This window comes from Equus caballus, chromosome 4, assembly GCF_041296265.1.
Source record: "Equus caballus isolate H_3958 breed thoroughbred chromosome 4, TB-T2T, whole genome shotgun sequence".
Lineage (NCBI taxonomy): Eukaryota > Metazoa > Chordata > Mammalia > Perissodactyla > Equidae > Equus > Equus caballus.
This window is the reverse complement of record NC_091687.1, coordinates 42,228,318-42,289,265: the sequence shown is the minus strand read 5'-3', so window position 1 is coordinate 42,289,265 and position 60,948 is coordinate 42,228,318. Positions and strand designations below refer to the sequence as shown.

The 60,948-nt window shown below is 35.4% G+C and overlaps 1 protein-coding gene across 4 annotated transcripts; it reads right to left on the bottom strand.

Moving 5' to 3' along the window:
- Positions 1–2,496: 2,496 nt before the first annotated feature.
- On the bottom strand, positions 2,497–48,251 carry CASD1 (CAS1 domain containing 1). Of its 4 annotated transcripts, none has more exons than XR_002807414.2 (18): positions 47,573–48,251; positions 39,428–39,524; positions 38,794–38,914; positions 30,412–30,456; positions 29,333–29,395; positions 24,424–24,468; positions 23,860–23,983; positions 22,401–22,615; positions 20,372–20,794; positions 19,279–19,368; positions 17,327–17,446; positions 16,182–16,338; positions 14,472–14,551; positions 12,044–12,145; positions 10,311–10,447; positions 9,711–9,788; positions 5,732–5,824; positions 2,497–4,017 (listed from the first exon to the last, which is right to left on the bottom strand). XR_002807414.2 is itself a non-coding variant. In XM_023639206.2 (18 exons), the coding sequence occupies exons 1-18, from the start codon at positions 48,147–48,149 to the stop codon at positions 3,751–3,753; spliced, it is 2,838 nt and encodes a 945-aa protein (XP_023494974.1). In that variant the 5' UTR covers positions 48,150–48,248; the 3' UTR covers positions 2,497–3,750. The 4 variants fall into 4 exon arrangements, 3 of the variants coding, with proteins under 3 accessions (XP_023494974.1, XP_070120598.1, XP_070120599.1); XM_023639206.2 differs by having other exon boundaries at positions 10,311–10,451; positions 47,573–48,248; XM_070264497.1 differs by lacking the exon at positions 47,573–48,251 and adding an exon at positions 46,857–47,403 and having other exon boundaries at positions 10,311–10,451.
- Positions 48,252–60,948: the final 12,697 nt, after the last annotated feature.

Sequence of the window (60,948 nt, the reverse complement as noted above, 5' to 3'; positions counted from 1 at the left end):
AGGAATAGTATGCTATTTGGGGAACAGTAAGAATCGCCTGGCTGGAATTCATATCAAGAAGAGACGGGTGATAACCGTGGAGAGGTTTTACCATTAGCTGAGTTCTGGCTTTATTATTTTGGCAATGGAGATTAAAAGAGTTAAATAATCCATCTGTGCTAACTCTAGAATTAAAAAATAAAATCTTAATAGTTTTGTAGTTCTTTTTAGCGATTTTCATTATTAGAAAATTCTCTCAAATGTCTTCGAAATAAGGACCACTAGATATTGGTGAAGTAAAAGCTAACACAACGAATGTAGCTGAACTTTAAAATACTATAATAATTACTTTTTAAGTATGAAGATTTTTCCCTACACATGATAGAAACACTTCCAGGTAACCACAAGTTTCCCTTTAAAATGTTGATCTATCCCATTTTTACGCTCAGGAGTGGTACTTTAAAAAGTATTTTACTAATAAGAAATAAGATCTAAGTTCTTTATTTCTAACTAATCTATTAGGAATTTCATAGCTCACACTATCCTCCACTCTACTTTTGGAAAATAGCCTCTAGTTTATACTACTTTATGGATCTAACTTTTAAGGAAGTTTTATAATATTCCTAATTCATATCATACAACACACTAGAAGAGATTTCATTAAAAGAAAGACAAATATGACTCTTAGGTGCTTTTCAAATATGAGTATCTTACGAAGTTTTCACCAATCCTCAAAATCACCCTAAATATAACCAGACTTAATATTTAGAATTTTTAAAATAGTTGTGATCAAAACACAGGGAACTGCCCAAGTTACTTTTTTTTTTCAATAAGGAAAGCTGTTAGGTTAAGTCCTATGAAATTGTCATTTTTGTAGGTCAAAAATGATAGCATATTAGCAATCTAATACTGTTCAACATAAAAATTCCACCTTGGCTCTCCTGAGGTCTGCTAGACTGGTCAAAGTCCAAATCTAAAGGGAGAGGGATCTTCTAAGGGGAGAGAGGCATTCTTCTAGAAACTGCACATTCTTTGACAAACTGGCTTTTATTGAACGTCTATTATGTGAAGGTTCTGCCCTAGGTCCTACGGTTTATTTATTTATTTAGCCTTAATGATTTACTATCTAGTTAAAAAATTAAATATAAACAAACACAGATATGATTATCATTAAAGTTAATTTTACCAAGCTTAAAAGCTTCCTATGCTGAGAATTGAAATAATAAAGCATTTGTGGAGGAAAAAAATTCACCCATCTTTAAATTTTAACTGGTCAACTTATCTTACAATGGAATGGTAGAGTGTAAATGTTATTTTATACCAGCACCTAAAGCAAATAATAGGATCTAGCTCATAGGCACAGTGAATGGTTTTAGGTGAAGGCTCTACCTTTTTAACGCTATGTTGGCTATCCATAAAAATGGAAAGGTTTGGCAAAGGAAACAGGAAAAGATTGGGGTCGATTTGAGTGAAGCAAGTACCTTTCGGGGCCAGATTGTAGATTTCTTAATGTGATTTATAATACAGAAAGCCTGAGTTTAGAGAACCTCTGTGATTTTATCTCAATTTTAACATATCTAAATATTCTATTAAACATCTTTTGCTGAAGAATGGTATAATCGAGTAATGCAACTAGTCAGTATCTGAGTCAATGCAGAAAAAAATATTAAAACATATACTATACACAGATGCTATCATTGTGGCAACTTCTACCACAATAACCTCTTATCCACAAAGATTCATTAAGAAAATCAAATATAAATAGAATGTATTTAATTATAAATGTATATTTTAATTATTACATATTACTATATAGAAAATAAAACAGGGGGGCATATTAAGTAAGAGCAAGTTTTAGGCTTGAGTTCACAGAACAGAAAACTCATACTCACTTGGGTATTACTATTGGAACACATAAGTATTTCCAAAAAAACAGAGAAATATTGGTTATCTTTCTTTTTCAACTGTTTCATTGGGAAGAATCTTTTTCAGGTGATAAAACTTACAAGCTAAATTAAAATGCACTCTACTCTTCATTGGCAACCCACACCAGCAAGAATAATGTGACCAGAGAACTTGGAAGTTTTTGATTTATAACTATACCATTCTCTACTTATAAGGCTGCAGTCTAGGAGGCAGAGCAATGAGTCATTACAATTGTCTCTCTGGGAAATGTCAAAAGATTAAGTAAGCGCAGAAGAAGAGAGAAAAAGAAAGAACACACATTTCTGTCCGAAAAATGCTCCTCAATTAATGGGAAGATATCACTAAAACGTAAATGTAGTGCTAAAGAAATAATAATTAAATTTTTTAAATCTTCAAGTAAGACAAGTACTAAACCATAATGCTTAAACTTCCTAGGTGCCAAAGGCAGATCACCCTCCAGAGCTCTGACAACTAAGTTATTCCTTATTCAAGTATCGCAGTGACCTAGCCCTAAATACTAAGAGTTTGAAAAAGGAAATTTAAGCTGAGGAAATGAATTAGAAATTTGAACCAATCATGAATGGATCCAGCTTTTTTAAAAAAGAACACATATAATTTAATTGATACTTTGCCAATACAAAAATAAGCATCCACAGAACGTTTATTTACTGTTTAAATTACTCCATATTTTCATATACCATGAACAGAAAATATATTTTACCCCACACATAATAAGAGCAAACAAGTGCAATCTTTCAAACATTAAAATTCATAATCAAATATGTACAACACATAAATAAACTTATACCTCTAACAGTTAGCTTGTAACAAAACAAAACAAAACCAAAAACATATATTGCCCAAAGTCACTGATTTACTTAAAATTCTACGTATGGTTATACAGCTCAATCATAACAACTTGAATCTTTACTATACTGCACAAATTTAGATTGGTAAATATTTTTTTAAAAATAGAAGGGAACAATAAGAAATACCAAAATGGTTATAAAGAGTTTTCCAAACATTGGAAATAATATACAAAAATTAATTAGTTGGGAGAAAACATATTAAATGGATCCACAGGGTAACTGGTATTACACTGGTATAGCTTAAGGAAAGGAAACTGGTGAATGTTTGGATTGGAAAGAAAATTTGGCCTTTTTATAAAAAGAAGCATTGACAACCCTATGATGGAGCCTACAACAACTCTGTGAGACAAAGTGTACAGAGATTTAGGCTTGTAGACCTGAAAACCCCAGTTAGGAAGAAGAATCATCTCAGGAAACAGACAACATCAGAACACGAACACACATAAATTAAGGGCATACTGCTTATCACTCCACATCATTGCACATATGATAATAAAACAATACTGCAGTCCTTCTTGAATAAGAAAGTTTTCAATGAAGTAGGAAGTTCCATGAGGAATACAGGTGTAGACAATCTTACTACCACAAATTTAGTAAATATCAAAACACTCAGTGGTGTCATTAAGCTAATTAAATTACCTATATTTTTTACTGGAAGGGTAATTATTTTTCCCTGCCTTCATATGTTAACTTAAAATCATTTATAAATGGAAATATAGATTCAGTAGAAAAGACTTTTCACATGCAGTCCTATACAATGCACTCTGCTTCATCAACTTTTTTTCAGTATTTCACAGTGAATATGTACATTTCCAGTATATACAATCACATATGTTCAACAGATGTCAGTGAGCTGTCCTCTTGCCACACGTTTCTTAATTTGCATATACATTTATATCTCCAGATAGATGCTTTTCTCCTCTAGGTAGACACACAGTTAGCCTGAAGAGTTTAAGTTTTTTAGGATTTTAGGAATCTAATGTCTTGATTTATCTTGAATGGATGATAAGATGAGGAGTCCACAAAAAAATGCAGCTATACATGCCAATCTTTTCAATAGAGATGAGTTATCTTTGGGAATAATAATCTGTGTAAGATCATTAGTGATCTGAGAAATTTCGTGTGCCACACAAACAAATATGAAAGTGCTGACAATGATGTTGAGCATAGGGTTTCCAGGTATGAGTACCAAGATACCCCTTGTATCCGCGGCCAGCCATATGTGATATTGGCAAATAAATAGCTGGAAAGAAAAATATTTGAAGTTAGATATGCAGAGAGGGTCCATGAATATATCACAGTTTTTCCTAATTTAAACATTTGATAGCATAATTATGTTAGAAAGCTTTTCCAAAACCATTTAATTCTGTTTCACTATTGGCCCTGAAAAGTCTACTTGCAGCCCACTCTCCAGAACTCCTACTTGCTGAAGCACTGCTTCAAAGGCCCCAAGAAATGAACCATACGAAACTTCTAACTTTAAAAACATTTCTTTGCATGACATAGAAGATGGCTGACAATGATATCTGCACTCTGGTATTGAGATGCCAAATAAAGAATTACTCTGTGTGTCTCTCTATACATATATGTACTGTATATATTTGTGAATATATTTATGTATGTGTGTATATGAATGGGAAATGGCATAGTTTTTAAGATGTCCTCATGTTTGCTCTGCACGGCCAGACCAATGTCTTGAACTGTATTCACATATTTCTAAAGAAAGTGTATTTCAACTTCTAGTGGTATACACATTAGATGACACCATTACTACTTTTTTTCTTGGTGAGGAAGACTGTCCCTGAGCTAACATCTGTACCAATCTTCCTCTATTTTGTAGGCAGGATGCCACCACAGCATGGCTTGATGAGTGGTATGTAGGTCTGCACCTGGGATCTGAACCCATGAACCCTGGGTGGCTGAAGCAGAGCATGTGAACTTAACCACCATGCCACTGGGCTGGCACCACACCACTACCACATTTGATTGTGACTACAAATGTGGTTCTTTTATCACATTAATTCAAAACATCAAAAAGTAGGATAATGCTTAAGCTACTTCAACAAATACGAGAACTATAAAATTTCCACATTTTTAATAAAAATACCAAATTGTAAATTCATTCAATTAAAGTTAATAAAACCTCTCATGCTCCAAAGATTAAGAGGCTGACGAAATAAACATACTTTTGTCTACTGAATGACTTGGTAAATCATTCATGATCAAGAACTGTAAATTCTATACAATTTCTCATAAATGAGACAAAAAATAATAGAACATTTATTTAACAATTCAAAGAGAAATTTATTTTCCCTATTTTAAAGACAATTTAATAAATCTTATACTCTAAAATGTATCTTTTATGATTACAATATGAATTCTACTGTTTTAAAATGTTCTGTTTCGAATAAAGTTCAGAATTCTCAGAATATATTTCAAAACCTACTTTTAAACTGATTTTGTAAATAATTTCATATTAGGTATTGCATGCAAAATGTAAAGAGTTTAAAAATTTTCTCCAAATTTCCAACCATGAGGGTGAATTTTATTATAAGCATAAATAAACTAAATTCCAGTAATGTAATATTTAATTTACAGATGAATAACAAATCAAAATCCCCTCAACTTGATTTCTCTCTCTTTATAAATTTCATTTATACCTGTTTACCTTTTTTCTCTCTTGACCTCAGCATCTAGGTTGTGCTTGAAAGCTTAAGATAATATAAAGAGTATTTGAAAGTCATCTGTGTCTAGTCATTTTAATAAGGCTTTTGAAAACATTCTATAATACTTTACCACTGTTGAAAGTTTTGAGTTTTTTTCCCTATAAGTCAATAAATAACATAGCTTTGGCTTAAAAAAAAGTATGTCCGATTTACACACCCATACATATATACTTACACACATGCATATAACACTTGGTTGTGTAAGACAGAGCAAAATATTAAGGTACCAACCTCTAAGGAAATTTTTCCAAACCAAGCAAAAAATGTACTGTAAACTGAACGGGCACAACCAGGGATATTCCTTATTAGGATGAAGGCTAAAATCTAAAAAGAAAACCACAAAGACAAATATTAATAATCTGTTTATTAAAAACATTTTGCTTTCCTTCAAGTGATAACTTTCTTCTTTATGTTCTTGAACTTGATACATACACAATGGTTTTTCTCAATAGATAATGTATGAGCAAGTTATTTCCGTTCTTGAGTCTACCCAAAGTGGATCTCTCAACATGGGGTCTATATACTACATCCTAGTGCAGATTTTATATTTTAGGTAGTACATGGCTGAACAGTTTTATTTTATGTATACTGGAAAAAATATAAACCCACCTTGAGGCCCTTTGTGTAGAAAAAAATGATACCACATTTATGTGGTAAAATTCATAAAATCCCACGATACAATTTTGCTTCTTTCATAAAGCATTTGCCTGGTTGGCAGCCACTCTCCCTCTTTTTGCTCTCTTCAAAAGCCTCCTTCCACTGACAGCCATGTAAACATAGGAAATGGCATGACATCTGTTGCCAATCTTCCTCTTTTTTTTCGCTTGAGGAAGACTCAATCTTCCTCAATTTTGTAAGTGGGATGCCACCACAGCATGGCTTGATAAGTGGTGTGTAAGTCTGCATCTGGGATCCAAACCTTCGAACTCTGGGCTGCCAAAGTGGAGTGTGCAAACTTAACCACTATGCCACTGGGCTGGCCCCTGGCATGACTTTTAAGATGTCCTCATATTTGCTCTGCATGGCCAGGCAAATAATGTCTTGAACTGTATTCACATGTAATATATTTTTCCCTCTGGATCTTTTCTCCCCCAGAAGAATCTTCAGCTTTTGGGCTCCTGGCCTCCACCTCTCTCCCCCATCCTTTTGTACCAGGTGCAACAATCTTGAATTTTCTAAACCTCCAATTCAGGGCTACATCCACTAACCAGTTTATGAAGCAAAGAACTCTCCTCAGAATCCACTCTCCGTATAAAGAACCAAGAAATTGTAAAGAAAAAAGTATTTCCACTTTTACAAATACCTTTCAAAAACTTTCTCTCATAAAAGGATTGAAAAATCTATTTATGCTTCACAGAAAAACCCCATATTCAGTGTTGATCGCGCTGGGCATTTTGTCAAAGGCTCTAGGAAGAGGTCTCTGGGATGCATAAAAGATGAGGAAACAGGAGATAGGTGGATAACTCTATCATTGGGAAAAAGGAACCAAAGTGAATGACTCAGGTAAATTAAGTGGAGTGATCCTCATGGGCAATAGCATCAAAGAGACTCAAGTCTGAATCTGGCCTTTGCCTTGTATTAGTTCTGGGACTTTTGGCAGGGAACTTTACTCCTTTAGGTCTGTTTCCTCATCCACACAAATGGGGATAAGATTTACTTTGAAAGGTTGATGTGAACGTTAGATGAGACAACACATAGGTACATACAGACGCTGTGAGTCATTTAAAGAAACACATTAGGTAATTAATAGTACAGGAAGTATACATAAATGGTAAAAATCATTAAGGTGAGACCTAAATCAAGCCCTCAAACATAAAACTATTTAATGAGTTATTATAATTAAAGTATTGCATAAACTGTAAAATGCTAGAAAGAATGATACATACACGTACAAATCACTAGCCCGAGCATCAGAAAATCTAGGAATAGTCCTAAGCAAATCACTTTCCTTCTTTCTGCCTTTAATCTACCATTTCCCAGTGTGTATTTATTTCTTTAGCATATTCAAGTCTAGTGTTTGTAATACACTTAGTAAACAATGTGATTAGGGGAGTAGAAAATCAAAGAAATAACAACCATGGAGAAGACAACTGAGGTCTGGGGAGACATTCTTATTAGCTTGATAGAGAAATAATAATAATACTTAAAATTTGTTCAACATTTATAACTTGCTAGGTACTGTGCTAAGCACTTAATATACATTATTTACGGTTAATCATTTGTATGCTGTTCTATAGCAAGCCCTTCTAGAAATTTCTATCCAGACTGATGGAGAAAACCAAAAGGTCAGGATTCAAGGATTGATGCATAAGCCTTTTTCTGGGTCAGGCTGAGAAAATACTTTCTAAAAGGACACTAGGAATCTTGTACATGTTTAAAATCTTAAAGAAGCCCCCTCAGCTAAGTATTCTAAGGATATATAATCATATACAATACAATGATATATAAGTACATTTATATAAACACCCACTCACCCACCTCCACTCCCACCCCCACATCATCTGTTGGCATCTGAGAGTAACAATGAAACGTGATAAGGATAAGGATGTAATCTGTAATATTTGGGGCTACCTGGAAGCTTTCTGATTTCTTAATGGGGGACAAGTGCCTTGAAACAAAGCAGAAGCCAAAAAAATTTGTACATACTTGCTTCAATTTTTGCTGTCAGTCCATTCTTTTACTCTGCAATGGAGAAGCTGAGGCCTTCACAAAAAGTAACTAAGGAAATATAAGTATGTGGAGGATAGTGCCTGGAAGGGAAGGTGATAAGGCTCAGGGGCACTCATGTTAGTGTTACTCTCTGTGCTGCCACTCTCTTCCTATGCTCCCCTTATATTGTTTGGTATTGGTGCACTGTGAGTGGGAACACCTCCCTTCCATCATATGCATTACAGAACGATATCAGATATGATATACAAAGAGTTACTGGTCAGCGCTACTGCTGTCTGCAGAAGTCATGAAAATGCTATCTGAATACAGTATAATGTTTAAAATTTCATCATCAATTGTGTCTGGAGAGTCTATCACATGCTTGGTTCTACTGACTATACAGAGGTTTAAGAGGAATAAAACAATTCCTGCAATGAAGAGAACTTAGGACCTAAGAGAAGATCCTCCAGGAATTCTTCCTGCTCCTCTTTTTGGATTACTCATTTTTCAGGCCTCAGCTTATACACTACTTCCTCCAGGATCTCTGCTCTGATATCAAGACGGGTTAGGAAGAAGTCCCATGTGCTTCCCAAGCGCCCTGTACTTAACCATCCCCACACCGATCACCATGTCCTATGATTACCTACAGCCAGAGGTATGTCTGCAAAATGTAAATCTGATCTGAGATGCTCCTAGCCTCTGCCCACCTGCCAGTCACTACCACACACTTCTCCAGACCTGGCTCTCTGAGCTCCAGCCCCGGTGGCCTTCTTTAACTTCCCTGAATGTGAACAGGCTCCTTTCCACCACAGGGCCTAAGTTCTTGTTGCCTGCCTTCATCCCTCCATTCTCAGCTTAATTTTCTCAGGGAAATCATCTCTGATGCCTGACCACCCTCACTCCAATTCCAACTAAATCACATCTTATTATAGTCTCTTGTAACATCACGTGCTTCTATTTATTTTTACATGGTGCTTATATGATTACTATCTGTAATAGAAGAATGCAGGCTCTGAGGGTAGAAATTATGTCTGATTTAGTTACCACTGTATCCCCCAGAATAATGTCTAGCATGTAGTAGGTATCAAATATTTGTTAAATGAATAAACAAAATTGTTAAATGAATGAATGAATGTTTGTTGAAATACATCTCTATTAGACTGTAAGTTCCGTGAGGACAGGAGCTGTATCTTGTTTAACATTGAACCTTTTACATGTAGCATGGTACTTAACACATAGTAAATCATTAATAACTACGATTAAGCAAATAAATAAATGAAGAAATTTGAATAAATAAATGACGAAAAAGCAAATATGAGGAGAATTAACATTTTCTAAGTGCCCATTAAGTGACAAATACTGATCATTTCCATACATTTAATATAAGAACCTTTAAAAAGAGATTTTAATATCCTTGTTACAATAGAGGAAGGTAGGGCTTAGAAAGATTATGTAACATACCTACATTTTATAGAGTGTGATCTCAAATCTCTCTGCCTCTAAAGGCTGTGTTCTTATCAAGAAGTAAGAAGAAAAAATTTTTCTAAATCAAGATAATTACCTGTACCACAGAAACGGATGGGTGGAGTTCATTGCATTCTGCTTTGTTTTTACAACTACTTGCCCAGATAGAATAGGTCTAAAACAAAAAATACATGGATTAGTGCACAAAAATAGTTATGCCTTAAAAATTCTCAGAATTTTTTAAAACAGTTTTCTTTATTTATAACATTATACTTCATTGTGTTATTTAAAAACCTTCAGTAAAAACTGCCCATAGCTTTGCTCATCACTTGTTTTGGTGTGCTCAACTACCCAAATATTGGAAAGCAGAGAGAGAGAGAGAGGAGCATAGGTCTGTGCTTTTCTGGAAATAGTGATCATAAGGTAGTGATGGCTCTTCCTGTCAAACAGGTTACATTATATTTTTCCCCAAATTTATGACAACTTTTAAAATTCCTATTTCACTGAGCTCTCAGTTATTCTTTATGTTTAATTTACATATATATTCTCTTTAGAATTTATGTTCAATTAAAAATTAAAGAGAAAAAGAATTTTAAAAGATTTTATTTATTAAAAATAATGGATTAAATTCCTATCTCTTAATTTTCTAGATAATTTAGGATTTTGGAGAGCTAGAAGATTATATTTTGAAACTTACCAAGAAAGAAACTACCGAAATAAACAATAGAAAATTTGAAATTTTGTTTGAAAAAAGAGGTTCACCCTTTCCTTCAGAAAGTACTTGACGCTTCTGTAAAGCCAGATAAATGAAAGCAAACAACATTCCATGAAAGACTATCTGGAAAATAAGGAGAGAAAATTTGTTTTAAACAGCTACTTTTCAATAAATAGTAAAAGTATTTGGTAAATAAGGACAACAGGTATAAAACTAAGTAGGTTAAAAGCTTAAAGGCTTGAAGTTTCCATAAAGGACAAACTTCAAGAAATGAAATAAAGTCAATGATTATTAGAAATTATCAGCAACAGACAAGCGAACATCTCTCTCAGCAATGTGAGACGAGCTGGTGCATTTTGAGCAGTTTCAACAATAAGCATAGAAATAAAGACAATTTAAAAGGAATGCTAAAAACTATTGTGAAGACTCATGATAAAATTTAAATGTACTCAACCAAGGTAAAATATATTTTATATTGGTACTTTCAATCAAATAAAACAACAATAACACCACTAAGATCATACTATTAAAAAGGAGTATTTGTATATAACAATGAAAAAAAAAATATGCTGGACCAGAAACCACACAAGCTTTCTTTTTTAAACCAAGACTTAATGTAAGCTATCATATCATAGCACACTGCTCTAATGAGAAAGTTAAGAATTTAAAATTATTTGATGTCAAGACTTTAGCAAAGCTTTTTATTCACATATGGTTGTAAATTTTATTATTTTTATTATTTTTTTATTGAGAGCACGTTGATTTATAACATTATATAAATTTCAGGTGTACATCCTTATATTTCAACATCTGTATAGACTACATTGTGTTCACCACCAAAAGTCTAGTTGCCATCCATCACTGTACAAATGTGCCCCTTTACCCCTTTCACCCTCCCCCCACTCCCCTTCCTGTCCGGTAACCACCAATCTGTTCTCTGTATCTATGTGTTTGTCTTCCACATATTCATATACGGTTTTGAAACGCAATGTAGTACACTGGACAGTGCACAGGTATTGGAAATCCGGAATGGCACAGAATAGGCACCAAGAAAACATTTGTTGAATGAAAAAAGAGATGAAGGAATGATACAAGGAAAAGGGGAAAGAATGAAAATGGGTAATTAATATTTATTCAGTGTCTATTATTTTCCAAATGCTGTGCTGGATGTTTTACATTTTCTCGGTCAATTGAATCTTAACCATCCTTCAAGATTAAATTCATGGAATCATCCATGACACTGCTCTCTCTTCTTTATACATGTCTACCACAAAATCCACACTGCATAGTTTAGCACTCAATTATAAGTAGTAATCTTGGGTTTTACACCAGATTGTAAGGCTCAGAAGCCTGGTGGTATGTCTTCTTTCTCTAATACATCCCTCATAATGCTGACATGTAGAGCACATACTCGTGCTTAATAAATATGGTCTTGAATGGCTGAAGCATATACATATGAGAGATCAGCTATAAGTCAAAATTATGACTCAAACAAAGCCCACTTTACAGACAACATTTTTACAGCATTTTCCTGCTGATATACATTTCCATGCATACCTTTTCTCTGCTATAAAAAGGGAGAGCAGGGGTGCTTTGATTTATCAAATCAACATGTTTCTTTATTCTAAAACTAAATAAAAATAGATAAAAATTTTCCAAATAATTTTTTTAAAGTATAATTTGAAATGGCAAAAGATCACAAGGTAAATACATACGTAACGGTCTAACCTCCATCTGAACCACCATTCATACACATTCCCTTTCAGTTCAAAACACTTGGACAATGGCCAAAGAGAAAAGATCTTCTCAAATGCACCCTGAGAAAAGGAATCCAGAAAATAAATTAAGATGGTAAAAGTCAATACTTGCTTTGCAGTTCTGTTACAAAGTGTAGTTTTCTAAAGGGAAGAGTATATAAGGGTCATTCACAATTTTAAAATTCTATTTATTTCATTTGAAAATATCACTTAATTTGAAATTCATTTGAAAATAAATTAATTTTACTAATGGCTAATAAAGATGACTTAAAACTTTTTGTTAACTTACTTTCAATGCACATGAAGGGCTACTGAGACTGCAAAATCTTTTAAAAAGCTGGTAATTAGAAAAGTAGTCCATTTAAGTACACGAAAGATTGCATTAATCTAGTACACGAAACAGCTAATACTGATTGATTAAAAAACAAAAGTACAAAAGACTTCAGCCAATATGATATCAATACCCTAAAGAATTGTGGTTAAGGTTAAAATATAGTTTTTCTTTTCTAAATGTCCTTAATGATCTATAATTAAACATTTGAGTTAAAAGAATCCTCTGAATTAGCTCATCTTACTTAATCAACTATACCCAAATGCCATTTCTAGCCTTTGAAACGAAGTTTACAATTTTACTCTGGTCAAGTTAGTGAATGATACCCTCTTATTAATCTGACAGCCTGGAAAATCTGCGAATGAAGGGGCAGAAGTCTTGGGTACATTCCTGCACATTAATGAAGTCTTTCAAAGAAGAGAACAAAAACTTCAATTTCCAGACTAAAGAATGACGACAAGCTCTATTAAGGGACGTTCCATTATTAAACCTAATGCCACAGCATAAAAAATGTAACGTTACAATTTTTAAAAAGGTTATTAAAAACCAAAGAAAAATATGAAAATAGTATTATATTTCAGGTAATGCTGAATCCTTAGGTCAGACGAACTTTCTTTTGATAAAATGTAATATTTTCCATTTAACCACAGAACTTAAAATGCTTATGGTTTATTAAAAATAGATCCTATCAAAATCTATGCCTCAGAAAATTAAGGATGATTCTTATTAAGAGTTGCCGTATAAAGTACTTGTAGATCATATATAATATAGATATGAAATATAAAAACGATATAATAGGTATATATGAGATAGAGATATATGGTCTTATAGATCATATCACATATATATAAATGTATTTATAATTTAAAATTTTATTTCTGATTAAAATTTTATTTCTTATGTAATCAATAAACAAGTATTTATCGGGCAGCCATCTGTAAAAGACACTGGGCTATATGGGGCTATGTCCTTTTTTTCCTTGTTCAGTGGTTGACACTGATGCAAAGCTGGGGAAACCTTCTTAGTCTCTCTATTGAACCTCTGGGCTGCCTTCCTTTCTCTCCCTCAGATGCACCACAGTGTTAGGAATTTGAATGAATAACTGTGAAGCAGTTGCTGCAGTTGCCTGGCTATTTCTTTTTACATCTGCTTATTGTTTCCACACTATTTTAAATATCTCGGGCAGAAAATGTTGGAGGTCAGGAAGAATTATATAAATGCTTTATGTCTAAGTATGACAATAAGTATGAAAGCCTACAAAACAAACAAACAAATAGCTTTATAGGATTACACACACACACACACACACACACACACACAAAATGCTTACATGGCATTTGCACCTGACGCAGCCAGGTACAAGACAGAGAGTGCTAGAGATGGAAGTAAACTTCAGAATATGTCACAACTATAGACATTCAAATTAAAATATTTTGTTGTAAATATCGTGCTACCCAAATAATATATCTGCCTGATGGACTGACCAGCAGGTAGCAGTTTGCCACCCTGCTAAAGTAGCTGAGAAGATCTCAACCATCATAATAGGAGGATAAAAGGTTAGAGAGAAGAAAATGATCAAAAATTTTATTAATAAACATGCTACATATATACAAGCTTCTTTTGCTCCTAAGTTGGTTTTACTAACTGCTAAAATTTTACTCTATGTAGTTATGGAAAAATCAAGCAACACTTTGAAGCAATGAATAATGCACAAATCAAGTCGCAAATTCTGTCAAGAGAATTTTGATCTCCACTTAGAGTAGTGTCTTGTAAGAGGCATTCAATAAACCTTTGATTGATCAAAGTCAAGTAAAATGGATTTTGAACAATTGCCAGAGGAAGAGCTTTAAATTGCTCTTACAACAAAAACAGTAGTGACAAAAGTAGATAGGTCTCAGAAGAACTACACTGAGTAGTCAACTATGGAGTGACACTTTTATTACAGTCATTAAAAAATGAAACTTAAAAAAAAGCTTTGACTCTTATCACATACTTTAATAGACTTAAATTTTAAAATAAAATAGAACAAAACATAAACCAAAAGAATGTACAAACCTGAGAATATGCCAAAAAACATATACATAACAGCAAGAAGGCGAGTTTCAACAGTAAGCCAAAATGCCAGAAACAATTTCCTACGAGAGAAAATATTTAATTTACTAAGAAATATAAATTTACATTAGAAAACATTAAATACTCTCTAGTTAATGTATTAATACTCTCTAATGTAATAATACTCTGCATGTTCTTAAACTAATTTAAGCTGACTACAGGATGCACAAAATATATCCAAGTAGTATAAATTACAAGTAGGACAAAAAGGAAAAAAAGGTGGAGGATCCTTGCTAGGAATGAGGCTACAACATACACCTGATACCCTATATTACTGCTGTTCATTGACTATAAATATATTTGAAAATACCTCCTGGATTCAATTACACATATTCATTATTGAAAGTTACAACAAAATTTAGAACAATATACTCAATGTAATTCTAACAAACACTCACTTTGAATCTAACTTAGGTAACACGGCTTAAACATTAAAGTTCTAAGGAGAGAGCTTAAGAACTCCCTAATGGACTAGGATTTAACCATGATTTATTTTAACATATGCATATTTTAAGTTGTATGTTCACAATAATACATATTGATTATTCACCTGATTAATATGCTGGGTTTGTGTTGAGGAATTAAACTGCAGAGGCTGTCCAAGGACACTAACGGACTTTCTTAAAGGCCGGAACACAACTCTTTCCTGAAAACTTATTTGGCATTATAACGGAAGTTAACAGAAAATATCTTTTGATATATAATATTTAGTTGAAAGAGTTAAGTTAAATACATTATTAAAAATAAAAACTTCTGGGGCCAGCCTGGTGGCATGGTGGTTAAGTTTGCGTGCGCTGCTTCAGCGGCCTGGGGTTCACAGGTCTGGATCCCTGGTGCGGACCTAGCACTCACTGCTGGTCATGCCACGCTGCGGCGGCGTCCCAAATAAAACAGAGGAAGACTGGTACAGATGTTAGCTCAGGGCCAATGTTGCTCACAAAAAATAAATAAAAACTATTTTTCAAAAAAAGGGAAACTTTTATTTGAATGATATGATCTTGAGGGGAAAAAGTATTAGGATAAATGACTGTGGCCTCACTTTGAACATTATCAATAACTGGCTATATAAAATTTGAAGACGACAACCTTTTGGGCACTTAGGTTTTCTTATATGTAAAATAGATAGATAATCACTGCTTAAAGAGTTGTCTAGAAGATAATTACATTAGTGCTTTTCAAACTTGTTTGACAGAAAAAGCCTTTTTGCAAATGAATGTTTACCCCAAATCTCAATATATATTAAGAAATCAAATGAAGCAGAGCTGCCAAGATTGGAGCAGGATGTAGGGGCATGAAGCCCTGTTTGGCTTTCCCTTCTCTCTGCTAGTTGTCTCCATTCTGGCTCTGTGCAAGATAGTTTGAAAACTGTTGCATTAGTTAATATGTAAAAGGGCTCTGAAAAATTTAAATTTAAAAAAGCAACACAACACAATAAAAATATACACTATTATCCTACACTGTTAAATTACTTGAACTACTTAGCTGAAACCATTTAGAAACATAGTTTAAGAACAAAATTTCAAAATATCAATACTACACATAAATTTTAACTGTCTATATGTCTCAGTAAAAACAATAGCCTTTAGCAACTAAAAAGAAATTTAGTACATTGAAGGACTATATTTATTAACAATAATAAGAGAGTATATTTACCGTTTGCTTTTTTTTGGATTATCTGTGGCCATAGTGCTAAAGTAACATATATGACCATGAACCATACAGTGACCAAGGGGACAAAGTAATAGAACTGATAAGGCTGATCCATTACTATACACAACACCACTACCAGGAAATTGAGACGAAATAAGACCTATTGAAAACGAAAAGAAAAATGGTTTTCATTTCAGGTGTGCATGAAGAACAAAGATAGATTCTCTCTAACAGAGTATAAATGTTTATTTAAGACTAAAATAATAACAGTATATTTTACTAATCCCTAAAACTACATTTGTTCTACGATCACTGTAAAGAGTTGAATATAAAATATTTATGCATCAGTATATTAACTAAATCCCAGCAAAGCATCAGCCTGAGCTGTCCTCTGGCTACAATTACCATGTTGTTAAATGTAGAAAAAGACTCATAAACTTCCTTCCTAGGGCCATAGTTTATAAACAGAGATTAGATTACCTCAACGAAAAGAGTATCCATTTCATCTCTGTTTGATGTTGATTTTACCCCTTTTGGGATTGAGAGTTGTCATAGATACAATATAATATTACTTAAATTAAAAACTGTCTTTGGGACTTTTGTCACAGTCATTTCAGACAGTGTGATGTCACTCAAGGAACACAGAATTTGAGTAGATTGTTATTAGAGCTGTCCCACTTACTATGCGACTGTAGGCAAATTATGTAACCTCTCTGAGCCTCAGTGTCCTTGTCTGTAAAATGAAGATCACACCTCAGGGTTGTAATGATGGGTAAATAAACTAATGTTCAGAAACTGCCTAGCACAAGGTCGAAACAATATTAATCCTCTTCTCAGAGAAAACATAGCATATTCTAATAAGCCCAGGTAATTGTAAATTTCTACAGAACTGAAGTGAATCAGCAATGTAGTCCCTTGTGTAATAGTTCTTTAATTATACATTCATCTAAATTATATTTTCCCTTCACTCAGTAATAAATTATTTACCTCAAAATTATTCATCTCAAATTAAATACAACTTTAAAGTGCTATTTCATAAATTCAAATTATTCATGGCCTTATAATGACCATATTTATATTTTCTCAACATTTAGGCACAAAAGCATGTTGAAATGAAAGAAAAAGAAAGTAATTGAATTCATTCCCACCTGACATACTCTATGGATTCCAAAGTCTCCTTTGATCCAAAAGTATGAGAAATGCCCATACCCTGTCTGAAATAGATATGCAGCAACCAGAACACGAACGTGCATGTACACAGGCAAAAACTGTCGACAAAAATAAATAAGAAAAATATACGTTGGCATCATCATAACCAGTACATTTAACCAAGATAAAGGATCATCATTACCATTTGGCATTAGCCCAATGAGAAGATTTATTCTCAAAAGTTAGGCATTACAGCAGGGGTTAAGCAAATGTTCTTTGGAATCAGATATACCCAGATTCAAATTCTGATTCTGAGACTTACTAGCTACGTGACTTTGAGTTTTCTAAACTGCAAAATTAGACTACCACCTCCTTTCCCAAAGGGTGTTTGTGAGAAATAAATGAGTTAATAAATGTGAAGCACTTTGTACATTTCATCCAGTTAGAAGTAAATATATGATATCCATAATTATTAATCAGCATATATGCTGAATATAAGGTCACTCTGGATTTCAGATTTCCAAATGAGAAGATAAAGAAAAACCAAAAACCTTACAGTTTTGACTCCCTTAAATATGTAGACTTTAGACTTGTAAACAAAATTGTCGAATGACTACTTATAAATTTATTTAGCAAAAAAATACATATTTAAAAATATACAAACATAAGTTAGAAATATTATTTCCCTTCCACTCATTTTATGAAGTCATTTTATTTTATACTCCTACATCAATGTTTCGCCATGACCAAGACCCTTAGAATCACTTACCATAGTTTTTCAGAGCATCACCTCTTCACCTCTAAGTTGAATGAAATACAGCATATTTCTAATCTATATTCTATGGGAGTCAATTGGAAATATTTATCTCATTTACAAGCCTAATCCTCATAACCTTTCAATACTGTCATTCCACCTGTCTACCACCCATTGGTCCTTTAGGTGTATATTCATGCTCTCCACAACACAACTAGTGCACTGTTTCTTAAAATGATGTTTAAAAGGCTTGTTCAGTGACATCTAACCTTTGCAATTATAAGACCATTCATTTAGGGATAATTACTAAATCTTTGTAGAATTTTTTTGGCTTCTATTTTTATAGACCCATCTGATCACCACTGTAATTATCCAGCATTAACACTGCTTATGGTCACTTTAGGTTAATGTGTCTTCCCAAAGTGATACTTTCTAGGATAAAATAAAATAATTAAGCAGACACCTTAAATAGATTTTATAAGGCCTTGAGTGTATGCATCTTTTGTATATATCCTTGAGAATCCTATCTTTTAAGACACCTAGGGAGAAGGAAAAAATGATTTTGTCCAGGTACAGAAGGCACTGGGTGAGCAAAGAAAGGGTCCTCCCATCTCAGGGAGGAGGTAACACTTAGAAAGTATGACACATCCTATACGGTGTACAATGGCAGTCCATCAGTATCTGAGTTCTCTGAACACGGGAGAAAGAGAGGTCTAAGTTTTTTAAATTTTGAAAGTATAACAATATTTGGTCAAACTTCCTAAAATACAGTAAAGGGCAGACTATAAAACACAATAATCCAAGTTGTTATCTTTTGATAGTAACTTGCCTATTCCAAATCCTTTGCAATTGTCATCTACAAAGTTTCTTGCTAACTTTAAATTGTTCAACAGGATGACATGAAATACTATGCTTAGATTGTCAGTTGTTTCTACTACATTAAATTAAGGCCAAGTAAATACAAATAAATTATTGCCCTATCTTTTAAAAAAGTATCTATTTTGCTTTTACAACTATACATTGCCCTAGAGTCAGCAGGTGTTAGGAGAAGAATGGAAAGGCAGAAAGACTGGGTAGGAAATAAAGAGGGTCTCTAAATGGTAGAGAGTATAAAACACAAAAGAGTTGGTGCCCTTAAAGAAACATTAAAGTGGCATTATTGCCTATATTTTCTGAACTTAAATTCAAAATACTTACTGTACTTGCTCCAGATATATGATAAATCAAAATCACAAGTTGCATCCAGCCTTTCCATTCATCTGTTTGTTCTCTATTTAATACTTTAGTCTGTGTAAAAGAACCAAAATCTTTTAAAATTCATCATGAAGCTACTGTTTGAACAGTATACATTAAGTATGTGAAAATTTTTCTTACAGAATGTTAAAGCTAATGCTTCTGTCAAAAGAGCCTTGGGGGGGAAATACAATTAAAGATGGCCATTTCATTTCTTGATAAACATACAATAAAACTATTTAAAATATAATATAAATTGGAAAACTAATAGAAACTAAAAAAGATTTTAAATATTTAAGTTGACATTTATGGTTTTAGATTAAGATTACATTTAAATTATGACAGATGTGCTTGTAAAACTAAAAGATGGCATTTTATAATTTTAAGAAAATCTTAGAATTTCAGTTAGAAAAGATCTTACAGTTCCCTTACACTTTATTGTGAAAAAAAGCTCTATCATTATAGTTTATTTTCCCTAGAATATTCTCACTGGAGATGAAAAACTGATTAATCATCCTCATATGAGAGCTATTTCTTAGAATAGAATTTATTAATTCAAATAGATCATGCCTTATAAAGGAGTTACACTAATATTCTTAGCAACTACAGCAACGCTAAAATAAGAAATTCAGAATATTGCAAATAGTGCCCACATTATTAGATAAGTTCTAATTAATGTGTAGATATGTCTACTGTATAAATATATAAATATACGTGCATACAGGCATTTATTAATATAATTACTTTTTTTACTTTATAAAAGATAAAAGTATTTTATGTTTGAAGACCATTATAAAACTGGGAGTGCCTCCACTTTCTCCACCCCAAGCAGGCAAAATAACACTAAGTCATGACATCTTTTTCACAGGTCATTATTTTCCAACTTTCCAACAACCTTTATGAGACTCTTAAGAGTCCACTAAGTGAATTACAACTGCAATATTCCTCTTTTTTATATACGTTTGTATATTCTGGCATAATAAATGATATTATTTCTTTAATTTAGAGTTTGTAATGAGATAAGAATAACATGACCTAAAAAGAAAATAACTCTTACCTCTTTAGTATTTTCATTGTAAAATACTCCCAAAACCAAGATGTAGATAATTGGAATAAAGAAAGTTGAATGTGTATAAAATTTGTTTTCCTTCATAAATAGATTTGCACGGTCACACATATAGAAGTAAGCCATAATCAAGCCAAGTTTGCAGAAAGACTGTAAAAGTATTTCTAATGGAGACACAGGGGTATTGATAATATTTTTCTTTTCCTCTCCACTTTCCAAATCAGTACATGGCTTATTCTTCCGATGAGCATTACGATGAATTATATAAAAAATTAAATATCCGACAATAGATAAAGTGAAAAAACAAGCGGCTAGCTTCTGCATGAGAGTAAGAGGAGGCCGAGGTTGACAACAGGAACCATCTACAGGCTTCAAAATCTTATTGCAATACACGTTCATGAGAATCATTGCACTCTGTGAACAAATCAAGTTATTTGGTTATTATCTTGTCAGTAGTGTATTTCTCCTGTGAATACTACTGACTTTTCAGCACTGAAACCAAAACGCTTTTGTACTTTTTGCTACCATTTCCCAAACACTCATGCAAATAATGGTGGTCCTTCAATTTGGAATAGCTAGTTCAGGGCTTTTCAAACTTCTTGGGCTATGATCCATAATGAAAAATTCATTTTATAATGTGATCCAGAACACACACACAGGAAATAATGGCGATCCTTACTACTTGGAATGCACACTGATATTTTCTATTCTAGTCTTTTAAAAAAAAACAAAACTGATTTCATTGCCGCTACTGGGCCATGACCTTCAGTTAAAAAAATAGATGTCAAAGACCAAAGAATTTTAATTAGCAGATTTTCAATAAAGAAGATACCAGGATACTTAAGACAGTCTCAAGCTTTAGATATGGAAAAAAAAACCAAAACGTAAGATAACTGCCATTGAAAAATAATTCTTAGCTAACAATATTTGTAATATGTCTTTCATTTGGTTTACAGTTTATTGACCACTTAGGATGCTACAGTTTTAAGATTTCTAATGTTAAATAAAATGTGGAATCTTCGACATGGTTTCATTATAATAAAAATATTCTAGGCAAGCTGTCAAGATTCTGTCTAGTTAAAGGTTCAGTCAAATCTAGTTTTATAAAAACTTTATAGTTTACGCATCTTTGAAACTCTAAGATGATTATATTATTTAAGCCTAAGCATTCAAAATACTCAACTATTTAGAAAATCTCATTCTTTCAGCCCTGAGATTTCAGGAGGTTCTGTGCCTGCCATCCCTGCAGATGCTAGCCTACAAACTCCATCCCAGGTTCTTAACCAGTTTCAGGGGGTCCATAACACCCCTTAAAGTATATGGAGAACTATGTGTGTGTATACGCAAACATCTGCAGGAGAAGAACGGAATCATTGCTTTTTATCAGATACTCAAAGGAGTTATGTGATCCTCAAAAAGGTTAAGAATCACTGCTTTATAAGAAAACTAACTCTAAATAATATCTGTTGTACTGTGTGAAAATGTATAATTATACAGTTCTCTTTCACACTTAATCTAAAATCTCTTTCCATCCATCAATTTGGATTTGTTCAGTATGCACTATGTACCTTGAATACTGCTTAGTATATAAGAACTATAAAGAAATAATAAAAATTATTCCACATATTAAAAAATGTGCTCTTCACAGAAGTCAATCTTGTAAGTTTAAGGTTTAAGGAAAAGAGAACATAAAGCAGCAGTTTTCAAACAAGAGTGTGATGAGAACTTACAAGCTTGTTATGAGACAAGACACACTAAGAGTGACTAGCACTCAATAAATGAAGTTTCATTTCCTCTCTTCCATAACTTCTTTTTCTCTTAGAGTATACTAAAACTCTCACTTATATCTTCAGCTAGATGATAGGAAGTAAAATTATTTCTAGATGTAGGGTTAGATAGAATAACTACAAGTAATTAAGATTGCAATAAAATAAATTATTAGCAGGTTCTAGTGACTTATATCTACAACCGATTAGATATTAGATAGTTTCTATCTACTGACAGATACAAGAATTCTTACAGTTTCTCTGCTTGATTCAGGAAGATGTAAGCCATCCAAAGATTCCATGATGGTTTCTTGAGCAATTAATTTGGAAACACTGAACATCTTAACATTCGATTTAGAATTTCTGGTGCTACTATTCAAAATACTGACTGCAGCTTCATTGTAGGCATCTATCTTCTCATTAGTGATCATTTTTCTATTTTCACTTAAGAGATCTTCATAAACAGGATCTGCACATGAAACACATTTTTACAAACCCATTTAAAATATCCCTATGGGTAGAAGTTGTGATCATACAAGTTAGTTGACTGCATTTCATACTTTGTTTTTCAAGTTCAGAGAATTCCAGGCACCTATAATTTATTTTTAAATAAAGCTGGCTAAAGTTTGTAATAGATTTCCTATCTTACATTCAAATTTTTTTTTTTTCTTAAAGATTGGCACCTGGGCTAACAACTGAATTATATTCAATTTTTTAATCAACCAATATTTCCCTCAAATTTAAAGAACTTTTATCCCTCTTTTCGCTTTCAGGAAACATTTTTATGCATGTCTTAAGAGTTTAAAATTTTTGGATGCTGGGTTATTCTGGATAACAGGAATTTAAAACTGGATTATGGAAGACTGCCTAATTAAGAACAGCAGCCAATCTTTTTTCCCTCCTCTCACTCCTTAATTTTGCAAACTTTCTTCATACAATTAGGAGGTAATATTATTGAGGACTGAGGTCCCTTATCACTTACCATAATAATTTAACTTTTTCAAATTTTAGTAAAAGGTTAACAATCCCTCTTTAACTAAAATAGGGATTGTGGAACAGATTATCCCCACCCTTGTAATTCCTCACAGCTTCACATTCAACTTGGAAATAACCAGAAGAGTTTCTGACAACTTGAATTGCTAAAATACCTAAGGCATTTCATATTGTACAAGGTATTAAATAATAAACATTCAATAAACTCCTGGAAGGAGCTGATCTAATGTCAACTTTCTCTTAAAAGAATTTCATTACCAAGTATAAATTAGATAGTATGAATTTAAATACATTCTATCAATTCCAAAGAATATTTGCTTTTAATGAGTCTAATATTATGAAACAGACAAGAATTTTTTTCCCTATATTTCCCAATCATAATAATTATACTTTGAAAGAAATAAAAAATTAGAGATAAATATTTTCTTTGCCTTTAGAATGTATTCTCTTTGTTATATTTTGCAGCCATTGTGTCTGCTAAGGCTCTTTGGAGGATATTTTTATTTATTTATTATTTATTTTTTACTTGTCATATTTATTGGTCTGTTCCTTAAGTTGAAGAAAGGAAAGAAAACACCTCAAATTTATTCTAACTTTGCAAACCTTATTTCAAAATTTATTCTCATAAAGCAGTAATTTTGCTTCTTGAAATAGGAGATAATAAAAACTCATGCCTCAAAATATATATAAAATGCTATTTTTTCATTACTCATCCCTTACCTTGTAAGACCCAATATACATCACTAGTCTTTGCCAGTTTTTCTAACAGTGGTGCTATGGAGGTAATGTTCGTCTTGTACTGGGAAAGGGCTTCATTGCTGCCATTGTGAATCTTGATGGACCACTAAGAGGAAGGAAAAATTACGCATTAATTCAGTATTTATCACAAAAAAATTACAGCATATAATTTACTCTATCATAACAAAGGTTATTATTTTAAGATAAGTCCCATTTTTATTCGATTTAGAATAAAATATTGTCCAATTATTTCATGAAATAGATGAAGGCAGTTAGAAAAAGCTGATATAAAATTAGGCTTTCAATATATAACATTCAAGAAGAACGTAATTTTAGATATAAAATAATATTGACGTTTAACACCAAATTTCCTAAGTTCATCCAGAACTTTTTATTAAAATTCATCAATCTCATTAATTATAAAAGAAATACGAATTAAAATATAAGTACAATCAAGAATTCTATTTAACATCAGTTAACATTTTCTTCGCATGTTCTTAAGTATGAAACAAAAATCACTATGTGAGAATACAGATAATAACTTACTGTGGCAGCTCCTGCTACAATTACATGGGGCTTTGCAACAGAATCCTAAAGAAAGAAAAATCTTTATAATAGTGTTATATCCAGTTCAGGGAATTAATATAAGTAACATCACTTAATTTTTTTCTTAAATTTAAGTTCTTCTGCCTTCTAAATGTGTTCTAATTTTCTAGAGTTCCTTATTGGACAAGATGGACAACCAATGCCTAAAACCTTCATAGTTACATGGTTATATAGGCTGGCTTGTATGGTTAATTCTCTGGTGATATTTAAAAAGAACAAAAACCAAAAAATACAGCTGAAATCTAATATGGCCTAGTATTATTCTGAATTCTGAGTAAATTGCTTAGAGTAAAGCTCTTGTATATTATGTCAGCCAACTAAAAAGTATTCTTGAAAGCCTACAGGGTACTCAGATAAGTGTTAAATAAAATACAAGGTCAGTGCTCTAAAGAAACATAATCTTTTGGGAAAGCTAAATCCAGTTATGCATTTAACAAAATAAACTGACAATTATTATAGACCACAATGTGGAAAAACAAGGAGAAATTTGGTAGAAATCCACACCAACTGCAAACTGCACTATCAATAATACTACCAATTATATAAAACTTAGTCATTTACTAAGTACTTTCTCTTAAATTAGCTCATTTTAATATAGACTCCTGTCGCCTGTGAGATGGGCAGGACGACACTATCCATAACTTATGAAGTAAGGATACAGACTTTACATGTTTATAGGGTACTGCTGAGGCCTGGCAGGGACAGAGCCAGAACTTAAGTCTTCTGACTCCTGAGTTCCATGCACTTTCCACAACACAGATGACCTGATATTACAATCATGTGCACAGGATACTATTAAAAATTAAAAAATTAGAAAATCTGACCCATGTACATATATATAACACGACAGTTACTGTTTCATTATAAAGGTTATACATGCTCAGTGTAGAAAACTATGAAAGCAGAGAATAACAACAAAATCAACCTATTTCCCTTCAGAGATACTCCCATTTCCAGTCTAGCGTGCTTCATTTTACATTGCTATTTGAGTGAAACTTTTTCTTCATCCCTAGGTGGCTCCCTTTCTCATTCTTCACAGTGCTTATCCCAAATCTTATTTTCCCTTACACAGGTCCCTCTTGTCCTCCTCCTCCTCACTTTCAGGATAAAGTCTAATTCTCAAACTTCATAGAGAAATAGACTTCACCTGGCTTGTGTGCTCTTGCCTTTCTTCTTCCAGTCTTATAACTTTATCCATATACTCAGCCTATTTTCCTCTGACAAGAGAGTAAAGAAAGTATGTCGCTATTCTTCGTAATGGCTAATCCTTTACTCTGTGTCTATACCCCCTCCCTTTTTACTTCTGGGACTATATTCATGAATCATCTCCTCTAACTCTCGTATGATCAGTTTCGTCCTCCTTCTCTACCCTTCTTCCTTCCTCAATCTACAAAGTGTTAAATCATCTTTATCCTCAAAAGATGCTCCTTCAACTCTGTCTCACTCTCAAATTCTTCCCCCTCACACCCTTAACCAACAGATTACATGGAAGAGCATTCTGCCCTCACTATGCCAATTTCTTTCTCTCTCATTTATGTTTCAACTTCTCATGTTTTGATTTTGGCCTTCACCATCCCTTAAAACTGCCCTCAGAGTCCACTAATGAACTGGATTGCCAACTCCTGTAGCTTCATTCTACCCTGTCTGGTTCCTAAAGTGACCTACTTGACTATCCACTTCTTAAATCTCTTTCCTCTCCTGTGTATTATGTTAGTTATTCTTCTCCTGTTTTTCTTTCCACCCCTTTTACTGCCTCTTCTCAGAATCTTTTTGATAGTTCCATTCCTAAGCTCTCTTCTTTAAATCTAACTCTCTGCCTATTCAATTTCTTCCATTCAAGTAACTTCAAATGTCACCTCACTCCATAGCAAGACTCCTCAGACTTCTTAATGACCACCATTCACATAGAGATGTACATCTAAATCACTCGTTTCTTCACAATTTAGCCTAATTTCCTACTACTACCCCACTATATTGTATTCTCCTGTTTAAAACTTTCAGTGGTTCTCCACTACCCTCAAAATAAAATCAATCCAACATTCTTATTTTGGGGAGATATACTCTGAAGTATTTAGAAGTAATCAAAAAATGGACAAAGTAAATCGATACCCTATCAAATACAGCTTAGGATATTATTCATAGTCTAGTATCTGCTTACCTTATCTCTTAGGTCTCTTCCAAAATGAAGAGTATGAAATTAACAACCAAACCAAACATAAATAGAGGAGCACTTTGAATTCTAGCTCTAGCCACATTAAAACTGCCGGTGATACCTTGAATAGGCTATACTCTATCTTCAGCATCCTTGCATATGCTATTTCCTTTGCATGGAATAACCTCCTTTCTCACTCCAGACCCACCTTTAAGATCACTTTATCTGAAAACTAGTTTTAAAAACTTTAAAAATTAGATTTAGTGCCTATCCTCTGTAATCCTATTTACCCTATACTTTCCCCATTTTGGCACTTGTCATATTGCTTCCTTAATTACCTATATCTGCCACTCATCTAGTAGCTCTTTGAGGAAAGGAACTCTATTATGTTAACCAGGGTACCAACAGTTTTTAGCCTAGTGCTGAGAAAACGGTAGGTGATTTATAAATATCTGTTGACTAACAGTAGAGTCGTCTAAATTCAACTTTGTTTTTATGCCTGTAGACTTCTATTAGGCTACTTCAGTTAATTAGTATATCTTTCTAACCCACAGTTCTTTTGGAAATATTATCTCCTCGGTAAAGTGGGTTTTTCTTTTTTTTTTTTTTTGGTGAGGAAGATCGGCCCTGAGCTAACATCTGTTGCCAATCCTCCTTTTTTTGCTTGAGGAAGGCTGTCGCTGAGCCAACATCGGTGCCAATCTTGCTCTATTTTGTATATGGATGCCACCACAGCATGGCTTGATGAGCAGTGTGTAGGTCTCCGCCTGGGATCCAAACCTGCGAACCCCAGGCTGCCAAAGTACAGTGTGCGAACTTAACCACTACACCATCGGACCAGCCCCGGGTAAACTTTTTTAGATCATCACCTATACTCTAACCAACCCCAACCCTAAGGACCTCCATCCATAGTGCTTTTATAGTCCTTGGTGCTCAATACTGTTGTTACTCTTCATCTTACCACATCATTATTCATCAAAAAGTCACTATCTACTAGACTGTAAATTTCGAGGGCTGAGACTGGGTCTAATTCCCAGCCACACTCCTGATACCCAGCAGAAAGCTAAAAATAGTACATAAAAAATAAAAACATAGATCTTTGTATTCTCAGGATCTAGCAGCTTGCTATGGAATTAGTCAAACATAAATACATAAATATATGCATACATACATATTCTTTGAATGAATGAAACCAATCAACTAATCAATCTTAGATAATTACATGGCCATCTACCTGAAAAAGTTGAATATTCCTTTTGACCAATAATCATAAGGAGTCTGACATTAGAATCTAAAGCTCCAAAAACTAGTTTTAGCTAATTACAAGAATTGAAAATCTGGTTAAGGGGGCCGGCCCTGTGGCCAAGTGGTTAAGTTTGTGCGCTACACTTCAACGGCCCAAGGTTTTGCCGATTCGGATCCTGGGCTGGACGTGGCACTGCCTGTCAGGCCATGCTGAGGCGGCATCCCACATGCCACAACTAGAAGGACCCACAACTAAAAATATACAACTATGTACCAGGGGGCTTTGGGGAGAAAAAGGAAAATTAAAATCTTTAAAAAAAAAAAAAAGAAAATCTGGATAATCAACATATCTCCAGGTTAGTAATTAATAAGGGTTTTCTGTAATCTTGCAAGACTTATAAATTATATTGCAATGATGTTTGTTTAACTGAATTTCTACTACTTTAATGGATATACTTTTGGGACCAGCACAAATATGAAACATGTTTAAATCATTTGAAATATACATATAACATTATTCTACACTTCTGGACATTTAAAAACTTATCAATAGAAACAAAATACAATTAATTGTGCAAGATCCCAATTTATCACAAAGTTGAATTCTAGAAGTCTGCATGTTTGGTTTTTGAAAACTTAAACACACTTTCTCAAAGAAACAAAGCTAGAAATGTTAACTAAGTTCTCACCAGATCCCACAAAAGCCTATTTGGTGTATGATGTGGTTGCAGTACTAAACATTTACTGTGAAAAGAAGCAAAGAAAAACACCATTGCAGCACAAGTAATTAAGCAAAACAAGGTCAACAAAATTGAATATTGTTTTATCCATCCAAAATGCAAATACTTCTGGGAAAGAATACAGGTTTAATTAAAGGACTGACAAGGAGGCTATATGTGGGCTACTGTGACTACTGGAGGTTCTAAAGTGGACTTGTGAGAACTTAGGGCTTTTCTGAGGTTAATAGTCTACTTGCCCTTATATCTAATTTATCTCCAAACATTATGAACCAAAACATACTAGGCTGGACTTTTGGTCACAAATGTAATGACAAAAGGGAAGAAAACAGGCTATTAAGAAAAAGCTTCCTGAAGTATCTGGGCATGAGTTTGAAGGATAAAGTGGAAATATGCTCAAGAGGATGTGTATTATGCTAGAGAGATTACCTGGGTTTGAATGAACTGAGCTACAGCAGTAACAGAAAATTTTAAGTCTGGAAAGTATGGTATAAGCCTTAGGGTTAGAATGGCGATAGCAGAGATGCTAGATCAAAATGTCTCTTCTCAGTAAAATGATAGAGTCAATACAGCACAGCTTAATTGCTATCAAGAAGGTTGGTATGAAGTACAGGAGAGTGGGACAGTGAGCAAGGGGGAGAAAAACAATGGATGCTCATGAGCTTTAAAAATTTGGCTGCTCAAAACCCAAAAGGCTGTATTTTCAAATACAGACCTCAGTCCACACTTTGATACATTGTTTCATGGAACCATTAACTTCTGGATGCCACAGAAAATCCTAAAAGAGAAATTAAGAAAAGAAAAAGTCAAAGAAACTGATATACCCACCATTCAAAATAAACATTAGCATATCTCTTAGAGAGTACAGAAAAGAAAAACACCACCTTGTCTACAACATCTTCATCTCTCAGTTCAACTTGGCAAGAATCTCACAATAGTGCTCCTTGTATCTACTTTTGCCTCCCTCTAAACTACTTTCCACATTTTAGTCAGAGTAATCTTTTAAAAATTTAAATCTGATCTTGCTACATCCCTGCGTAAATATTCAAGGCCTTCCAACTCCCCTCAGAATAAATTCCAAAGTCCTTAAAATTGCTAAGAAGATGCAGGATCTGGCCTCTGCCTACACATTCTGCCTCTTCTCCTGACACTTTCCCCCTTGCTCTAAGTACTCTGCTGGTTCTCATTCAGCTCCTAGAATGCATTATGTGCTCCTTTTTCTCCTGGACTTTGCACATACTGTCTCTTCTTCCTACAGTGCTGGTACATTCTTCCACTGAGCCTGACAAGCTCCTACTTATGAGGCCTCAGTTAAAACATCACTTCCTCAAGGATGTGGTTCCTTTAGTTCCTTGCTCTATACATTCCTAATGCCCCACTTTTTCCTTTTTGCCATCCTTATCCCACATTCAACTGAATGTAGAAAACTATAATGACTTGCAAGCTCTGTTAGGTCTAGGACATTTTTGTTTTGATCCCCACCATATTCATAGGAGAAGTCGCTGTCACTGGAAATTCAGAAAATTCACATATGTTCTTTCATGGACACATACTAGTTTCAAATTAATGTACAAGACTATTTTTTCCTTGATAAAAATCTGAAACCAAGTTTTCTATTTTATTACACAAAACAGTGAAGAGAAACATTCACTCAATTATTTTACTATTCTGATCTATTCTCCATACACTCAAGCATATTTAATATGTATAAAGGATTGGCTGATCCGCAAATAAATTAACAAATGAATATAGTTTCAACATTATAACATTTAGCTTACTATTACATGGACTTACTACTTTAACTGACGCAATCTTGTCTTCAAAAGGAATGTTTTCATGCTGCCATAAAAAAAGAGAGACAACAGAGAAATATTAACGTAAAGATTAATTTTATGTAAATAACTTTCCCTTTAGCTGTTTTAATTCATTTACACCCCATATCTCAATTATCTATATTCAACCCGAAAGGAAAAAGACCTGCTAGAATACCAAGAAGTAAGTGATACTAGTTAAATTGTTCATATGTGATTTTCAACATCTAAGATATAATTCAAAGATAAAACGTTAACTACAAACAAGTAGACATGTGAACATGCTTATATAAATTATCTTTTTGCCAAGCTTGCGTCAATTCCAATTTAGTCCTAGTATTATTATTTATAGCAGGTATGGATTGCTTCCCTACATTTGCTGAGTCCCTTCCAGTTAGACAGGACCACATGGATAAGTCTGGCCAATGTAACGTGGCTAGATATGATGGGGGTAGCTCGCAGGCTGAATTTCCCAGGGTATTTCTCTCGTCTCTGGCTTAACTTGATGCAGAGACCGAGAGACTGAACGTTCCAAATGGTACAACTGCAAGATGGCAAAAATTCCAACAGCAGGAATCCCTGAATGACCATGTGGAGCAAAGCCTCTTGCCAACCCACCTAGGAGATGCAGTGCTAAGTGAGAAATGAACTTCTGTTTTGTTAAGATTGTAGGGTGGTTTGTTGCTACAGCAACATCTAGTCCATTCTCATCAATATACTAGTATAGGTCCTGTCTGAACGGAGTGGACATATATGACTCCGGGCAATTGTAGGTTTCACTTTGAAGACTATAGTAGATAAATAGTCCAGCTGTAGAAAAAAATCAAAATTTAGAGACAACTTCTTGTAACCAAGTGTTCCATGTAAAGAATAGAAATCCTTTCAGAGTTAAAAATCCAGAGTGGGGAAAAAAAATCCAAGGTGGAATGGGGGATAGAGGGGGTCAGTAAGAAACTAATTCTCTTCCTAAAACCTAGGTTGAAATGTTTTCCTTAATTTAATCAGACAGACAGTATTTATTTTTATATCTCTGTGAAATAAAGCTTGCTTTATAAACAGGCTAACTTTTAAAATTCTTGTTAGTCCTGCTCAAGCGTCATTTCCTGAAAGGACTCTTGGGACCATTAATTCAGTGGAACTTTAAGGTATGTTATATGAAAAGAGCTTCCTTGGTCAAATAAGTCTGGGAAATACTGGGTCAGGGAAAATCACACAGGTATTTTCCTCCTCCTATGCCATCCTAACCTTGCTAAAATTCTTCCTCAGAGAAATAATGTGTCATGAACTTTCCTTTTTCTTCTTCTGCATAACTCAGTTAATTCAATTCAATCTCTTTCTTCTTTTTCCTTTATTATTTTAATGTAAGATTTGATATATACAAGAGCATATGTCACATATATGTAAGTCATAAAGTATAGTAAAAATAAATAAGCATTCATGAATCCATGGCACAAATCAGAGCACTGCCAACACACTGAATGACTTCTGTGGCCCTCACCCTCTCTTAATTCCTTGCTTCACCCAAAGGAAACTACCGTCTTAAATTTTGTCTATATTTTGCCTTCTTTTTCACTATATAGTTTTGTCATACGTATATGCATGCTTAGATAATGTATTGTTTAGTGTTGTTGGCTTTCCCTCCAACTTTTAATTTTGAAAAATTTCAAACTTACAACAAAGTTGACAAAATTATAATAAACACCGAAACACCCTTTCCCAATTGTTAACATTTTCTACACTAGCTTCATGTCTCTCTTTGCACACACATATACAGTTTTTCTTTTTTGCTGAACCACATGAAAGTACATTGCAGACATCCTAATATTTCATCCTTAAAAACTTAGGCATGTATCAACAGTTTATGAGATATAGTCTCTCTCATACATCTTTCGGACTTCGTATTTTTTGCTGTTGTTAAATTTAATTTCTGCGACTAAACTAGGTATGTATAAAATGGTATCTTACTATGGCCTTAATGTGCCTTTCCTTCATTACGAATGAGGTTAAACATCTTTCAGATTTACACTGGGATTTATGCTTCCTCTTCTGTGAAATGCCTGGTCATGCCTTTCCTGTTTTCCATTGGTTTGTCTTTCTTATTAATTTGTGATTCCTTATCTCTCTTGGATGTAAGAGAGGTATCTTCTCTGGTTTATAGCTTGTCTTTTTTCTTTAAGGTATTTATTTTATTTTATTTTTTTAAAGATTAGCATCTGAGCTAACATCTGTTGCCAATCTTTCTCTTTTTCTCTTCTTCTCCCCACAGGCCCCCAGTACATAACATAGTTGTATATTCTAGTTGTAGGTCCTTCTGGCTGTGCTACGTGGGACCCTACCTCAGCATGGCCTGATGAGTGGTGCCGTGTCCGTGCCCAGGATCTGAATGGGCAAAAGCCTGGCCCACCGAAGCCGAATGCACGAACTTAACCACTCGGCCACAAGGCTGGCTCCCTTAAAGTATCTTTTAATGAACAAATACTCAATCTTAAGGTATGTGAATTTATCCATCTTTTATTTTACAGTTAGCACTTATTGTTTCCCAAGTAAGAAATTTTTCCCCACTTGAAGTAATGAAGATATTCTCCTACTTTTTTTTCCCTAAAGGTTTCAAAGGTTTGGCTTCACATTTAAGTCTAAATTCATCTAGAAATGATTTTACTTGATGGTGTAAGGCAGGAGCCCAATTTCACATTTTTCCATATATATAACCAATTGCCTCACCATGATTAATTGGATAGACCCTCCTTTCCCCAGAGATCTTCAATGGCATATCTGTTACTTACTAAGTCTTTGTATATGCATGTGTCTATTTTAGAGCTTTATATTCTGTTCCATTGGTTTGTCCAGCTCTACTAATACCATGCTGTCTTAATTACTACAGAGGTAAAGTAAGTTTTGATATCAGAGAACAAGCCCTTTCCACCTTGGTCTTCAAATCTTTCATGGTTATGCTTTGTCCACTGCTCTTCCATACAAAATTTAGAAATCACTTGGTAAAGTTCCACAACAAATCCTGTTAGGATTTTATTTGAATTATGTTGAACCTATAGATCAATTTGAGAATAACTGACATCTTTACAATATCGTGTCTTCCCATTCCAGAATATAGTACAAATCTTCCACTTAATTATATCATTTTAAATCGTCTTTGAATAAAATTTTATGATTTTTCTGCATACAGATGTTCCACATTTGCTAGGTTTATTCCTATGTACTACAGGCATACCTCAGAGATACTGTAGGTTTGGTTCCAGACCACTGCAATCAAGCTAATGTGGTAATAAAGTGAGTGACATGAATTTTTTGGTTTCCCAGTGCATATAAAAATTATGTTTACACTATGGTCGATTAAGTATGCAACAGCACTATGTCTAAAAACCAACACACATACCTTAATTAAAAAATATTTTATTGCTAAAAAATGCTAACTACCACCAGAGCCTTCAGTGAGTTGTAATCTTTTTGCTGGTGAAAGTCTTGCAAAAAATGCAATATCTGCGAAGCGTGATAACGAGAAGCGCAATAAAACAAGGTATGCCTGTATATGATTTTTGTTACTATTGCACACAGTATATTTTAAATGTTCTTGAACTCTATATTCCTGGCACGTCGATATGCAATTAATTTTTAACAGCTTTATTGAGTAACTACGATTAATTTTTGTATGTTCATCTTATGGTTAGCTATCTTGTTAAAATTTTTATTATATCTAGTAAATTTTCTATAGGCTCTTTGGGGTTTTCTACGTAGATAACTGTATCATATGAAATCTTGAGTTTATCTCTGTCCAATCCTTACATCTTTAAATTATCTTTCTTTGGCTAAGAACCTCTAATACAAAGTTGAATAGAAGCAGCAAAAATGGATATCCTCATCTTCCTGAGGTTAATGGAAATGTGTCTAACATTTCACCATTAAGACCACTTACTGTAAATTTCTAGAATTTTTAACAGGTTAAGTTAGAATATAAAGAAACTTACCTAATAGAGAAAGAATGATACCAATTCTCTGATATTGTTAGGACTTGCTTAATGGCCCAATATGTGGTCAAAAAAAGGTTCCATGGGTGCTTTGAAGAAATATATTCTCTGATTTTTCAGTGTATTCTTTAAGTATTGAGCTATAAGTTTGTAAAATCAGCATATTAATAATCTATATGTAGTCTATAAGAGTAAACTCTATGTTTACTAATTTTATTTGCTTCTTCTATCATTAGTTGTATAAGCAGTGTGCAATTCTCCCACTATGAATGAGAATTTGTCAACTTCTCACTGTAATCATATTAATTTTTGCTTTATATATTTTAAAGGCTAGTTTATTAAATGCCTACAAGTTTAAAATCTTCTTAGTGATCTGAACCTTTTATCATTAAAAAAATCTGTAGCCCTAATAATGTTTTTTGCCTTAAAATCTATTTAGTCTTATATTAATATGACTTATCTTTCTTTAATGAGTATTTGTCTGGTAAATCTTTTCTCATTTTTAATTAAAACTGTCCCATATCCTTTTGTTTTAGGTATGTCTTTTTAAGCAGCAGAAAGTTCTTTTCAAAACCAAACTGAAAATGTGTTTAGCTGACAAACTTAGACTACTTGCACTTATTTTGATTATAAATATTTCTATCATTTTACTTTTTTTTTGTTTTGAGGAAGATTAGCCCTGAGCTAACATCTGTTGCTAATCCTCCTCTTTTTTTGCTGAGGAAGACTGGCCCTGACCTAACATCCATGCCCATCTTCCTCTACTTTATACGTGGGACGCCTGCCACAGCATGGCTTGCCAAGCAGTGCCATGTCTGCACCCAGGATCCAAACTGGTGAACCCCGGGCTACCAAAGCAGAACGTGTGAACTTAACCGCTGTGCCACTGGGCTGGCCCCTCATTTTACTTTTTGATTTCTAGATCCCTTATATATACATAGATTTTTTTCGTATACATATTATATAAACACTGATTTCTACATGTCTATATAAATGTTTTTGTATACACACACACATATGTATGTACATGTGTGTAGGCGTATGTATGTGTTTGCATGTGTATGTATATATGTGTGTCTGTATAAAACATATATTTGACATTAGATGAGTTTGGTTTTAATTATTTTCTTCTTCTGGTTTGGAATTTACACATCTTAATTCTATCCTTTTGGTTTTTGCCCTTGAAGTTTTACTATGTATCTCTGACTTAAGGTCTAAAGTAAGATAATACCTCAAGGAGTAAAGAGGACAATCAAATACTTTGTGATCATCTTCCTCTGACTATATGCTATTACTGGCCAGTTCTTTAGTAGTGTCTTTTTATAAAATGCAAAAAGACATTATTATTTTATACAGATACTGTTTAGATGTACACACATCTTTACTATTTTCTTTAACCATAGCTTGCTATATTTCAGATCATTTTTTTCTGAATTATTTCTCTCCTTCCTGAAGTTTGTCCTTTAGAAACTCCTTTAGTATAAATCTATGTGGCAGTAAACCTATAGTTTGCGTTTACCTGAAAATGTCCCATATTTCAAGAAGAGAGAAATCTGTATGCTAGGTATCCAAATCTAGGGTGAAACTTACTTTCCATCAGAGCTTTAAAGGTATTACTCTACTTCCAATACTAAGTCCTCTGGTTTCCAATATTACTATTGAGAAATACGCTCGCCTAAAGCTTAGTTTTCTGCATACAGGACATTGCAGCTATTAGCATCTGTCTTTGGGGCAACCCAAATCTCTACTGTGTGCCTACTGTTATTGTTCTCATTTCTGGTTTTGCTTCATAGTTTGTTCCTTTTTTGGGGAGTGTCTCCCATTTCCTGAAAGTCTAGAAATACATCAACAAGTATATTTTTAATCTAGGATCTAGCTGGTTTGAGGTAGAAGGGGCCCCCAGAGTATCTAGCTTGCCCTTTGGCTGGAAGCAACAGAAACAGGTTTCTTTACTGTAAGACTTCTCAAGTTTTTAATATCCTAGCCTAAATTAAAACCATCTAAGAGGGGATATGATCTCCAGCTCTGCCAAACTTATTTGACCAGAGCTTTGCACAGAACTAGTCATCCACAAAACATAATTTGAAAAAAGCCTGGCTCTAAAGCTTCTTTTAAAAAATTTGCCTCAATACAGAAAAGAAACAAATTCAGACAATGAATTATCTTTGATACTCCTATTCCACCTAAATAAACCCATAACAAGACTAAAAAAAAAAAACCCCAAAACGATTAATCAGTTTTTAAAATATTCCAGGCCATGTCAGGCACAAGACATGTATTTAAAAAGTAATGATGATTATGCATAATCTCCATCCTCAAGGTGTTGAGAGACAAGAGAAATAAGTAAAATAGAATTTAGCAAATGCTCCACTAGCAATGTGAACTAAACAGTTTCTCAATAACTGTCTCTTTAAGACCGTGACAGAAGCTGGCCCAGAGGCGCAGTGGTTAATTTCACATATTCCCACTTCAGCGGCCCAGGGTTCACCAGTTCGGATCCTGGGTGTGGACATGCAACTGCTTGGCAAGCCATCCTGGGGTAGGCATCCCACATATAAAGTAGAGGAAGATAGGCATGGATGTTAGCTCAGGGCCAGTCTTCCTCAGCAAAAAGAGGATTGGCAGCAGATGTTAGCTCAGGGCTAACCGGCCTCAAAAAAAAAAAAAACTGTGACAAAGCGTCTTTGTTCCTTTTTAAAATGTCTATAAATGTAAATGCATCCTTTTTCTTAATTGTGGGATAACAGGCACCTCTAGAAAATAAAAGTTGGAAATTTAGCTGTTATAATTAGGGCTCAAAAACAATGTACCATATTGTACCTACTTTTGGTTGTAGACTAAACCATTGTAGTTTTTTTCAACTAACTGTTGCCAATTCCATTATTCCAATTTTCAGACAGTCACACTATTCTAAGGCTAAATATTAAAACTATTTCTCTGAAATCAGAAATCTCTCTACTTTTTAAAAATTTACTAAAGTTTTTTACTTTAAACTGTGATGATCTCATGTCATCAAATAGTTCCAACTCTTCTGTATAATTCTGTGTAGATAAATACAAATGGAAAATACATTTATACATATCAAGTAAAAGGAAAAGTTGACTTTGTCTTTTTCTATTATTCGTCTTTAAAATCTATACTAGCCTTTCCCAGTGGACAAAATCTCTAATAGCCTATGGACTCATCTCACAAACAATAATTCCTAAGAATTCAGTATCCAGTACCATTATCACTACGTGACTAGCTACTTAGCAGTGAAGTCCCTAATTTTTCAACTCCTTTTCACAGGGCAAGTTGATGTGTACAGGCAGATTTTCATCACAAATTCATGTGCTATTTCCCCTACAATTCTGAACTTTCTTGTACTTTACTATTCTCTCTTTGTCATTCCCCACTACTTGTCATGCAGCTGAAGACAGATTAGAACCTTGGATCACTTAAAAATGTATAAACACAAGGATATGATGAGACAATTCATAAAAAAAAAAACTAACAAATTAATTAAGAGACTTATAGAGAGATGTTCATTATTGTTAGTTTCCAAAGATATATTTTTAAAATGAGAAATTTTCTAATAAAAAGAGCAGAAATGTGTTGCATTGTCGTTTTCAATATCTAGCATGATTGCCCAGTGCCAGCAAGGCTGCAAAAAAATTATGCTCTACGCACCTTGCTAATTACAGTGTAAATTGAAACAGTTTAGCAATATAATCAATAATTTTTGAAGTGTTTATATTCTAACTTAATATTTGCATTGTAGAGATTCCATCGGAAGGAAATAATTTTACAAAGCAAAGTTTTCACACAAGATGTAATTGGAAATGTCCTTTTTAAATTGCAAAATAAAAAAATTAGAAAACTACAAAAAGTTAAGAAAAAGGAGGATTATATAAAATTACATTATATCCACTCAATAATACAGTGCCATTAGGAAAACACTTAACGTTGATTATATAATAATACAGTGAATTATGATAAGTGGTGGGGAAAGAAGACATAAAATTGTACATGCTAAAAGATTACAAGTATGTTTAAAAAAAGAGACTGAAAAAAATGATGATAAAATATTAAAAGGAGGATAAGGGATATTTTCTCTCTGTTTTCTTTCTAAGGAATTTTTAAAAAGTTTTCCATGGAAAGAATTTATTAGCTCTGAAAACTAAAAGTTTAAGTTAATAAAAAGCTTACCAATACCTTACCCACCACTTCTTTTTCGTATGTTCCTCATAATGGCAAACCATCCCTTTTTTCCCTTGGCCTTTTCCAAAATCAAAGTAAAACTTTCAGTTCCTTTTGTGAATGAGAAGAGGCAGATTCCCCCTATGACTTTTCAGTTGGTTAACTTCTAAAACAATACCCTAATGAAGAGAATAAACAAATTTTACCTTATTTCCTTCTTCTTTGAATTGTGGATTAATTATTTTTACAAAAGAATAAAACAATTGACGAATTCTGGAATCTCCAATAAATGCAATATGTTTATCTACAAGGCAGTTCTTTGCTTCACTGAAATCAACAAAGAAACGTTAATTAAAATAAGTAAAATTGGCATATTGGTATTTCAAAGCACAGAGAAAGTAGTACAGGATTGTTATACATAGTTATGTTGCTTTAGAAAGAGATGGTCAGGCTTGTTTAACCTACCAGTCTGTGTATAATCAACTAACTCTCAATAATAACAGCCCTCATTTATTAAGTGTTAAAGATGTAATCTAACCATATTTAAGTGCTTTATGTCCATTATCTCAGAATAACCCCATGAGGCAGCTATCCAAGTTCCAAAGCAAAATCCCTTCACTCACAGGCCGAGTTCTCTCACCTGACATAACGCAGCTTGGCCAAAGCTCCTTCCCTAATGCTTTTTTTTGGACTCACTCCAACCCCTACCCTCCGTCAGCAGTTCTCTACCATCATACAGAGAAGAAGTACCGCATAGTACATTCTTTGCTTCACCAACTCCTTTTCTCTAGATATTAAGACCCATCCTAGAAAACAAACAACAAAATGAAGAAAGCTTACCTGATTTTGTATTTATGCATCATACAACTGTGAGGTTGCCAAACTTTCTCTCCAAGAAATCTGCCACTTGAGAGAAGGTATTCACATGAATCATTGCCTGTAACAAACACAACAGTGTTGCAAACAATACTTTAAATGCTTTATATGTTGGCTGTCTGACTTCATGTAAACTCTTTGAGATAAGAGAGTACAAAATTTTCCATGTTTCACTATACCTTCTAGGTACATATTACTCATCCATGAGAAGCATAGTAAATATCAATGTATTAATATTTAAGAGGGTAAGAGCCACTAATGACAGATACTTCATCTTAGAGAGACTGCTAACTCCTAAATGCTACATTCACTGCTTTGGCAGTTCCTTCTGCTTCAGGTTTTCTTTCTAGGGACATCATCTCAATCTCAAACTAGCCTTTACATCTGTTTATCACTTCCACTTCTAGTTGGAAAAGAAAAGTTTAAGGGATAAAGAAGAAGACTTTGGAAACGACTTCCTAATCAAGTATTTTAATACATAGTGTATTATCATATCTGGAAACCTAGTAAATATTGAAATATTTTATAAACCTACTCCCTGATTTTCACAATTTCCCTGTGAGAAAGTATGCTATCCTTATTCTGTAAATGCGCCAACAGAGAAAAAGGCTTATTCAAGAACCTCTTTATGGGGCTGGCCCCATGGCGAGGCGGTTAAGTTCGTGTGCTCCACTTGGGCGACCCGAGGTTTCGCCAGTTCGAATCCTGGGCACAGACATGGCACTGCTTATCAGGCCATGCCGAGGTGGCATCCCACATGCCACAACTAGAAGGACCCACAACTAAAAATACACAACTATGTCCCGGGGGGCTTCAGGGAGAAAAAGGGAAAAAAAAAAGAACCTCTTTAAAAATTTAATAAAATTTCATCCTTTTACAATCTTACAAAAATAAACTTAAAACTATGCTATCCACAAGGTGGCTGAAGATACACATGATCAGTATCAGTAACAAATGCAGATTTCACGGTCATTCAGCCTCTCTCTTGATATCTCTTGCCTTCTTTTAGGATAACCAACCAACTCTTCTCAGTTTGGTTGGGACTGTCATAGTTTTAGAGAAAGTTCCACATCTGGGAAACCCCTTGGTCTGTGTAAACTGGGACAGGTGGTCACCCTATGTCCTTTTGCCATTTTACTATACATTCACTTTAATGACTGAAGGAGCTAAAAAGGGGTTGGAGGCATTAAAAAAGTTCCAACATGTCAAATGGATGAAGGAAAAATAGAATGTTTATAGATTAATCATGAGGTTATAATAAAATGTATGTATTATTTAATCTAATCTCTAGTTCTTTGTTAACAGTCAACACCAAGCTCTATTTGTTTTACAAATAGTTAAGGTCAGGATAGGGAGTCTGGTAAGAGGGATACCACAGAACAAAAATGGTACTGAACCATTCAGGGTGGGGATAGGGAATACCCAAAGATATTTAAAGTAGAAGAACACATCTCTTCTCAATCCAGTTATCCATGTATCTGGCCAACATACAGATAAAAGGTGATACAAATGCAAGAAAGGGATGCATAAACAATGAAACTGTTGGTACTTCAGTGTCATAAATTACAAAATAAAAGAGGAAGGAAAAGTGAAAATACTGCATTATTGTATTGGTGGTATAGGGAAGGAAGACATATCCTCTACCCTTTGGGTCCTTCTGGCTGGGCTACTAATTAAATTCACATGAGACAGAATAACAGGAGAAAATCATACAAAGCTTTATAACATGTATACACGGGAGACACTCAGGAAAACTGAGCTACTCGCCAAAATAGCAGAGGCTCTCATCTTACATACCATCTTCAGCTAAAGACAAAGGAGGATGTTGGGGGTAGTGGTTTGGGATTTCAAAGGAGAGGAAGGCAATTCACATGGAAACGGAAAAGCAGATGTTTGGTAAATAGAACTTTGATAAGAGTGGACTTAGCGGGGCCAGCCCCATGGCTAAGTGGTTAAGTTCATGTGCCCCACTTCAGTGGCCCAGGGTTTCGCCAGTTTGGATCCTCAGCGCGGACCTAGCACCACTCATCAGGCCATGCTGAGGCAGTGTCCCACATAGGAGAACCAGAAGGACCTACAACTAGAATACACAACTATATACTGGCAGGCTTTGGGGAGAAGAAAAAAGAAGGAAAAAAAAAAGAAGAAGACTGTCAACAGATGTTAGCTCAGGTGCCAATCTTAGCAAGGATCCTCCCAGTCTACCGGATACCCAGAGTTAACTATGCTGATGGCCTGCCCTGGAGACAGGCCTTTATCTTAAATTTCCTTTAGGGAGTTAGGGGAAGGTCAAAGTTTCTTTCAAAATCTTTTGTTCTTAAAAATAATCAAGCCAAAGAGACACATTTTGAGGTGGCCAATTCTGATCCCCCACAGCAGAAAACTAGATAAGGAAAGCAGAATATCAATTATTAATTTTTTGCAATTATATATGTAGCCTGTGCAGGGTTTTTGTATTTCAAAGATTTTTAAATAACATCTCCGTAAGGAAACTATAAATAATCAGTTCTTAATTCTTCCAATTATTAAAAACTAATTCTAGTCCTAAAAAACAAAATTAAGCTACATAAATAACCAAGGAAGAGTACAGAAAGGCCTATAGGAACACACAATTAAGTTATTTTCCTAAAAACAGCACTCCTGCTACATTCTTTTATAGTGGCTATAGAGTAAAATCCTATTAAAAATCTAGTAAATGTTTAAATTAGAATGATAATTCCATACTTATTGCATTTCTACCTCTTTAAATACATCTATTAAGCAAAGTAAAAAGTTAGTAACATCTATTTTCTTAAAATAAGAAGTTGGAAATAACTAGGTATCAATTCTATAAAGTTTTTTTCCCTTTTCTTTCTTCTTTCTCTCTTCCTCTTTTTTTTTGTTGTTATTTTATTTTGGTTTTTAAATAGAAGTCTAAACAGAAACATACCTTGATCAATCTTCAGTGTGTAGGATTATGTAATTTGTTAACCATCTGTAAGCGTTATCAACACCATTTTGTGGAGATAGAAGTACCGTACTAACATCTTAAAATAACCAGTGTTTCCTATACCAGAAAATGTCTCTAAAAATGCAAAGTTTTTCTTTCTCTCCTCAATACTACTATTCACACATAGTTCAGCTAGTGGAAAACAATAGCTCTAATGTGATGAACCCATATTAGAAAAACCCCATAGCAAAACAGATTTGAAACTGTGACCAACCAAAAGACACTATAAACACAGTATTTTAGAGACTGTTGATCTTTCCAGGGAAGAAATTCTTAATTTGCTAATGAATGCTAGTTGATGATGACTCTTTTTAATCTATTTTATGATGTGAAGCTTTTTTTATAATCCTTGAATCTGAAATTAATAGTCTCTGTATCATATCAGTGAAGGTCCAGTCAGAAGACAGAAACTATCCCAGCTATCTTAATGGAGAGAATCTAATGTAAAGAATTATTAGAAAAGTAATAGAACTGCTAACTAGACAACTGAAAATACAAGAAGGGACTGGCTTTTTTATATTTGTCAGAAAAATAATAAAGATAGTAGTAATAATAAATACTATTACAATCTGATTAAAAATAAATTACCTTGATCTAGAAAAGAAAACTCCACAAAATTCCATAGTGTAAAACAAGTTCTCTTTTCTTGGGAAGAAAATATTTTTTGGGTCAAATCACTAAATGTAAATCTAGATGTTAAAATAAGTCAATGTGCCACATTTTTAATATGTATACTAACTATACGTAAATATCTGCTGGCATATATTTTCCTTTCAAAATTTACCCAAAAAAACTGCAAACAAAAGAAAACAAAGCCTCAGTCATTATTTTCAATTGCCTAGTATAATTTTGATAGCTACTTTAATACAACCAGCATGAGACAAAAGTTGTCAAATGCTCACATAAATCAAGCTAGGAACACAAGTTTTGAAAAAAAAAGCAACTAAAGAGAGAGAATTATCTACTTCAGCTATCTCCAATACTAAGATTATCTAGATGAATGGCTGTCTTCCTCTTCACCCTGTTATCTTAAGCATAAGCATTCTGGTTTGTCAATCTAAAGTCTCAGGTTTTTATGTGTGATTTTTCTATAACAGAAAGATACTAAAAGTAAACAAAATAAGCCAAAAGAGAGGTTAAAAAAAAAGTGAAAAACAAAATGTAACAACTAAAGAAAACATCTGAGGTGCTAAATAAACTGTAGCTTCCATTTTCCTTTGGATAGCATACCTCTGGCGCACTGCACCTTTAGACTGAATCATCCTCCCAAAGCTGTGTGTGTTTTACTACCAAGCATGAAAACACCACAACATAGTGTTTACAATATGACCTGTGGAATATTTTGTCTGCCTAAAATTCAGCAAGTTATACTCTAATCTGTTCTGAAAAATCACGACTTAAATTTTCTGTCGACAGCTAGGAGTTCCTCATTAAAGTGGTGTCATATAGATCAGGATCTTTCGAGCAGTCAAAGAAAGCAAAGGCTAAGAGACCTAGAGCTGCTTCTTTGCTTTAATTTCTGAGGCTTCAAAGTCACTTTTCTCCAAAACATGTAATAATATTTAATATTTGCATTAAATATGCTAGTGATAGAAAGGAATTAGATTTCAACAAATTTAAGGCATTTGAAGTAAGTTAACTTTACCAATTAAAAATTAAAATGTATCCAGATTGGCACTACCCTAAAGGTTATAGATACTGATCTCTTGTCACAGAAATGATATTTTTGATCTGTAATCACAATATTAATGGACACTTTATGATTCAGTAATGTTTGAGATTGATAAAATTTAGAAAAAATACAGTTAAAAGAATAATTTTTAAAATGTCATTCTACTATATTATGTGAAAATAATATTAACAATGCAAAAAGACTCCACCTTACTTTCTAAAGTTGAGATCAGAACATGATATTAGAACATGAAACTCAACTAAAACTGAAAGAACCAAATGCAAGGAGCAAAACGGAAGGAAATAAGGACTCTGAAAAGCTATTTATCCAATAATTGTTCATTGAGTTCTTCCTGTGTGTTAAACTCTGATGATTCAAGGACGAATAAAATACCCTTGGAAGCTCACAGTTTGTGTGGGGGAGACAGATACAAATTATTATAATACAACATGATAAGTATGTACTAATTGCTGTAGAAACACTGAATTCCTAATTCCTACTTCTTTGGTGACATTTGAACCAGGCCTTGAAGGAAAAATCTGTACTTTCAAGTACAGAAAGGTCATTGCTGGCAGAGAAAATCAGATATCTGTGAGATATGGAAGAAGGCAAAGCATATTTAGACTGTGAGACTGAAATTTAGGAAGAAGAAGGAAAAAACAAATAAAGGTAATAAAAAGTAAGGTGGTCAGATTTTGAAGTTTTTCACATCCAACTTTTAGAAAATCACCACTGTACTGGAAAAAGAATAGGAAAACTCTTGGCTGGTATTGTGAGGCTGAATTAGTGTTCCTAAGTGGTTTAGCCCATGTCCCTCTGGAAGATGCTTTCTCACTTCATCTTCTATACATCACTGCTCTCTAAGAAGCCGTGAGAAAGGCAGGCTATCATGTAATGGCATGAGGCAGACTAACTGGGTCCTAGCTCAGTCCGAAACTAACTGTGTACCCTTAGGCAACTTAACCTCTCATGCCTCATCTTTAAAACGGAAATAATAACGTGATTCACTGAATCTAAGACAACTGATTCTAAGGCACATTACTATTTGATGGAACAGCTGGAAAAAATGTTACCAAGAAATGCAAGCGAAGTTTTGAAAGCTCATCCTGATTATAGAGATGTTAAAAATGGGAAGGCAGGGAGGATGAAACATAACTGTATCTACCTCACAGAATGGCCATACAGACAAAATGAGTTAAAACATGTAACAGCACCTGGCATATAATAAGTGCTCAATGTTAGCATGTAGTGTTTGCCAAGCTTTACTTTCTGCAGTGTGTAATTCTTTCTTTTACTTTCTGTAGTTTGTAAAGCAACAGCTCCTAAACACGTGTATTCAAACTGCATTCACTCTACCTTGCCTGAGGCATATTCATATCCACACACTGCAGATACTAATATACAGCCTAAAGCTCCACATCTAATATAAGAACCTTGAGTATTCTAAAGATTTTTGATACTGTGATTCAAGCATACGGTTACGTTTGTGTGAAGGGCACTGCATCTGACTCTTTGACACTGCCAAAGCATGAGGATGGCTAAGAAGTTCCTGGTAAGATCATTATTTTTCCCAAACAGTCTCTGGCTCAAGTTCTCAACATTCCGTCTGGGCAAGTACACCCACCAGGTGTACTACTTCACACTCAGGCACTGAAGCACCTACTGAAGCTGATGACTAGCTTCTGGAGGAGGCTTTATAAACCACCCCAGATTGCTACACTGACTCATAAGGTTCCACCTGACATTCTATTTTCCCTGCTGATGACAGATCTTGAAAGGATGAAATATACAATCTAAATATAATAATTAGTATCCAAATTTATCAGAAGATAAAAGCACAATTTAAAAAAGGGAGGGGGAACTGGATGTTTACCTTTAGGACTACAGCACTGCAGTTATAAAATTTATCTCCACTACCATCACAAATAGAAAACTGAGTTAGATTATTGTCCTCTTATACCAAACTAGCATAAAATGATTAACAGTAGCTAGAAAATCCTCTTCAAAATTACCACGAATTAACGCATCAACATTGCTAGTTTTATTTTGCTTATGAAAGTGTTGGACTTCTGTTTATTGAATTAAAATGAACCAAAGCCCTGTCAGGTCATAGGGCTGTGATCCATAGGAGGCTGGAGGAGAAAGGCCAAAGGGTATAGAGAATTTATCTTTTTAATTCGATTTAGTGTATTTATATAAAGAGCTATTCATCCAGTATGGTAGTAGAATACAAGATTTTTAATTCTCAAGCACTGGAGAAAACAAAGCAGCAAAACTGACCAACATGTCCTACACTTTGAAAGGTTTCTGAGATGAGAAGAGAGCTCAGATTTCAGTACCCTGTTTACTGGTTATTTTGCCAAAGGGGTGCGAAGTTAAATGGGAACAGTGTTAAATGCGCACCTGTCCATTACACACTACATCTTGACCAATTAATCTAACAGTCACCAAGAGCTGTCCCGACAATGGCTTCGATAATACTACGGGCCAAAAATAAAAGATCATTCATTATTAATTTCCCTCAGCCTGTCAGCCCCTTAGTGGCATTTTTACAGAGAAATTTTTTTAAAAAAGAAATCAATCAAGAAGGACAAGCAAACATCACTTGATTACTGAAAGATAATGCATTCCGAAATAAGGAGGTCATAGTTCCTTTCCCCCATTACTCCAGTTTCAAAACCCACAGCGGAGGCCTCCTTTCAGACGGCTCCCACCTTGCTTTCATTGCCCACCTCAACTCCCGTCAGTCCTTAACTTCTTTTCGCCTCTCTGCCCCAATGACTTTACTCTGAAAAAGCCTGCACCCAGAACCCTTTAAACGTTTCGGAATCACAAAGGCTGGGTGACACCTCCTCCATTTGGCCAAGGGCATCTTTTGCCAGCTGCCGCCCCAGCGGCAGAGGCACACGGGGCGGCCCCTGTGGCTGTCCAACAACAGCTCGGCCCTGCTGTTCCGGGACGGGGCCGGACTAAACAAAGGCTACAGAGCCGGAGCCCAGGGCGCAGAGTCCGCTACCCAACTCGTGGAGTTGGTGCGCCCCGGCCGAGCGGCCTTGGCCTTCACGCGCCGAGGGCTGGTCCCCAAAGGCCGCCCGTCCGACCTCCAGCCCGCGAGCCCCGGGCCAGCGCGTCTCCCCGGACCGGCTCGCGCAGGAGCCTCTGGGGCCAGGCCCGGGTTGGCGCGCCGACCCCCGCGCAGGCGGCTCGGGGGCCTCGGACCACAGGCCCTCGGCCAGTGGCGGCCCGCCCTGGGGTCTGCTCAGTCGGCCAGTGGCGCCTGGCCCGCCGCCGGGGACATCTGGGGGCACGTGGGGCCCCCGCCTCCCCAAAGGGCCGGGCGCGCGGGCGGCCGCGTGAGCGTGGGCGGGTGTCGGGCGAGGGGGCGGCCTCCAGGCGCCGCGTCGCCGCCTCCTCGCGGCCGGCTGGGGCAGGGGGAGGGTCCGCTCACCTCGGTAGCGGCGGGAGGCGAGGTGGCACGCCGCGAGCAGCAGCACGGCCACCAGCGCCAGCAGCTTGGCGCTCCTCACGCTGAAGTAGTGGTTGATCTCCCGCTTGCCCAGGTTGTAGGCCAGAGCCGCCATCTTGGTTCCTCCATGACAACAGTGCGCGGCGGAGCGGGGAAGGGGCGCCGCACAGGGGCAGCACTGGGGCTGCCGCCGCCGCAGCCAGGCCAGGAGCCGCCGCCAGGCCCCGCGGCCGCCACCCGCGCCGCCCGCCGGGGCGCCTGTCCCCGCCGCCGCCGCCGCCGCCGCGGCGTCCCTGGCCTCCACCTGCCCCTCCTCGACCGCGGCCGTCTCGGCGGCCTCCCCCCAGCCCCGCCGCCGCTGCTCCCCCGTGCCCGTTGCCCCGGCGCCCTGGACGCCTGTCTCCTCCCCTTCCTCCTCCTCCCCTTTAGCCTCCTGCCTTAAGAGCGGCTGCTCTGGCGAGGGGGCTCCGGATGCCCAGGGCGCCGGGGTCACGGGCCCCATGCTGCCCTGTGGGGTCACCAGGTCACGGGCGCCGTCGGGCGGCGGCGGCAGAGACATGGGCCTGTGGGGATATGGGACCAGGGCTCCAACCTGGCCCGAATGCGAGCCCTGGGCTTTCACTTGGCTTACTGACCCAGGTTGGGACAATAAAACTACAGTTCCGGAACAAAAGTACACATCCGTCCGCTCCCCTCTTCCCCGACACACCCTTTGCTAAATTTTCTACTTCCGGAACCTGCCCAGCTGGTACGCGAAGACCAACCCGAAGGTCCCCGGGGATTATTGTTAGGCTTTCTGGTGGGTCTGGCAGTCTTTAGCACCCAACCCACCAGTAAGATCAGTCTTAACTCACTTCCTTGGCCCATTTCTCTTGAAACTTAAAAAGTTCTCAGTTGGCTCAGTTCCAGCGGCCCAAGATACAGAATGAGCCTAGCTTAGTGTAGACGTTGGTGAGAAAAGAACCTCATTCTTCATTTGTATTTACACAAGGGTTGGCTAGGTGGATGCACCAACCATAACGTGTGCTCATGACGACCATTCCTGCTCCTAAAGTTGGTTAATGTTTTGTGGTCGTCAATAAAGCGAGCAATCCTTCACTTTTGATAAGCACTTGTTATCCCTCGCCCTCTTTTTTTTTCTGTCTCTCCTGTGCTGCGTTCCAGATGGAAATGGTTATTTACATTGCTTCCCTTTCTGCTGGCCGTGTTTAGAGTGAGTCGTTGGTTATTTGGGGTGTTTTCAAGTATTCTTTACAACTTTCCCATTTAGCCATTCCTGAACCTGTGTTTATAGGCCCGTCTTAAAATTATAGAATGTTACATGTGAAGGGTCTATAGAGATCTTGTCACCCCAATTCGTTTCATCCAAGGACTTTTTATTATGTTTTCATCCATAGACCCCATATCTTGAAAGATTTTGTCGCTTATATGAAATCACATACATCACTGTCATGGGTGAAATGCTAATAAGCAATAAAGTTAAATAAGTGTACAAACTCTAGGCACTGCTCCCTGGAAATGGTCACTTAATTTTGGCTGTCACTGTTCTGATCCAACGTTGATCACGTGCTGGAAGAATTAAATCAGATATTGTAAAAACCAGATAAATAACTCTGCTAACAGCATATGGTCCACCAATCGCATCCTAGAAATTTCTATGATGTCATTAACAGCAAATTAGAATTTCTGATAAGCGTGGGATAACCAGTGTTAGCCTGCGGGGTTGATTCAATGTCTGCCAAAAGTAAAGAAACTTGACATTTTATTTAATTGCGGTTTCCAGAAGGCTTTCTGAAGTATTGTAAATAGCTTGTGGACCTCTTTCTCCCTTTCCTCTAGTTTAAAGCTAATCCTTCTCCTCTGCTCTGAATCTCTTCCTGTAAGCCTTTCTTGGGAGCGTTGACAATCCCATTAGTTATCCCCATGTCAATCATCCTCTTGCTGTGTCTTCTTCAAATTCTCTCTCTGCTGGCTGTTTCCCTGCCACTGTTAAGTTTCTCTTTTTAGTGAAACACATCCATGGACTCCATGTTTCTGTGTGTTTACCTCTCCATCCCTCTTTCCTTCTCTCACAAATATCTGGAAAAAGTAGTGCTGACTTTGTGGTCTCCGCTTGCTCCACTCCCATTCCCCCTTCTAAATAACTCTCAGTTATGTTGCCTCCTCTCCATTCCCTTGCTATTGCTTTGGTTTATGGCATGATCTCTTGCTGAATTTCTTATCGTTTTAACTCACCTTCCTCAGGTCTGGCTCAAAAATCCAATCTTCCTGCCTCTCCACCATACCTCTAACCAGACTGAAATTTCTTAAGCTCAAATCTGATAATGCTGAAAACCAGTTAGTGGCTCCAAGTTTATTTGCCTACCCCTATACTATCCAGAATGTTTACTAATGCTCAGCAAGTTACCTCACCCCGTAATAATCTAATAAAAACAGAAAACATCTGATAGGAACTTTTCAACCCTGCATTACTTAAAAAAAACCAAAAACACAACAACAGAAAAAACTACCACGCTTTATCCTTTCCCTTTTTTTTAAACCAAATATCTATTTCCCATTGTACCACAAGAGGTCATAGGTCATGGTGATAACGAGGACCAGAAAAGGAGACTGAAATTAGAGCAGCTAGCACAACAGGAGGAGCATAGTTTTGAGGTGGACATCTTTTGGTATAAACTGTTCCTACTCTACTGTGTCCATTCATTACTGTTTATACTGATCTCATTTTTTTTGAGGTATAATTGACATATAACATTATATTAGTTTCAGGTATACAACGTAATGATTCAATATTTGTGTAAATTGTGAAATGATCACCACTATAAGTCTAGTTAATATCCATTACCGTACATAGTTACAAAATATTTTTTCGTGGGACTGGCCCAGTGGCATACATTTAAGTTCTCACTCTCCACTTCTGCGTCCTGGGGTTCGCCAGTTCAGATACCAGACATGGACCTATCACCGCTTATCAAGCCATGCTGTGTCAGGTGTCCCACATATAAAGTGGAGGAAGATGGGCACAGATGTTAGCTTAGGGCTAATCTTCCTCAAAAAAAAAATTTTTTTTTCTTGTGATGAGAATTTTCAGACCTACTCTTAAAACTTTGAAATATGCAATATAGTATTATTAACTATAGATCTCTTCTGACTTGAAAAACCCCTTCTCCCCCTTCCCAAAGCTGTCTCTTTCATCTGTGTGCTTGATTATATGGATACCATTTCATTCAAGAACCTGGCCTCATATGTTTCCCTTCTTTATTTCTACCTTCAATTTTCCCTCTTCACTGTTTGCCCCGCATTCAAGCTCAAATCCTTCCTATGTAAAGCACCTTCCTTAACTCACCACACAATCTCTCTTCTCCCTTAACCATCAAACTTCTTGAGAGAACAGTCTACGATTACTGTTCCCATTTTTTTGGACTATTTATTCATTTTTTAAACACTTGAAAACTGACTTGTACTTATTACTTTACCTAAACCACTTTTTCATATGTCAACCACATCCTAAATTATCAAATCCCATGTCTTTATCTTAGCTTTATCCTTCTTGATTGTGCAGCATTGTTGAAATATTTGCTTTCTTAAAATCCTCTCTTTTTGACTTCCATGCCACTATATCCTCCGGCTCTCTTCTTCCCTTTCCCATGTGTCTCCAAGAAGAATCCTCTTGCTTTTTCAAACCCCTTAGATAAAAATGCTTTTTAGAGTTCTCTCCTTTGCCTGCTTTTTTGGGAAACCTACATGACAAGTTGGCTTCAACTATCATACTGCATCCATGCATGTAACCTGATTGCTTTCATGTGCTCCAGACCTCTTTCACATATTCAGCTTCACTAATTATCTCAGGGTACCCGAGACTCAATGTCTGGAAACCAGTTTTATTTTCCTTCCAAACCCATGCATCTTGTTGTTTACCATTTAGCTCACTGACACCACTATCCTTCAAGTCACTCCTGCTATTTATTTTTACTGAGATAATGTTGGTTTGTAACATTGTATAAATTTCGGGTATACGTCATTATATTTCCATTTCTGTGTGGACTACATCATGTTCACCACCCAAAGACTAATTACCATCCGTTACCATACACATGTGCCCTTTTATTTTTTTCCACTCTTCCCTCTCCCCCTTCCCCTCTGGTAACCACCAATCTAATCTCCATATCTATGTGTGTGTTTGTTGTTGTTATCTTCCACTTATGAGAGAAATCATACTGTATTTGACTCTCCAGCTGACTTATTTTGCTTACCATAATACCCTCAAGTTCCATCCATATTGTCACAAGTGGCAAGATTTTGTCTTTTTTATGGCTGAGTAGTAGTCCATTGATGGGCATTTAGGTTGTTTCCAAGACTCGGCTATTGCGAATAATGCTGCAATGAGCATAGGGCTGCAAATATCTTTTCCGCTTAGTGTTTTCGTGTTCTTTGGATAAATACCCAGAAGTGGAATAGCTGGATTGTACAGTAGTTCTATTCTTAGTTTTCTGAGGAATCTCCATACTGTTTTCCACAGGGCCTGCACCAGTTTATGTTCCCACCCACAGTGTATGAGAGTTCTCTTTTCTCTACATCCTCTCCAACATTTGTTATTTCTTGTCTTTTTAATAATAGCCATTAACGGGGCTGGTCCCGTGGCCGAGTGGTTAAGTTTGCGTGCTCTGCTTCAGTGGCCCAGGGTTTCGCCAGTTCAGATCCGGGGCACAGACATGGCACCACTCATCAGACCATGTCGAGGCAGCGTCCCACATACCACAACTAGAAGCACCCATAACTAAACCATACAATGATGTACTGTGGGGATTTGGGGAGAAAAAGCAAAAAAAATAAAAGATAAAATAAAAAAATAATAGCCATTCTGACGGGCATGAGGTGATATCTCATTGTAGTTTTGATTTGCATTTCCCTAATCATTAGTGATGATGAACATCTTCTCATGTGCCTGTTGGCCATTCGTTTATCTTCTATGGAAAAATTTCTGTTCAGATGCTTGGCCTATTTTCCAATAGAGTTGTTTTGTTGTTGTTATTGAGCTGTATGAGTTCTTTATATATTTTGGAGGTTAACTCCTTATCAGATATATGATTTGCAAATATCTTCTCCCAATTGTTAAGTTGTCTTTTCATTTTGTTGATGGTTTCCTTTGTTATGCAGAAGCTGTTTAATTTGATATAGTCCCATTTGTTTATTTTTTCTTTTGTTTCCTTTGCCTGGTGAGATATAGTATTCAAAAAGATACTGTTAAGACCGATGTTGAAGAGCATACTGCCTACGTTTTCTTCTAGGACTTTTATGACTTCAGGTCTCACATTCAAGTCTTTAATCTGTTTTGAGTTAATTTTTGTGTATGGTGTAAGATAATGGTCTACTTTCATTCTTTGCATGTGGCTATCCAATTTTCCCAACACCATTTATTTAAGAGACTTTCCTTTCTCCATTGTATGTTCTTGGCTCCCTTGTTGAAAATTAGCTGTCCGTAGATGTGTGGGTTTGTTTCTGGGTTCTCGATTCTGTTCCGTTGATCTGTGTGTCTGTTTTTGTCCTAGTACCATGTTGTTTTGATTACTATAGCTTTGTAGTATATTTTTAAATCAGGGAGTGTGATACCTCCAGCTTTGTTTTTTTCTTCTCAGGATTCCTTTGGCTATTTGGAGTTTTTTGTTGTTCCATGTAAATTTTAGGATTCTTTGTTCGATTTCCATGAAAAATGTCATTGAGACTTTGATAGGGATTACATTGAATCTGTAGATTGCTTTAGGAAATATGGACATTTTAACTATGTTAATTCTTCCAATCCATGAGCATGGATTATCTTTCCATTTCTTTGTGTCTTCTTCAATTTCTTTCAACAATGTTTTGTAGTTTTCAGTGTACAGATCTTTCACCTCTTTGTTTAAATTTATTCGTAGGTATTTTATTCTTTTTGTTGCAACTATAAATGAGATTATGTTCTTGATTTCTCTTTCTGCTATTTCATTGTTAGTCGTAGAAATAAATGTTGATTTTTCTTGTATGTTGATTTGTACCCTGTAACTTTACTGTATTTGTTTATTATTTCTAATAGTTTTCTGGTGGATTCTTTAGGATTTTCTCTATATAAAATCATCTCTTCTGCAAATAGTGAGTTTTATTTCTTCCTTTCCAATTTGGATCCCTTTTATTTCTTTTTCTTGTCTGATTGCTCTGGCTAGGACTTCCAATACTATGTTAAATAAGAGTGGCAATAGTGGGCATCCTTGTCTTATTCCTGTTCCATTTTTCACCATTGAATATGATGTTAGCTGCAGGTTTGTCATATATGGCCTTTATTATGTTGAGGTACTTTCTTTCTACACTCATTTTATTCAGAGTTTTTATTATAAATGAATGCTTATCTTGTCAAATGCTTTCTCTACATCTATTGAGATGATCATGTGATTTTTATTCTTCATTTTGTTAATGTGATGTATCATGTTGATTGATTTGCGGATGTTGAACCATCCCTGCATCCCTGGAATAAATCCCGCTTGATAATGGTGTCTGATCTTATTGTTGTATTTGATGTGCTAGCATTTTGTTGAGGATTTTTTGCATCTATGTTCATCAGTGGTATTAGCCTGTAATTTTCTTTTTTTGTGTTGTCCTTTTCTGGTTTTCATATCAGGGTAGTGTTGGCCTCATAAAATGAGTTAAGAAGTTTCTCCTCCTCTTCAATTTTTTAGAAGAATTTGAGAAGGAAAGGTATCAAGTCTTCTTTGAATGTTTGGTAGAATTCACCAGGGAAGAGATCTGGTCCTGGACATTTATTTTTTGGGACGTTTTTGATTACTGTTCTGATCTCCTTACTAGTGATCAGTCTATTCAGATTTTCTATTTCTTCTTGATTCAGTCTTGTAGTTTGTATGATTCTAAGAGTGTATCCATTTCTTCTAGATTATCCAATTTGTTGATGTATAGCTTTTCATAGTGTTCTCTTATAGACCTTTGTATTTCTGTGGTGGCTGGGTGTCTGCTGTAATTTCTTCTCTTTCATTTCTGATTTTACTGATTTGAGTCTTCTCTCTTTTTTTCTTGGTGAGTCTAGCTAAAGGTTTGTCAATTTTGTTTATCTTTTCAGGCAACCACCTCTTGTTTTCATTGATTTTTTTTCCTGTTTTTATCTTAGTCTCTATTTCATTTATTTCCATGTGATTTTTATAATTTCCTTTCTCCTACTGATTTTGGGCTCTGTTTGTTCTTCTTTTTGTATTTCTTCTAGATGCATTGTTAGATTGTTCATTTGAGATTTTTCTTGTTTCTTCATGTAGGGCTGTATTACTATAAACTTCCCTCTTAGTACTGCTTTTGCCATCTCCCATAAATTTTGGTATGTTGTATTTTCATTTTCATCTGTTTTGAGGTATTTTTTGATTTCTCCTTTGATTTATTCGTTGACCCAATTGTTGTTCAGTAGTAGTTTGTTTGATCTCCACATATTTGTGGTTTTTCCATATTTTTCTTGCAGTTGATTTCTAATTTCATAGCATTGTGGTCGGAAAAGATGCTTGGTATTATTCCTGCTAATCTTTGACTCATCTTCTTTCTCCTCTGTCTTATCTAAAGTATGAGTTTTTAATGGAGGGTGTGTTCATATGATGAGCCATTGGATAGTAAGGACAAAGTACTAAAAGTTCTATTTATAGTTAATTCCTGTTACAAAATGATTGAAGAAGACAATTAAGGCAATACCAAAAAACTTTATTTAACACTTCATGAAGTAGATAGTCTCCTTTTGGAGAAATGAAAAAATGGGGCTTTCTAGGATAATGAATAAAGAACAAGGAAGAGAAAAATAGAAAATATCAGATTGGTTGGAGCCACATAGTCAACCTCATTTGGAATGAGAAGAAACAAGGATGTAAGTATAGATCCCAGGGTTGGCTTGGTGTTTGAGGATTGGCTGACTGGATACACTGCATTTCTGGTCAAGTGGAACATTTACAGGGACACAAAAGTTATCTAAGCTTTGGTTTGCTGATGTGGCACCCCGGGGAAGGAATGGTGCTGTCTTGGGCCAGAAAGTCATTTCAACATTCCTAATTATAATAAAATAAGGCTTCATTAATGTTTAATATGAGGACTTCCCCTGGTGCTCTGATTTGGTCTATATGTAGAATCATGTCAAGTGCACTTGAAGAAGAATCCTGAGGGGAGAGTGGGAATTCACACTTGTGGAGAGATTGACAGTGGCTCACTTATTTGTTGACTTTCAGCATAGTGCTCCTATGAGCCTATCAAATGGATTCACAGATTATATTATCTACTGTCACTTAAGCTCACAAAATGGAAAGTGACTTTAAAACATGCTATGGGGAATGTGAATTGAAGATGACTCTAATCACACAAGCACTAGCAAATCAGGAGAGTATACAGAATGGAAGCTTCTACTCCTAATAAAATCTCTTCATCAGCTACATTACATGGTTTAAAAAAAGTATGTGTATACATCAGATACATCTGGATTTATATCTATCTATATATATCTGATGTATACACAGTTTATGTATCGTTTACAACATACGCATATATGGACAATTTAAATATGCAAGAAATACGAAAAAAATTTTGAAATTATCAAGATAGTTTAAGAATTTACACCCACGCATTGTAAACTGTGGATCTTGCTGTAAGTATATGGTGCTTTGATATGAGAGTTACTTCTGATATGAAGCCATCAAAATTAATGAGATACTTATAAATTAAGCATCCAAACATGAATTAAACCTCTCTCTTTAAGAGCAAAAAAAGTTTGTGAGTGTGTATGAATGTTTCAGATTACATCTATTAGTTCATTAGTAGAGGAGTACGTATTTTATAATTAAATATCAGAAGTTAGAGGAGTGCGTGCTCTAATTTCAACTGGTATCAATACACAGTCAGAAACCTAGAATCACTTGGGAATTCCCATATCCTTTTTCTTCTGTCTTCCTCAAAGCTCTTCCCTTCTCAGAATGCTCTGGTTTAGGCTCCAACCTGACCATTGCAAACAGGTTTCTACTGGCCTCCTTGCCTCTAATTTCTCACTTTTTCAATCTCTTTTGCTCCTAATTGCTGCTGGAATTATTTGTCTAAGGCTTATATTTGATCTCATCATTTCCCTCCTTAGGAACTTTGGTGGTTCCCTATTGGAACAAAATGAATTCCCAGACTTGTAACATGTTTGAAGTTCTCTGTGATTCAGCCTAAATCTCAGCTTCTTTTTTTCAGCTCTCATTTCATCCAGTCATGATAAACTACAAGCCAGGAACATTAGTCATCTGTCATTTTCCTCTTACTATTCCCTTAGCTTGAAATATTTTTTCCCCCACACCTCATATTCTACTTGTTTAAAATGTTCATTTTTTTCTCCATCCAGCTTTATTGAGGTGTAATTGACAAATACAATTGTTTATATATTATCGTGTACAATGTGATTTGATATATGCATACTTTGTGAAATGATTACCACAATCAGAAAAATTCTCTCCTTTAAAGACCTGCTTCATTTTGTCTCTTCCATGAAGTAAGCCCCATGGCTCCTTATGGGGAAATAACTCTTTCCCTCCTCTGATTTCTCATAGTACTTTGTTTCTGTCTATGCTTAAGTATGCATTCAACACAGGCACCATCCAATCAGAACAAATATCTTTCTTACTTGTGCAGAGTGTGTGCATTGGGAAATATCAGTTCTGTCTTTTGGGATATGTCCCACTGTGCCTTATAATCTATTTAGTTATTGTATTTATCATCCTATTTTTCATTCCCCTCCCTCCAGATTTTATGTATTGGGGCATAGGGAGTTAGTACTTTTTGTATTATTTGTAGGGAAAACTTGCAAAAGACTTAAAAATGGACTAAGATATTATGGTTGCCTTCAATGGAAAACTGGGCCTTGTCCAGATTACCTGGTTCTATTGGGTCTCTGAATCTTTTATTGTATTTAAATTATTCTACATTGCTGTAAATTATATAATACTTAGAGTAATGCAAATGATTCTTGTCCACGGAAATGCAAATTGTTTCTCATTGGGATTCAGTTGATTATTGCCTGGATGTTGAATAGTTTTGAAGTTTTACATTTGTTAAGCAAACTTATTCCACCATTCTTAATGCCCATATATGTGTGGTTCTTTGAATTCTCCTTTGAACCAGTTGTAATATCTTACTGGTTCCCTCATTAATTAATGCGTTAAATAAAAGCTTTGACACATGTTCATTTTATATCTGTATGAAAGTCATGCTATATCCTTTTCTAAAAATTATCTTTTAATACATGACTGTGCCTTGAATTTAATAAATATTAATATTTCTTAAATTCAGATTAAAGATCATTCCTGAAGAGCACTGGAGAAATTTGAGACACTTTTCTTCTTAGAATTTTTAAGATTACTGGGTAGAGAAATATTTCCCAAACTGAATTTTGGCTGGTCTGAACAAGTGAACTATTTCACATAGAAGATTGAAAGCCTGTTTTTGTCGCAATGAATTTGAACATTGGCCTTTGGATTCTTTGATCAGGTTAAGTATATCCAAAACAAATGAAACAAAAACCAAATTTCTGATTTGTATTTACTCAAATATTCAAAAACTGATACAAAAGAATAAGAAATTCTGATGTATTACTCAATTATTTTATTATGTGTTAGTTTTTTTTTTTTTAAAGATTTTATTTTTTCCTTTTTCTCCCCAAAGCCCTCGCTACATAGTTGTATATTCTTCATTGTGGGTTCTTCTAGTTGTGGTATGTGGGACGCTGCCTCAGCGTGGTTTGATGAGCAGTGCCATGTCCACGCCCAGGATTCGAACCAACGAAACACTGGGCCGCCTGCAGCGGAGCGCGCGAACTTAACCACTCGGCCACGGGGCCAGCCCCTGTGTTAGTTTTTTTTAATCTGGAAGATTTTACCTTGAAAAAAATTATGCAGAAATCTTCTCAGTAATCATTTGGAAGTTGTATAAAGTAAAAGTTTCATTCATGATATAATAGTCTTCAATATAAGAAACATCCTGAATGTGCCTTATATTCACACCTGTCCTTCTTTTCGCCAGATTGGAAAGTGCTTAACAGTCAACCTTAGGTCTCTGGTCCTTTGTCTAAATTCTCTGCTTTTCCTGACTGTATTTGTTTCTCCCACCTTTTCAGCTTCTCTTCTGTCTCCTTTTCTTCTGCTACCAATTGTAGTGTTTCTCAAATATCCGCACTTCTGAGAAAGCTCTTTACTTCCTACCCTAGTAGCCTCATTCTCTACTGGTTTGGACAAAGGTGCAAGCAGAGGAGATGATAAAAAGTAGACAGATTGGAGACAGATTTTAGAAGTAAAATCGACAGAACTTGCTGGCGGAGTGCATGTGGGAGATAAGGGAGAAGGACAATCAAATGTGACCTCTGTTTCTGGCTTGAGCAACTGGTGGCTTCAGGCAAAGACTTACTGAAGTGGGAAAGACTAGAGTGGGGACAAACTGAGCAAGAGTATCATAGCATTTCTTCAGTTTCTTCTTGTTTACATTGAAGCAATATGTTTAAAAATTAAAATCCAGAAAATATAATACATATTACATTTTCATTTGTGAAATTCTGCCCCACCCCCCACCATCCTCAATACCCTTTCTCTAGGACAGAAAAATGCATCTCCCATTCCATTCCCAAGTTGCACACTGTTTTTTCCAGGTGAAATCAACAGTAAAAAAATGAAGGGGGAGAGGGATGGTAGTGTGGCAATTGTTTTGCCCTGGATCTTCCTCAAAGGCTAAGACAGATTCTCCTTTCTGTAGAAGAGTTGCTTTAAATTAGCTGGAAATTCACAGTTCACTGCTTTTAAAAGGCGCTGTGTCCCTTAGGGAAGGCGAATGTGACTATCTCCCATTGTTTCTAAGGTAAAGAATGTTAACCTATCAGACTCCAGCAACTTGAGACTCCAGCAACTTGAAAGGAGGAAAAAAATTCTAAATGACCTGCCTGGTTTCACAGCCTTCTGGCCCAAATGGTACTGACATTTTCATTAAGCAGGTTAAGGAAAACAATAGAGGTTAATTAACTTAGTGGTGTTTCAGGTGAAATGGCTGAAACTGCCCTAGGTCCCAGTGAAGTCTAATGTTGTTAGCAGCATCTTGGCCTTCCGCTTTATCCTATATCACCTTTGAATGTCTGTAAACAAATTAGGATTGCTTTTTTGTGTAGGGCTGTGTAGCTCATAGGGATGTGTGAAAATGTATTAGGTAATGTCTGTAGAACACTTTAAATGATTTATTCTTTAGCCAGTTTTTCCTAAGGGATACTTTGTCTCACACACTTCTAATTGCCATCTAGGTAGGTGATAAAGAGCAATCTTCAACCAAACACTTAGTGGGTTGCAGGACATGACTCATAGATCTTTTACTCTAAGCACACAGAACTGGTACTTACATTTCCCATCAAGAAATTCTGCCTTTCTAACTAGCATATTATTTTTTTGCTGACATTTAGATATCATTTTTGGTTTGCAGAAGTGGCAGGTATAACTTTATGGTGGTTAGAAAAAAGTTTTTACTACGGGGGTAGAATAATGTAGTAAAAAGAGCGTAGGTTTTGAAAGAAGAACATTCAGGTTTGACATCTGGCTCCACCATTTACTAGCTCAATAATGTGGCAAATCATTTTACCTGTTGAACTTCAACTTTCTTACTTGTAAAATGAAGATAATAACACCTATCACTCAAGGTTGTTTTCATGACTGAGTAATGTATAGTTTTTGACACTTTGACGCTCTATAAAAGAGTTTTTCTTTCTTCCTTCAAAGTTCATTGTCACTGGTAAATTCACCAGCAGTTGTTCTTAAATTTGTTCCCTACCAGTCAATATCTACCAGTTAACATAGGTCACAGAGAACAGGTGTTTAATTAATGGAAAGTAGCCAAGTCAAGCACAGATTGCTTTAGGTAATTAAATAATTCTTAGTTTGGTCTGTTAAACAATATTGAAAGGTCCTGCCACCACCTTTTTTGCCTTATTTCCAAGTTTTAAATAATTTTGCTTAAGTTCACTCTTTTGATCATAAATAACTTCTAGAAATTATTTTTGATCACACACACAAAAGGCTGCTTTCATTTTGTTTTGGCCTGATTGTTTACACAGTTCAGCAAGAGGTATTAGCTAACCATATATGCCTCCTTGAGCTTTTGGTGGTATTGAGCAACTATAGAGGCCAAAGAATTAAATTTCCCTGAGTGATTTCATTAAAGCATATAGGATTCAATAACTTAAAAGCATCTATTATTTATTTTTTTCTTATCCCAGGATTAGGAAACCAAGCCCAAGAAAATCTCTCCACCAAGATTTCACTTTCATTGCTTATAGATTCCAGTGAATTCCTTTCTACCTG

Excerpts from the sequence above, each read along its gene's own strand:
- CASD1 (XM_023639206.2), bottom strand. The coding sequence starts at position 48,149 with ATGTCTCTGCCGCCGCCGCCCGACGGCGCCCGTGACCTGGTGACCCCA. Across the intron at positions 17,447-19,278 it reads ATATATCTGGAGCAAGTACA|TTTTTGCCTGTGTACATGCA; the intron begins GTAAGTATTTTG and ends TTTTGTCGACAG. Across the intron at positions 5,825-9,710 it reads CATCCGTTTCTGTGGTACAG|ATTTTAGCCTTCATCCTAAT; the intron begins GTAATTATCTTG and ends TTTTCTTTTTAG.